Raw genomic sequence first — 72089 nt, forward strand, 5'->3', positions numbered from 1 at the left:
CCAATGACAACCGTCTTGGCTGCCCGTTAACTGCCCCACAACTCCACCTCACACCCACGAGCAGCAGGAGCGGGGCTTCGTCCAACATCGCTCGCACTCAGCGCCGCAATTCCGGAGTCCCATTCTTTCAGTACATTGAGTACACAGTGCTACCTATTGTTCTACATCTTTCTACATAACAGGTCAGGAATAATGTCTATTTAAGTGAGCATTGTACGATGTACCCCTTGATGCCCTGTATAAATTTGGTTGTGTCCATGATACAACACAACTTTGCGCAGTGCCTCCAGTACAATCATTTTCCTGTCTTTTGTCAACGGATCGATATACATTATCAGCCTCTGCCCCTCTACATACTTAAATGTCTCATCTGTCGAAATGTTTTATTTAAATTTTGTTATTTCTTCATCTTTTTTTTATACCGAACCCAATATTTCAATGTTCGTCCTTAATCACATGGAAAGGTCGTCCCTTGCTGAATAGCCATTACCGTTGATGGCGGAGGCAAACCACATCGCATTCATCCAGTGAAACAAGCACATGGAGCCAGAAGATCGTAGGTATTCTAGATAAAGCATCATCAATGGTATGTTTTACTCCTGATAAATAAATTATCGTCATTCAATTCCTATACATGCTCCACCTAACGAGCCATCTGACCAGAGTGCCGGTCTAAATGAAGAATATACTGTAATGCTGCATGGTTCGCGTATACTAAGAATGGTCTAACATTCAAATATGGTCTAAAATTTTCAGTAAAATGCACTAATACTAAAAATTCCTTTCTGGTCGCAATATCTCATCTCATGATCTGTCAATGATCTGCTTCTATAAGCCACTACTAATTATTTACCATCTACCTCTTTCCATCTTTGAAATACCTGCTGTAATCGGATCTAATCTTCATCAACATCTTACAAAAAATATATATCATCCAACGAAATCAAACAAGACTCCAATTTAAGTTCGATCAACACTGCTTCATCAACCTTTGAATGTTGCAGGAGCATTTTAAAACACCATAGGCATAATTTTGCATTCGTTTAGACCAACTGGAGTCACAAATGCTTATTTTGGTTTTGAGCCATCATCCAATTCGACCTGCCGGTAACCCGATAAAAGATCCAATGTGCTGCAATATGAGACTCTAGAGAGTGCATCTCTAGATCCGTCAATTCTGGGGAGAGGGTCGGCATCTGCCAACGTCATTTTATTTAACTTCCGATAATTCACGCAAAATCGAGTGGTGCCATCTTTCTTTTTAAGTTACAGTGCTGGTGCCCCCCCCCCCCCCCAAGTGCTGGATGATGGTGAAATAACATCGGCCTTCACCATATCATTTACACATTGTTGGATGATCATTTTGTCTAGTACACTTGTACTTAAATTGTATTTGCTGTTTAACGCTCTAAGGAATCGCAGCGAAACAAGTTGTACCACACATTTTCACAAGCGCTTTCCTTCATATTAAAGTTGAATTGGTGCGGCTAAGTGCTTTTAATTGAAAATGTTAAAACGAATATAAAGCGTCCAACCAAATTTCCTTTGGTCCACACCAGGGCCGGATTAAGATTTTTTTAGGCCCCTGCGCTACACGTACTGTGAGGCCCCCAGTAATATTTTAAAATGCAAAACAAAGTTAAAGAAAAAAATGTTTTACTTTTATAAGGCTAATAACAAATAAAATTCAGCATTCACGAATGAAATAACTTTTCACTTAACCTCTGGAGGCCCTTCAGCTGGCGGAGGCCCCTGGGATGCAGCCCCTAAAGCCCCGTGCCTTAATCCGGCCCTGGTCCACGCACTCGCTACACTACTCCGTTAAACACGGAAACGCCGCGCCAAAGTTGCTCAATTTCCCGTAATAGGCGTGGCATCTCTCTCTCTGTGTGTGTGCCTCACCTGACTGAGCACACTGCACAGTCTCGCCTTTGTACGAGCAGAGCACAACCAGACGCAGCACGGCACCAGAAGCAGCAGTAGTACCACCACAGAATCAGTGGCAGCAGCAGCAGCAGCACACCATGGCGGTGGACGAGTACGCGAAGGGCCCGCTGGTCCTGCTGGAGTCGGACGAGGAGATGAAGTTCAGGGTGAACCGGGAAACCGCCGCGGTGCTGTCTGCCATAGACAAGCCCCTGGTGGTGGTGGCCATCGCAGGCAGATACCGCACGGGCAAGTCCTACCTCCTCAACCGCCTGGCGGGAGGGGGCGACTCAGGTGGGTGGGCCCTGTACTACACACAGGTGTGTGTGTGTGAGCCCTGTACTACACACAGGTGTGTGTGTGGGCCCTGTACTACACACAGGTGTGTGTGTGAGCCCTGTACTACACACAGGTGGGTGGGCCCTGTACTGCACACAGGTGTGTGTGTGAGCCCTGTACTACACACAGGTGGGTGGGCCCTGTACTACACACAGGTGGGTGGGTGGGCCCGGGTGGGTGGGCCCTGTACTACACACAGGTGTGTGGGTGGGCCCTGTACTACACACAGGTGGGTGGGCCCTGTACTGCACACAGGTGTGCGCGCGCGTGCTGAGTCTTTGTGTGTGCACTTAGGCTGGCGCAGTGGTGAGCGCGCTGCGCTACAAACTCGGCGACAGGGGTTTGATTCCCGCCCCTCGGCCAACGCCAGCGATGGTTTTCTGAATAGGAGCTGGGTCTCCCCTAGGTAAACTCAAATAAATACCGGGTGCGGCGTGTTGAATGTCGCCAGCCCCCTCTCTCGTGTGCCGTTCCTGCCTTCATCGGTGCTGCTCGCTAACGGCACTTGCCCCAACAGCCTGTTAAAGGTTATAGAGGTGGTTATTAATATAAAAGATTATAAAAATGTGCATACGTTTAAGAACCTGTGGTTTCAGTTCCACAAGCGGATTAAATAATAAATGAACATCGCGTAAGGAAACTTTAAAGTGAAACCAGTTTTGTCACCACTTCCCCTTTGCTGGGGAAACTGTAGGGTCAAAAACACGATCCATTACTGCTCGTGTGCTATTAAAGGGGTCCATTGTCCGAAACGTCTCCCCTATTCTAAATATGGACGATACAGTTAAGTAAAACCACTGTGGTCTGCGCTCCTTAAATGGAGAAGCAGCAAAACGACTCGGGGACTGTTTCTGCTTAAGCCCTCTCTCTCTCTCGCTGTGGCAGTAACAGCAGACCTTAACAATGGCATCGAGCTCTTGAACCACAGCGCCGCTGCCATCATCTTACGCAAGGACGGAAGAGAACCGAGGTTTATTTTCCGCTGAAGGCCACGGTGTTGGCGTTACCATTGATTGTTGAGTGCCGTGTTTGGATACTTCGATCAACACGGGCAGCAGTAGCAGCAGCATCGCCATATGTGTAACGTGGAGCAGGCTGTTCGGAGCAAGTGCTGTAAGCGAATAACAGCACCTATGAGTGAGTGGTGTAGCCAGCGTTATTCCCGCCCGGCCACCTTTGTCTTCCTAATCCACAACCAAACGGATGTCACACAGATTGCAATGTTTTCAGCCAATTGAAGTTATAGCAGCACCCCGACTTAGTACTTAAATTGTTAATTGTACACGTAGGCTTTCACGAATAATATGATGCGTAATTGTTAGGTCGCGTTAATGAAATGCGTGTTGTAAACCCTTCTCCACCCTCTCCACAACTGCTCCATCGCTCATGGGGAGTTGGGGTGGGTTATTTGTTGACATAAAATACCCAAGCAGGTGCTTTGTAACCCAGAGGAGGAAGTGATTGATGCATCCGTATTGATGATGGAATGTGAAAATAACATTTAATTGGGAAAAATCATATTTAAAAAACTACGTTTGAAATCATCTTTTCGAAAATAAATCCACTTTGTGTTACCACTGCTAACCGAATGGCAAAAAAAATATTATCGGTTCAACTCTACAGATGAAAGTTGGCGCTATGGGTGTTTTCACTAGTTGCCTGGCTTGGTATGGGAACAGTGTCCAAGCAAAGTATGGGAATCATTGATACGATTTTAAGCGTTAAAATGTATTCAAATTCATCTTCTTGATTGTATGTATAGTATTGTGCATTCGGAATTCTACGTATTTTTGATTATCTATATAGTGGCATGATCAAGGCGCTGAACAAAGAATTAGCGTATTCATTTTCTTGGTTCTTTCGGTAAAGTCACGTAGAAGGGAAACAATAAAATAATAAAAATATAAAACATAAACAAATAATTAGCGATTTAAACAGAAGACTAGTGTGAGATGAGATGAGTTGATGAGAAGAATGTAAGTGCATAAATATGCGTGAAATATATTATTGTGATGATTAAAGTGGCGATGAGGGAGTGTGATCAATGATAAGTGAAGCATTATCTCAGTTTGTGTTTCTGTGGTTGACCTGGGTGAAGAGTTGCCCGTGTCCTTACCCAAACCCTGGGCCAGCCAGGCTCAACACCCCAATAAACAAACAGAAATGTGCGGAGTCACGAAGATAACACGTTCAGGGTTTTAACTGAGTTACCGTGGTGTAATGGTGTAGTCTGAGATTCAAATTGAGTGATTTTCAGGAAAGTTCTCAGTGTTGGGGATGTGGGTTTTGACCAATGTATATATGTTTAACTTCTTTCACACTTTACGTAGTCAACCGTGCTCATCGGAGGTGCGGGTCACAGTTCCACTGGGGGTGCAGGTTTAGCTGTGGGAAAATGTAAACCGTGGACCCGGAGGAGGCCCATGTCGATCGGTAGGGGGCGATGGGCGATGTTGCTGCTGCTCTATAATCCTAATTGAGTCATTAATTTGCAGGTAATTTCTCATCTTTGAGGATATGGTTTTATCAATATCAGTTTCACTGGGTGTGAGGGATTAGCTATGGGCGTATTATAGCTCTGAGTTTTTTTCCTTATTTATATGTCAATAGTTGTTCGTCACAGTTATCCTAAATATCTAGATATTGTGCGTAATGTTTCACTCGGAAATTCAGAGCTAAAGCACCCGCCTCATCCTCTTCAATCGAGTCCCCGAGTCTCCTGAACCAGAAAAAGGGGAGCGTCGTTTCTCTATTGCAGCTCCAATCGTCTGGAATTCACTCCCCTTTCACTGAGCCGCACATCAGCCTCTAAACGTCTTTTGAAGTCGAGACCCAGAGACCCATAGAGATATAAAGCGACCCATAGAGATACACAGAGATACAAAAATGCAGAGATGCACAGAGACGCAAATACACAAACATAGAGACACGTGTATATATACATGGATACATTAGGATGCATAGACCCATAGATATACAATGAGACTGAGAGATACACAGATGTAAAAGTACAGAGACATATCGAAATACATGGAGACACATACAGATAGATAGAGACATAGAGAACATAGAGACACTCTTTGGTTCTTTCGGTAAAGTCACGTAGAAAGATAAAATAATAAATTAAATAAAAGCATACGACGTTTCGATTGCAACACGAGCAACCATCATCAGGTACAGATGAAAGATAAAACAAACCTAGTAAACTTAGAAATATATTGCAATACAACACAGATCGTTGGCTAACATAACAGTCAACACCCTACCTGGTTGATTACGTTCTTCCAAAGATTGCTAAATTTAAGAGAGAGAGATAAAACACAGAACCGGAGACAGACAAACAGACACACAAGCAGAGAGATAACACAGAGACACACAGAAAGAGACACACACATAGGCACACAGAGAAACAACGCCTCTGTGTCGAGGCCTTAAATGGAGAGATAGGAGGGCAGAGACAGGTGGGGGGGGGGGGGGTAGAGAAATTAGCATGTCAATGAGAGACCTGGCGCAACTGCATGAAACAAGAGCAACAAAACGAGGGGAGACAGAGAGAAAACACACTAAATCAAACAAACTTAGTAAAATTTGGAAATGTAATGCAATGCAACACAGAGAGTCGGTCAACACACAATTGGCGCATGGCCTGGTTCATTATGTTCTTCCAAAGATTGCTGAATTAGAAGTTAAGTGTGAATTGTTTTATTTAGTGTGGTTTCTCTCTATCTCCCCTCGTTTTGTTGATCTTGTTTCCTGCTGTAGCGCCAGGTCTCTCATTGACATGCTAATTTATCTACCCCCCCCCCCTCTCTCTCTGCCCCCCTATCTCTCTATTTAAGGCCTTGACACAGAGGCGTTGTTTGGCTGTGTGCCTATGTGTGTCTCTCTCTGTGTCTCTGTGTTATCTCTCTCTGCTTGTGTGTCTGTTTGTGTGTCTCCGGTTCTGTGTTTTATCTCTCTTAAACTTAGCAATCTTTGGAAGAACGTAATCAACTAGGTAGGGTGTTGACTGTTATGTTAGCCAACGATCTGTGTTGTATTGCATTATATTTCTAAGTTTACTAGGTTTGTTTTCTCTTTCATTTGTACCTGATGAAGATTGCTTGTGTTGCAATCGAAACGTCGTATGCTATTATTTAATTTATTATTTTCTCTTTCTACGTGACTTTACCAAAAGAACCAAAGAGTAATTGCTGCAGTCACGAAAGCGCCAAAACCAAGTTTGAACATAGAGACGCATATAGATCCAAAAATAAATAGGGATACATAAGGGTACATAGAGATGCGTGTTACAAATTTACTACCAAATTATTGAAACGCGTTCTCTTGGGGATGAATCCATTGCATCTTCCACGACACCAACAGATAGAAGCATTCGCAACACAAACACCTCTCCGGGATCTGCGTATTAATCCATTACTTTGTCCGCCCCAGGCTTTGCTCTGGGACACAGCGTGCGTGCACACACGCGAGGAATCTGGGTCTGGCCGCTTCCCCACCCGCGTGATGACAGCAAGTGCCTGCTGCTGCTGGACACTGAAGGCCTGGGCGACATCAACAAGGTCGGTCAATCACAACCCACAGATGGCAGAAGTGGCTGAGTATCTCAAGGGGATGATGGTGGTGATGATGATGATGCGAGCTCATGTTTAAAGCTCATTCTAAAGCTCATCTCTGCACTTTGAGACAGGAGGAGGCTAAGAGATGACAGACGATCTCAGCATCTTTGAGAGTGAGGGGTGAATCTTAGTAATTTTATGATGAGGGATTGCAAAACATCCCCAAGGCTTAGTTAGGGAGCATTTAGCTCAAAGCTGGATTGAAGCACACATGCGATCGTGAGTTGTATAAACTCGTACTGTATTAAGCCGAGTTTGCTTATGAACATTCCTGCTCGGGAGCTATGCCTTGATGCAACAGCTCAAGTTACTTAACGAGCAATAGATGTCCTCCCAGGAGCTATGGTGAGGTTGGCCCCCTGCTATGGCTGTGAGCATCACATATTCAGAGAAGTAGCAAATCGTGCACTGAGCTGTTTCATATGGTGATGGGAACACCGCGTGAGAACGACGTGTGTCGGTGCTGCATGCGCACCGACTGAGTGATGCTGCTGTTACATTGAATGTCTCCATTTACAGGGATCGTGTGATCATGACACTTGGCTGTTTGTGATGTCCATTCTCCTGAGCTCCACGCTGGTGCTCAACGCGATGAGGACCCTCGATAAAGACAGCTTCGAACTGCTGCAGTATCCTTCGCAGATATCTTGGAGCGAAATTACATAATTAAATGAACTACCAAAGCCGGACGTTGTGTGTATATATTAAACGATGTATACCTTATGAGAGCAGGTTTAAGTTCAAGTTGATTTTATTTAACCAAGCGAGAACTCAAGAGACCAGAATTAGTTTGATTTGCAAGAGCAAGCTTCACCATTAGTAATGCCAGCAGGGGGTGATGACTGCTTTGCATCAACCCAATTTTTCTAATTCAGTAATTTTCAGTGTAATTTTCAAATTTGGCAAACTTAGGTTCATGACACCGGCGCACAAAGAGCTTCTCTTGTGAATGACGCCACAGGCTCTGTAGCATCCACTGTGAGTGATGCAGGTGGCATGGAGGCGTAGAGCTAAAAGCTCCGTAATGCAGGTGAAGCCTTAACGCCACCAACGTTCAGCTTCGTTTCGAACATGGCCGAGCACGTGAATATGAAGATCCACGGGAGTCCAAGCGCCGGCGATGACCAGGAGGAAGTCAACTACAAGACAATCTTCCCAGTGTTTGTGGTTTGTATCAGGGACAGCTTGTCGACCTCTGAAGACACCGAGAGCTCCTGCTCTGCAGATGAGTTCATGGAGGAATGCCTGCAGAATGGCAAGAAATCTTCGGAGTTCAAGGAGACCTGTGAGATGTTGTGCAAATATTTCACGGTAACTTGCGGATTACATTGCAACGTGTTTTTTTTAATTATAGACCTACAGAAGACAAACACCTCTGAAGATGATTAGGGGCTGCATACACCTCTTTGTAAGAGCTGAGAGTGAAATTCAGTGTAATTTACTTGGCTCGGCAAGTAAACATCACCCTTACAATGTCACGTGTCTCAGACAAAGAAAAAAATCTAATTTAAAAGTAATGCCTTATTTTATACCAAAAGTTATGAAGAGCCACTTCAGGACATTCCAAGGTCTGCTTTGGACTCCTTGTTGGAAGCAGAATCTTAATTTGAAGGATTTCACACAACTGGACACTGATAAATTGTATGAACATTATTTTGGGAACTGCTGATTGTACAAATAACATGGGAATCACAGAAACGAACACGCAGGCCCTTACCAGGCCCACGATGAATTGGGGGGGCGTTGCCACCCGAGGAGTTGCTTGGCGCAGGGAGTGCCAACCCGGGGTAGTCCCCGCCTCAGACAGTCCCTCGTGCGCCATCATCGCTAGACTCTGCTCGCAACTCCTCTGGGGGCATGTCACGTGGCCTGGTTGCCACGCCAGTGGGCCGGGCCGCGGGCCCAACAGGGCCGCCCCCAGGTCAGTCTCGCTCTCTCTCTTGGTGTCATTCTCCCTTGCTTTTGGAGGACAGCCTCTTCAACCAAGCTTGCAGGGGCTGCTAGCCTGGTGGCCGCGGGCCGACTGGCAGTGTCTCACCCCCATGCATGGGGTCTTTCACGAGGTGGTGTTTGTTTGTGACTTCTTGTGTACTCTGAGAGTGAGAGAATATTTTGCGGTGGCAGGGCAGTGTTCCAAGTTGACAATGATTTCATTATTATTGTGCTGGTAAGGACATTTGATGCACGCCCTCCTATCTCATGCCTTTGTTACAACCTAGGAGAGAAAGTGCTTCATGTTCCCGATGCCAGCACAAATGCTCAAATTTACCAAGCTGAAGGATTTACCCGATGATAAGTTGAACCCAGAATTCGTGGAGACGCTCAAGGATTTTGAAAACTACGTTCTCGGAGAGGGAAGAGTGAAACACATCAACAAGGCAGTGCTCCGAGGCCCCCGTGAGTTCACTGTCACGATTTCAAACCTGTCCTGCTACACAGAATGGGCCCACGCGCTACATTGCAACATTATGTTCCTCCTCACTAATACAAGTCTTCATCGAGTTGCAATTTTAATAAAGTGTATTGATCAGAAATGTGTTTAATTGATATTGCATTTATATACCCTTTGTAACTCTTGAGTTGCGCAATTTTTGTAACTAGGAATACACGCAGTGCAAACTATCTATTTTTGCAATTATATACCATACTGTGCACACGTAGCATGTACCACCAAAAACTCCCTCTTCCACGAATGCCAGTCCATCGTTTCATTTGGTCGTTGTGCATGTGTCAGCTATAAAAATAGCGTTCTGAGATGGTTAAAAAATTGTATCAACATGGTTGTGATCGAACCCTTTACCTCTTGCATACCAGGCAAGGTAGTTAAGATCTCGCCACCAAGGTGAGCCCTAAACATGCTTGTGTAGTTGCATTGTTGGGCGTGATGCGCGATCGCCACTACTCTTAGCCGGGAGTACAGGCCCCGTGTCAACAGGGGGCGGAAGAGTGGCTGAGCCGGCTAGGTAAATGAAGTCGGGCCATTGGGCCCAGGTAATCCCCAGGGAGCATCGTGACCAAGGGGTGCGGACCCCAAAACGCCAAGAAGAGGGGTTGGGGGATGACGTCACACTCCAGGTCCCTCAGGAAGGTTCCAGAAGGAAGGTGTGGCGAGGGGCAGAGTGAACTGGGACCGTGTATAAAAGCCAGGTCCCTGAACGGGCCCGGCATTTGTCGTCCACTCGAAGACCCAAGAAGCCACTTGGAAGACCTGGAGCTGGGGGCCGGACTCGAGGACCTTGACTGGGTCGGGTCCAAGCAGCCCCGTGGGTAGGACCTGAGGACCTTGGCTGGGTCGGGTCAGAATAGCCTCCCTAGGTCCCACTAGCCGGAGGACCCTTAGCGGACAGCTCTCCCAGTGTGTAGAGCACGCTAGGGAGGAGGACATCCCTCCCTAGAATATCGGGTGAAAGGGACCGTAACCCCTTTGTGTTAAGCTGTAATCATTTTTGTATAATAAACGTGTTGACTCCAGAGAAGTCTCCCTCTGTTTATACCCACTACACTTGTAATGGAGGAAAGTTTAGCGAGAAACATCCAGAGAGAGATGACATAGAGAGCTAGATAGAGAGAGGCCAGTTAAAACAAGTGGTGAGTGGGGTCTTCAGCCAGGATTCTGGAGTCTCCATCGACTGTGAGTTCCTGACCTCCAAGCAGCAGGGAATTCTAGGGCCTGTGCTCCATGCAGACAAAAGCCCAGGATCAGATGCTGGAAGGCAGTCACGCAGAGTAGGGCATGATCAGTGGACCCCCAATATTTAGTATCAGGACCAGCTGCAAAATTTAAAGCAGTGGTGGCGGTAGCAGCTGCCCTGTTCATAGAGTCTCACCTGGCATTAGATTCGCTCGATCTTCCATCAGGTGTCGTCAGGCCTAGTGGGACCGAGTGCTAACGTATGTCCGTATAGTAATCTTCTTTCGCACCATACGTAGCCAAACTGTGCGAACGGAGAGCTTGTGTGTGATCTGGTCAAACAGAGTTGCAATCTGTGTGTGTGTTACCTCTGCCATCACTTGTAACATTCACCGTCCTGCATTCGCGCTCCGGATTCGTAAATTTGACACATTCCATGCACGCTTCTTTTGCATGGGGTATTGTTAACCCCTCGATCGCGTGGGTTTTCTCTGAGTGTTATAGTTTCCTCCCACACGTTTAAACACAATTCACCAATAATTGGCCGATAACATTCATATATAGAGGACGGCAGAGCTTGGCCAATTATTGGAAGCTATGGCTCCTTACCACGTGGCTGCTGCTGCCTTCTCACTCGTCTATGGTTAATCATTTTCACCCCTCTTGTGTCGTCCTCTATCTTGGATAGTGAGCAGCTAATACCGTGCAGTGGCGGCGTGTTGTTACCTGTTGACATTATTGTTGTAATATCTCTCTTTCCATGGCATTCGTGTGCACAGAATTCGTTCAGATAGTGGAGCAATACGTGACAGCTCAGCACAGTGGCGCCGTGCCCTCTATCGAGGATGCGCTGGGGAATGCGGTCAAGTCGAGCAATGAGAAGGCCATGGGGGACGCCCTGGAGATCTACACGAAGGGCATGGAGTCGCTCGACATGGAGCTCCCAATGGATTTGTTTGAGCTGGAGCATCACCACAAAGGATGCATGGAGATGGCAGTGAAGCATTTCCATGAGAAATCAGTGCTCGACCGTGAATTCACCCATCAGAAAATCTGCATGGTCAGCGCTATTTACAAGGGTGTTATTAATGATATGTATTTTAGTTTATTTCCAATCGCAGTTGCCAAGTGAGTGTGGCACCTTCTTCCTCTGTCCACGTGGATCCTTATCAGCTCGATGTCCAGAACTTCAGGGCCGGTGGGTAGCTCTCCCAGAAGAGTTACCAGAGATTGAATAAATATTAGAATAGAAAATAAGAATAATATTAATTAAGAGCTAGCAGTGTTTTTTTTGTAGGAGCCATCCATGTATATTATATATTATTAATATGTATGGTTCCCATGTATTCATTTTAAGATCAGAAACTGCACCACCATCACATAGCATGAGCTCACTCTCATTTGAGAGAGAGAGGACCACTCGGAAGCGCCAGGAAGAGGAACCACAGATGAATGGGAAAGCAGCAGCAGCCACGTGGTGGTGAGAAGCCGGCGCTACAAACAATTATCCAAGCTCTACTGCCCTCAATTTCGGTGTTATCAACACATTAATGCGTGTTTATACGTGAGGCATTCGAAGCACCCAGAGAAAACTCACCGCATGAGAGGGGCAAACCCTCTATCCCATACAGAGGGAACAGATGCAGTCTGCACTTTGCTGTACCGCCTTCTCATGGCAGAGCCAGGGTAGGGCTCCTTGACGCCCACTCACGTGAAGAGAGATTCACAAATCTGTGATCCACAACCCCTCGCTGCTGCTACCTCCACAACAGCGCTTTTTAGCCACTCCAGGGCTGCCACAGGCAGCGAAGCCACCGCCGAGCGCAGACCAAAGCCAATCGTGACACGGACGTTAGAGACCCTCGCACTGAGCATTGGCGCAAAGGCCCAAAAACGCCAGTTGGCAGGCATCTTAAATCACTCTAAACACACGCGGTGGGTTAACACACTGCCAGAAAAGTACCAGAGTCCTTGTAGTTATAGGTGCCGCTATTATTTGATAGCTGCGTGAGTTTGTCAGCATAGTTCCTGATCCAGAATTTTTCTGCTCTGGCTGTGGGTCGTCATTTCCTCTCATGGAATGGTTAGGGTGGTTTACGTGGAAAAACTGATTCTCAGAGCTTGAATAAACTAAATGATTTAACAAAATACAAAAATACATACATTTTTTGGGAAATGATAACTTGGCCCAGTGATTGCTAACAATTTTCTCACCATGGCCGTTATGGATGTCTTGAGACGTGATGGCAGTGGGAGAAATGTGTGCCATACTTAGAGTGAGTGCCTCCTCCTGACTTCGTGTGTTTGGCTTCCAGGCAAAGCTTGTCATGGAGCGAGATTCTTGGATCAAGAAGAACGGAGATGTCTCGTTGACGAAGTGCGATGGATGCCTGCACGAGCTGTTCAAGCCGCTCAAGGAACGCGTGGACAAAGGCGAGTTCAAGCATCCTGGTGGCGCCAAGGAGCTGAAGATGGAGATGGAAGTGATCAAACGGAAGTATAAGGAGACACCGGGACTCGGAGACCAGGTAGGTGACCGAGACACCGATACCAACGCGGTATTTGATACCATTCTACTCGTGCACATAGTGGCAGCAGTAAGGGATGCCGTGGTGATGAGATGAAATATATCTCCTTGCATACAGGTCATAGATTCAATCCCTACCCCAAAACCTGCTGTATATTTCAAGTTTGCATGTTCTCCCCGTGGTCGTGTGGATTTTTACCTCCACATTTACAATCAACATGCGTTTAGATTACGTGGCTGCTGCTATAAATGTTCACATGAGCCACTTTGTTGAGCTATCATTTGTGGCCAAGCCCACTTCTGAAAAAGAGTTACATAGCTCAGTGGGACTCACGTGGTAAAATAAAAAAAAGTTTCCATAAATTTATAGGAGCCAATGTATCTATCAGGTTCTGACCAATAGCACTCATGCTTATCCTCACTGATGGTGGTGGCTTGAAACTTCTCGTAACTGACTCTAACATGAGCGTTCAATGGCATTCCACTCAAACTAATCTAAGTTTCATTCGGGAGCGAATGCAAAAATCACACGAGAGCCACAGACTCACACATAGACCCATAGGCTTTCACGGAAACCAAAAGACTTGGCAATTTATGCATACCGACATTGAGACCCATATATTACTGGACTGGATAAGTGCTGCATTCACCATGACTGATGATGAATTCAAGTCTAATATTTACCTTGAAATAGACAAAATAAAATAGAACAATTCATATAAACCAAGGCGAGGTATGAGGTGAAGCTAAGTGTGCATTAGAATTACAATAAGTCACAGTTGTTGGTGACGGAGAAATCAGCACAAATTCACAAACGATTGACACTCATATATTTGAATTGGTTCTGTGACATTGGAGCTCAGGCAACATGGATTATAACTGAGACAATGCTTCGACTTCCAGGTTGACATTGCGTTGGAAGTCTTCCTGGAGACATTCGAAGAATGGTTGAAGAACCACCGTGAAGTTGTGGAGGAAGGCGCGGAAGGAGCCCTGCAAATTTGTGAGTTTGCATCTCTAGTTCTGTCGATATGGCCATGTGGGTAGGTTCACGATTACCATCTTTCTGGGTTCACGGTTACTGAATTTGGTGGGTTCACGATGGTCGTGTCAGTCTGTTCACAATGGCCGTGTCGCTGGGTTCATGATGGCCGTGTAGGTGGGTTCACAATGATTATGTGGGTCGGTTCACGATGGACGTGTCACTGGATTCACGATGGTCACGTGAGTCGCTTCTAGTCCCATTAACATAACTTTATATAAGTGTAATGGGTTCCACAGAGGCGCACACTCGAACTTGGAGGCAACACGTTTATTCTGAACACAACGGGGTAACTATATAAACGTTCACGGGATAACGACATAGGGTGGTGACCACCATGGGTAACTACATAACCACTTGATGTAATACTATATAGTGATAACCACCACGGGGTAACTACACACTCGGACCAGGTCATAAAACACACTAGCCTGGTCCACAATGCCATGCGTGAAGAGCAAAGATCAAAGACGTACATTCCCAGAGACAGCCCCGATCGGGGCTCGGGACTCAGCCTTCATTGGCCGCGGCGTGGCCGGGCTCCGCCCTTGGCCACGCCCATTTCCAAATCCTTCCCGAAAACTTTTGGCCCACATCACGTGTCCCTCTCACCTCCTTTTGGGCCCCCCCTTGCCACCTCGTCCGGTAACGTGCCCTCTCGAGGTCACCCAGACTATCATGTCCTCACCCGACCACTCTCTCACTGTCACCAGGACTATGCGCCCTAGGGAGCCCTTCCATGCCATACTCACTCTGGCGTTAGAGACAGGCTATACACATGCAGTTCCACTCTTCTCTCGGTAACTGGTGCTACACTACAGTCACTCGATATACGTCACTACACAAGGTTCTTGATATTATATCCCACGAATGCTATCAATCACGTGTAAGAAAACGACCTCTGAGAAAGGCCATTGCAGAATCACTTCTGATAAAACGGCATTCTCATTGTCGTCAATGATCAATTTATTCATGCATAAAATGAATATACGGTTGGTAAACGACCCCACTCAATTACATATATACACATATGATTCCTAATTATTTATAATTGTTTTTTATCGTGGAGGTATGATGGCAATTTTCAGCTGTAGCCCTCTTTCACCTGCCACAGCCAATGAAGTCACATCACGCTATGGTAAATATGCCAATGGATTTAGTTTATCAGTAAAACGAGGAATTTCGAAGAGCAAACATAATTTGTACACTTTTCACCAGAGCAGAGCTCTTGTTAAACAGCTGATAATGCTGGATGTAATCTCCAGCAAAATAGAATTTGTCAAATTGACATTGTAAAATCCATTGACATTTGCCCATGACATGACAACTTGATTCTAGATTTGAAGCTTTCGTGACTGCAAGGATCCATACTCTTTGGTTCTATTCGGTAAAGTCACGTAGGTACAAATAAAATAACAAAAAATCACGACGTTTCGGCCACAACACAAGTGGCCGTCATCAGGTGAAGGGACTGGACTGTCCAGAGGACTCCAACGCTGTCCTCTGGACAGTCCAGTCCCTTCATCTGATGAAGGCCACTTGTGTTGTGGCCGAAACGTCGTGATTTTTTGTTATTTTATTTTTACCTATGTGACTTTACCGAATAGAACCAAAGAGTATGACAACTTGATTTGATTGGCTGTTGGGCCATTAAGGGTTATTGTGCAGTGCATTGTGGGTTGGGTAACGGTGCGGTCCATGCTATGAGCCACATGGCCAACACCACTCAGTCTCGCAGTCTCTCATGCTGCCCGCAGATTCGTGACATCCTCACCTGTTGTGGCGAACATATCGCTCACTCTGTATACTCGTGGGAGCATTTTTATTGTTTATTTACTATATTTTAAAACGTTTTGTACTGTGCAAGGTGTTTATTCTGGATTTGATGCTTTCGTGACGGCAGGAATTCATACTCTTTGTTTCTTTCGGTCAAGTTACGTAGGTAGAAAATAATAGATCGCGAAGTTTCGATCGCAACACATGCGACCGTCATCAGGTGAGACAATCATAGCAGGGAAACTGCTGAAGCAGGCGAGAGAGCTGCCGCGACAAGGGCCTCTATAGGTAGGGCACATTGGCGGGGCCAGAGATGGGAGAGAGAGGGGGGCGGGGCAGCAAGATCGTTGGCGGCCGGAGCACTCGCCAGGGGGAGAGAGAGGGGGGGGGGGGCAGAGTAAGCTCGGCGGCAGGGGGCGAGTGGGACAAGGGAGGAGAGAGAGCTGCCGCGACAAGAGTAAGTGATTGGCGGCTGGGGCGAGAGGGGGGGGTGGGTTGGGCAGAGATAAGGGGGGGAGAGAGGGGAGTGGGGCATAGATAATCGGTGGTAGGGGGAGAGAGAGAGGCTGTGTCAGTGAATATGGCTCAGAGAGTCGAGAATAACTGTTAACATAGGCAGGCAGGAAGGGGGACATCACCACCAGTTATGACTTAAACTGGTTAATAACGTCCTTCCAATGATTGCTCAGTTTGTATACCTCTTCTCGGTTAGCAAAATATATAACTAAACAAATACAGCCCTACATCGGTAGGACATCTTAATTCATAAGAAATTCAGAACATCTTGTGAATGTGATTAAAGATATTAAACGTAATCCAAATGATATTCTGGTAAGTTTTTATGTGATTTATCTATTCACTAAGGTTCCAGTGAACGAATCGCTTAAATTACTTGATACACTAATAAAGAATACAGGTTTACCAAAAGATATTCCGAAACTTGCTGACCATTGTTTAAATAACACTTACTTCTTATGGAGAGGGGATTTCTTTAAACAAAAGGAAGGAGCAGCAATGGGCTCTCCTTTATCTCCTGCTATAGCAATTCTGTACATGGAAAACTTTGAAATAAGAGCACTTGCCTCGAGCACATTAAAACCATCTTTTTGGTTTAGATATGTGGATGACACTTTGGTTGTCTAGCCACATGGTAAAGATACACTTGATGATTTTCTAAATCATCTCAATACACAAAACCCGGCCATCCAGTTCACCATGGAAATGGAGGTGAATAACACACTCCCGTTCCTAGATATTTTGCTTGGACATGGCCTAAACGGTAAAATAACACACAGCGTTTACAGAAAGCAAACGCACACTGATGCCTATCTGAATGCAGATTCGCATCATGATCCAGCTCAGAAATCCTCCCTTATCAAGACGCTCATACATCGGGCTAAAACAGTGTCAGATGGTGAAAGTCCAGTGAGAGAGATCAAACACGTTAAAGAAGCATTACGACAGAATGGCTACAATAATACTCAAATTATCAGAGCACTGAATGCCAAATCACGATCGCAAAGCAACTTTGCTGAAAGTGATCAGATTCTTAAGACAATTAAAATTACATATCTCAGGAGTAACTCACAAATTAGCCCGTGTTTTGCAAAAGCAAAACATTACAGTAAGATTTGGTACAGTACACAAAATTCAAAAACTAGTATCTTGCACTAAAGACGAATTACCTAAATTATCAACGGAAGGTGTATATCGGATTAATTGTTTATGTGGCAGATGCTATATTGGACAGACGGGACGTAACATCAGCATAAGACTAAAATAACACCAAAGAAATAAATTTTGATTTAAAGCTTTCGTGACTGCAGTATTTCATATTCTTAGTTCTTTCGGTAAAGTCACGTTGAAGGGAAACAACAAAATAATAAAATATATATAAAACAATTAAAAAGTGACTTTACCGAAAGAACTAAGAATACCAAAGAAATATTAAATTATCTCAAACACAACTGTCGGCAGTGGCAGAACATGCTTGTCAACAAGGACACTCAATTGATTTTGATAACGTTGAAGTGTTGTGTAAAACTAAATATTACTGGCAAAGACTAATTAGAGAATCCATTGATATTGAGAGAAACAGAAATAACTTTAATCGTTATGATAGCTATAGGCTTAGTGCGGCTTGGAAGGGTATTATTAAATAATACATATTGCAATTCCTTATAGGGGAAACACATACTAATTAACGGATTACTAATGTAGCATATAATCACAATTACACACATTAGAACGAATTACTAATCTACAACTCATTACTAATCATAGCCATTGATTGATTACCAATCGATTATATAATTACTGCATCTGAAATTAGTAAAATGATGACGTCACCCTGCTGCTCTATTTAAGACCGGGAGCAAGTGAGGGCTTTACCATTCTGGCGAATTGCCCGATGATGCTGGATGTAATTACCAGCGAAACGTCGTATTCAAACTGTAAATTTAGTGTATTCACTCTTCAACACACCGGTGGGCTAAAGTAGTGGACTATTTGTCTTTTGTCAACATGACACTTTTTTGCTGATTGGCCGTGTCGGGTGGTGGAGGGTTACGACACATTTATAAATTACGTGATCTAATCCAAAAACCTTTATTATGAATAATAATATTGGTCGCGAAAACCTCCGTGGTAAACAAACTATATTGTGTCTGCGGCAGCAGTTACATTGGGGAAACGCAACGACATGTCTCGGACCGTGTTCACGAAAACAAAGCAGATTTGAGACACAGCAGAAGCAATACCTCTGCCATGGCAGATCACTGTTTTTACACGGTGGGCTCACATGATTTTGTTTTTTCCGAGACCAAGGTACTCTGCAAACCTTCAGGCTACCTTAAAAGATTTGTCCATGAAGCCATCCAGATATATAAACACAGACACAATTTGAACCGAGAAGAGGTATACAAACTAAGCAATCATTGGAAGGACGTTATTAACCGGTTTTAGTCAACTGGTGGTGATGTCCCCCTTCCTGCCTGCCTACGTTAACAGCTATTCTCGACTCTCTGAGCCACATTCACTAACACAGCCTCTCTCTCTCCCCCTACCACCGATTATCTATGCCCCACTCCCCTCTCTCCTCCCCCTTGCCTCCCCTCCCTTATCTCTGCCCAAACCCCCCCCTCTCGCCCCAGCCGCCAATCACTTACTCCTGTCGCGGCAGCTCTCTCTCCTCCCTTGTCCCACTCGCCCCCTGCCGCCGAGCTTGCTCTGCCCCCCCTCTCACCCCCTGGCGAGCTCTCCTGTCCCCGCCGCAGATCATGCTCTGCCCCCCAACCCACCCCCCCTGCTCTCTCTCCCCCTGCGAGCTCTCCGGCTGCCACCGATCTTGCTGCCCCGCCCCCCTCTCTCGCCCATCTCTGGCCCCGCCCACGTGCCCTACCTATAGAGGCCCTTGTCACGGCAGCTCTCTCGCCTGCTTCAGCAGTTTCCCTACCATGATTGTCTCACCTGATGACGGTCGCATGTGTTGAGATCGAAACGTCATGATCTATTATTTTCTACCTACGTAACTTTACCGAAAGAACCAAAAAGTAAGGTGTTTATTGTTTGCATTTCCCTGCATACTATTGTCATAATCGAGTGGTGAAAGTGTATCTCTGTGTGTGTGTGGGGGGGGGGTGGACAAGCAGAGGTTTCAGAATGTATCTTAAACCGTGAACATGGCTTCGATTCATGCGATTTTTGTGCACCCTTTATGTTTGGAATGCGTCTACCACATAAAGCAAAGGGAAACCTGTAAATAGGATTCATGGTTTAATGTCTTGGTTCCGTTGACACAACCCTGTAACCTGGATTGTCACTCTCCTAGATGACAAACATGGCCATGAGGTTGTGCTTAAGAAGCAACTTCATGATGGTGCTAAAGCACAGGCTGTGGAGGACCTGGCAAAGGTGAGCAGGGCCATACACCCCCTCCTATTGCATACTCACAATCTCACACACGACTCTCACATGTGGAGGATTCTTACACAATTGTTAATTGATTTTTGGGACAGGTCGCCGCCGTTTTGCTGGAGAGCAATCCAAACAACTTTTAACAATTGGGTATGGACATTTTGCTGGTGGTCACAAACAGCATCATCAGGCAGCTACCAGAAGTCTGTACATTCATTTATTCTGCCACAACGAGATTGCTTCTGGAGAGAGAGATAATTTGGGGATTCCTGAAACCCAAGTGAGGCTTGTGACAAACAGAGTAAGGACATATGTGACAAGCCTTTACAAAAGGTCTAAACGCTGCTGCAGGAGTTTAGGAGTGCACCAGGACTCCACACTAAGTCCCTTCCTCTTTGTACTTTCTGCAGGACGCCCTGGTTGTGATAATGAATAATGACATTTCATGGTGCATGACTGTTTGACGATTTTCCCATGATATGTAGATGGAACAAGGGAAAGGTGGGGAAAGACCTAAAAGACCTTTCCGCAATGGACTGGTTGCCCATAAAACAGTGTGATTGTGAAGGCAGAGCTTGTGAGACCTAGGTCCAAACAAAGATGGGGCGGGGGGGGGGTACTGGCGGTAGGCAGTGCACTGGCAAATGTTACTTTGGCATCATCCGAGTTCACACCCCGGAGCTGTGTGCATTATTGTTATGGTTGCCTGTCACACAACAGCTCTGTTGGCTGTCCATATATGCGCAGAGCAAGCCGAGTCTGGTCTGCATGCAAGACGATGGCTATGGACTGGACAAGGATACCAAAGCAAGGATCCACAAGGCTCAATGGCTCTCATAGACAGAATTGGTAGAGCAATGTGTCATGGGAAAATTTTGACATGGATTGAAGGGGAAAAGTTATGGAGTTCCATATCTGCTTTGAGAGTTATTTTAGTGGCACTTGAACGTGGCACTTTGAGCACATTGTAGAATTTCCCCCAGATTAACCTTGTAGCTTGTTGGTCCCTGGGCAAGTACCCCGACTGCAGGCATCCCTCTGCTTATAAACTCTCTCGGCCCTGCCCCTATCGGACAGTGCCCTCCATCCCACTATGGCACGTGTCTCAACGTGTACATTTCACTGTCCCCTTTACAGCGCCCCTCGGCCACCTGTTCCCAATCATCTGAACGTGTATTATTAAGTGAATTATCTATAGAGTACCTGTTTTTAATTATCTCAACGTGTACACTTTTTCTCTACAGTCTCCTACATCACCCCCCCCCTCCCAACGAAAAAACAGCAGTCTTGGATATAAAACACTGGCTTTTTAACAAGAGGGGATGTAACATTGTTGGACCATGGGATAGCACAAGGAATTTTTCCCTGGGAACAGAGTCTTCTACACATTGTCATCCAGCTCAACGGTTAAACCTTGGCCCTCGAAACAAAAGGGGGAAGCAGTTACGGTCAACCCCAGCTTACTCTTACGTTTAATACACTGGTAAAAGGGAACATCTATACACATGGAAATACACAACCAAACACTTACACCCCCCTCAACCGTCCTCATGAATTTTCGTCTATGTGCGGTTGAATGGCGCGCTCAGCCTGGTGGTGCCTCTCCCTGGTGTGTGCTTGGATGACGACTGCATTGGCACCCCACATCCTCTTTATCTTCATTGGGGTCATGCCTGAGAAGGAGGGAGAGTGCAGAAGCAGTACTTATCTGGAGCGGGCGCTTCTGTCCCCGGATTTTGTGGCGACTCCCCCAGACCTGGCCTTTCTGAACCTGAATGACACCTTGTCTCGGTGGTTCCTCATAATGGTTTCAAGCCACTCGGGTGGACCACCCATCACTGGCGCCCGATCTGGATGCATACACTTTGTGGGCGAAGAACCTGGACAAGCTCTAGAGAACCCTGCCAGGGACGGTGCAGTTTGGCCGACGTGCCTACCCGGACCTGGGGAAAGTGTAACCAGGCCCAATCCCCTTGCTCGAAAGGCACTGGGGTTTCCATTATTCTCTGCACGTGTTCTTTTTATGATTGTGATCAGTACTGTGAGCAATCCCATCGGAAGGTGATTACATTTAAATAACCCATGTGGTGTTCGAAATGCAGTCTTGAGTTTAGATTCATCATCCAAGGGAGCTGCCAAAATGCTGATAACAGATCTAATATAGGGAAAAATGTATCCTGCTAACGCATTTAACAAGTAATCAGTACACACCAGGAGATACATACCTGCTAGTATACCTTTATTTAGGCACCAGAAATCCACACCTCATGGAGCCATTGGTGTCTTAACTAGCACAACCAGTGCTACCCAGGGCCTGGTTGGAGAGATTATCTCCGCTCGTAGTATCTCATTTGGAGCTCGATGGATCTGCTCTTTTTCTGCTGGGCCTACTCAATACTAGTTCTGACGCACTCCTCGTTTCGATATGATGCTGCATCAAGTCGATGCACCCTAGATCATATGGGCCTTTACCTTAAAATGTCCTAGAATACCTGTCGGACACTTTTCAGTTGATCTCAAGGGGACCCTACCCGATTCTTCACTTCTTGTATCCCTGCTACTACTTCATCTTCCTGTATTTCGCCTGTGGGAGAGATCTGGGCTATCACTGTCTCTTCTCTTAGTGTAACCGCCCGCTCAGATGTGTTTAGAACCTCTGTGCACAATCTTTGGTTCCGTCTCAAAATGGTGTCTGCCGCCACTAATGAATGCCAACTAATAACTGGCCCCATTGGTGATACTGAAATGGATGCGTCTGTGCGTGATGTTATTAGTGGCCAGTGATAGCTCAATGTAATCAACATTTGCGCCAGTGGCAGAATCACCATTTATTCCTTTACCCAGGGCATGTCCTCTTGCGGGTTTCCCTGTTTGTGCCTGGCCACAAAAAATGCATTAGTCTTCCCGACGGTGTCTCTATATAGCCCTGGTCCATTTGGATGTTCATGGGTAGCCGAGCTAGATAAATCGGTTCCTAATAAACATGGCACTGCTAGAGACGAAGAAACCAATACCGGGCCTGATATACACATTTCCCGTATGCTGATTTCCATCTTTACTTTCCCAACAATTCCCAAACTACCCCCGTTTGCTGCAACAAATTTACTGTGTACCAGTTCTAGCTGTAGGTAGCATGTCAAACACAAGCACAGACAGGATGGTGATTGATGCTCCCGTGTCCACCAACAACTGAACGGGATTTCCCCCTATTGCTCCTACTAGTACGGACGTTCCTGTGTCCACCGCTACAATGTATCTTGCTAGCCTTTTCCATATTGATTTTGATGCATCCCAATTTTATCCCGCCATGTCGCACTAGGTTGCCACACTCGAGTGGCGTGCAGGTGATAATGGTGATGATGACGAGGTGTGTTTATGGTCTGGCCGGGTGCCTGTGGTTGGTAGCTAAGGCGGCGCAGCTTCAGCTTGCGACACCGCTGGAAGCAGCCCCCGCATGAGCAGGGTGGCTGCGGTCTGCAGTGCAGCCAACAATGACGGCCGTGCAGGTTGATCTCGGCCACGCCATGCTGCAAGGAAAGGTGATGACTCTGGCTCCGAAATTTCGGCGCACCGCGTGGTGAGGGGAGGCTTGGGCTCTGGCCCAGCGATGTCAGCGCGCCGCCCTGCGGGGTTCGATCATGTTGGCTTTTTAAAAAAAACTGTGGGGAACAGCAGCTGCTCAGGTCATGCAGCGTCGGCTCTTTCCCCTTCCTCGTCAATGATCGTCATCAGTAGCCCATCGATTGACGAGGTAAGGCAGTCCACTTTCTCAGCCAGTTGCTTCCAGCCATCCTGGGAGCTCTCCTGGTATAGCGTTTCTAGTTCTCTGGTCTGTGGCGGGGCCTCCGTCTCCTTCGGAAACGTAGCTGCCAGTGGAGTCTGGCTCCCGCTTGTCTCTGGGTCTCTAGAACCTGGGGCACTTAGGGACGACACTTCTTCTTTTACTTGAGCTCCTTTTCGGGGTTTTTTACAGGATACCACAGACAAAATCCCACTGCTGCCACCAGTGTAAAAAAGCTCCATTCGAGATGTCCATTGTAAAAAGGTGAAGTATTTTTTTTCTAAAGAATAACGTATTTACATCTCTGCGATCAGTCAGCCCCAATGGTTTCCAGCTCGTCGCTCTGTGGACCATCAGCCCCAATGTCTTCCACCTTGTAGCTTGTTGGTCCCCGGGTAACGTATTTGTTTTAATTAATTATCTATAGAGTGCCTTACGGCCATCTCTTCTTAATTATCTCAAAGTGTACACTTGAACACTTTCTCTTTAAGTCCCCGAGAGTATTACATCGCAAAATAGTCTGTTTTCACAATATTTAGTGTGCAGTGTAGTGTAGTACTGTACGTGCAGTACAGTGTAATATTAGTGTAAAGTATAGTATTGGTGTAGGAGTGTATTATGCTACAGTGTAGTATCGTATTAGTGTGCAGTGTAATGAAGTATTGTATTTGGCTGCAGGATATTAAAGTAGTGTGTTAGTGTGCTGTGTAATATAGTGTCATTAGTGTGCAGTGTAGTACAGTGTAGTAGTATTGTGCAGTGTAGTATAGTATAGGGTGCTATGTCGTTTTATCGTGGAGTATATTGCTAGTGTAGTGGGTAGAATGGAGAGCGAGACTTCTTTAGAGGCAACATCTTTATTATAACAAAGTAACCTTAACATGATGGGGTAACGGCCCCTTCCACCCGATACTGTATGGAGATATCCTCCCGGCTAATGCGCACCTAGCACTGGAGAGGCTGACATCGACCCGACCCTAGCTGGGGTCCGGGTCCTGTCTTTGGGTTCTTCTTCAGGGTGACGGCTTCGGGTCTTCAAGTATACAACAGCAGCCGGACCCGTTCAATCCCAGCTCTCTCCGCCCCTGGCCACGCCCTCCTTCTTGAACCTTTGAGAAGGACCGGGTTGTGGACACGTCACCCCCCCAGCTCCCTTTGAGGTCCTGGGGTCCATACCTCCGGTCACGAGCCCCCCTGGGTTCAACCTGAGTGTCATGGCCCAGCTCGATCTGGGCACTCTTCCGCCCCCTGTCGACCTGGGGCTGGCACTACAACCGAAGAGCAGTGACATCACCCAGTAATGCCACTACACTAGTGTGCAGCTGAGCATTAGAGTGGTATTATACGTTTCCGCAGAAGGCATTGACACGTCATCCAACTCCTGATGCCATCAAGTGGATTAGTCCTGCCTCTGGTCTGCAGTTGCGTCCAAGTCTGTCACCCCTAAGCCAGAGCATATGACACCTCCATCGCAACCCTTGAGTTGTCCGAGAAGTTTACCTTATTCACAGTCTCTGTGTGCTGCCCCGTTGCATAATCCTTGGCCAAAGAACTTGGATTTTAACCACTTTGGTGGTGCTGGTCTGCTACTTCTGTGATCTGACTGCCTCATCATTGTGCCTGCCTGCTCGGTTCTTGGCCAGCTCACTGTGGCTTCCACTTGGCGTGCCTTGCCATGCAGTTCACCGGTGTGGTTCGTGTCCAGTTTGCCTTCTTGGCTGTTCCTGCCATAGCTCGTGCCTGGCGCGTTACTCGACCAGCCCACTGCAGTTCATATCCGGCTCTCCCTGGTTGTCGTCAGCTTTCCATCAACCAGGGAGTACCATCGCACTGCCACACTGATTAAGTGCCTCACCATTGTACCCAACAATTTGGCTCGGGAGCAGCTCTTCATGGCTTGCATCTGGCTCGAAGAGTTATTTAACCAGTCTGCCACAGCTCGTATCCAACGTGTCTTGGCAGGGGCCTAGGTTGTTAGTGTTGCACTGTCTTATGAAAACAGTTGCTCATCTCTGTTCACGATAAGCCCATTGTCGATGTATGATGTGCTATGATGATCCTCATCCATGCAGCCTGAGTCAACACCATACATTCTCACATCTTACCCCCGACGTGCAGGTCAAATTCCAACAACTGAAGATTTTTCGTTGGCCTCCCAGTATTCATTGGGGCAAGGGTCATAGAAGAAGACCTACCTTGGTGGCCTTGTATGCCATCTCTACGTTATGGTCACTCTTTTAGAAGCCTAAGCCCAAACTGTTGGGAGTCTAATCATTTTATCCTGCAGCCTTTTCATTTACACACGCTAAATTGCAATTCGCTAAACTTACCACATGATGCTTTAACAAATCAGTACAATCTAAATCAATCGATTACTTCAACCACGAGACCCAATATAAAAAAATGGTGAATCCATACTTGATGTGATATTAACAAAATCACCTCGTAAATTAAAAAAATAGGAGTCTTAAGTAATCATCTCAGTGATCATGATATTGTCTTTGGCATTCGTCATGCAAAAATCACTAAAACACCTCATGAAAGCATTATAAAATGGTCTTTAAAACATTTTCACCGCCAAGCATTTATACATGACACTCTACATTCTGACTGGGATATGGTGATCAAAATCCCAGTTTTTGAAAGTGATTGGACATATTTTCAAAACGAATTCCTAAAAATCATTGACAAACATGCCCGCTTAAATAAGTTCAGATTAAAGGGTAATCATGCACCTTAGTTTGATCCGAACATAGCCTGGAATAAAGCAAATCACCTCTCCGATTGGAATAACTAAATAACATTAAGCAATATATGTACTAACCAAGTAAGAAACTATACATTTTCTTACTACTACCAAACTATGCTGAATTTACAAACAAACAAAACCCAGGACTTTTCTGGCAAACGTTCAACTTAGTTGAAAACAAAGGAAAGATAAATATTCTTCCAAAAGCCCTTTTATTGGATGGCAAAGAACTGTTCTAATTCTAATTTTTGATCAGCAAGACATATCTTTGACAAGACACATCAGAGTAACATTTGTGCAAATACATCACTGTTCACATTACTAACTTCTTTCTCTTCAGACACCAGCCCTAAAAATACTTCGTGAAAATCATCGGCCCTACTTCTCGTTTAGTCCCATATCTGAACTGGATGTATTGCATGAACTAGCATCAATTAAGACGACATCATCAACGGGAGAAGACGAGTTTCCTGCATTTGCACGTGTGGCTGTGGCAGATCTCATTTATAAACCTCTCGCACGCATTTTAAACCTTACTGAAGGTACATTTCTGCTAGAGTGGAAATCTGCTCTTATTCGTTCAGCATATAAAAATGGCTCCAAAGAAGACCCTAATAATTATAGACCAATTTCTGTTATTTCACCAATCACGAATAAACTGCTACCTAATAAGTCAAAACCTCCTTCACTGTAAAAAAAAGCCTGGTTTTCGAGAATAACTGCACTGTATAAATGTTTTATTCCGTTACCTGGATAAAGGTCACTACTGCTGTGCACTATTCCTCGACTTGTCAAAAGCTTTTGATACTGTTGACCATAATATTCTACTCACAAGACTGTCAGTTTAACACGCAGGCTTTTGCGACCAATATTATCCATAAGAAGTGTTTTTTTGGGTTAGATCTCATGGATATAAATCTGTTGTTGAAAACCCGCCACTACCCGACACTGCCCGACTCTGCCAATTAGTAAGATTTGTCACATAAACAGAACATGACAATTCGTTGCTAGTACAGTACACCGGTGTCATGGAGAGTAAATCCACAACATTTACAAGTCAAGTACGATGTTTTGCCTGTAATTACAACTAGCTTCAGCACGTGACAGCCAAATTTTACTTCATCAACTAAAATTTCAAGATAGTAAAATAAAATGGTTTAAGAGCTACCTCTCAGACCGTTCTCGAAAGGTACATAGTGATAACATCTTGTTCACAAATATTAAAATAAGAAAGTTTGTTTCATAAGGTTCCTTGTTGGGTCCAATTCCATTATATTTAAACAATCCTGGTCTAAACCTATATCACTCAGAATGAAATATCTTTGCTGATGACACGGTCATGCTAGTGTCAGGTAAATCACATCTAGCTATGATTACAAATGGCTCACACGGCAGAGCCTAAACAGACTGAGAGTGGGTTTTGGAAGACGCAAATCTCATTAAATCATGGGGGTGGGGGCTTCTACACAACCGACTGCTGTGCTTGTCAGGAGAAGCAAACCATGGATCAGCTCCTGGAATGCCCTGCTGCATCACAATGCACTCCTAAAGATTTGGCAATGCCAACAACAGAAGCGGTGGCCTGTGCAGAATATTTGGAAAATACCAATATCGGTTGGACAGGAGACACGAATAAGAAGAATCTCCAAACCAAGTCAATAGCATCTCAAACACGATTTCGATTTCATTCAACATTAATTGTCATCACTACAATTGCTCATAAATCCTAAAAAAAGAATGCTCTTTTCCTCAAACAAAAATCCAGTTTCATTATCATCACCTATTATATATATCAGAAACATCATTGAACACACAGAGTGCATCAAATACCTTGGTTTACAAATGGATTCAAAACGTATATTTCAACCCCATATTGATCACATCTCGAAGAAAATCTAATAAAATGTTTTTTTAAATAAATATTGTTTTCCCATTTGATTATGCCTGCAAATTGCTGAAGCTATCATTCTACCACTGTTTGACTACGGTGATGCTGCTTGCAGATCAGCTACTAAAGAATCACTAAACAGACTAAACGCACTTTATCGTACTATTCTTCGATTTGTACTAAATGTACCATACAGGACTCACCATTGTGACCTCTACTTAAAATACAATCGCGCATCACTTGATGCAAGAAGACATTGGTCCCTGTTCATCCATGTATATATATTATAAAATACATAAAATACTTATTGGCAAATCTGCACTATGCTTAGCGAATTCATTAACCCAACTGTCAAATACAAGAAACCCAAGTCATTTGAACTATCCCAAGAACAATAATTGGAATAGGTGATAAAGCATTTGCCTGCAGCACCAACATTTTTCATCAATTGTGTTTCTTCCCTTAACATCGTAAATCTTCCTTCAAAAACTCCCGAAAGCAGAAGATACGTACTGGATACAACCACATTTGCCAATATGATTTTGAACTTTAATCCTTACCCATGTATCGGTAGTTAAATTTTACTGTGCAATTTTATTGAGGGACTGGGTGTTGTCTTGGTGTGGTCTGGGACTGTAGTTGTTCTTGTTTTTTCTACCTTGAAAAGCTTGCATTTAGTGTTGAAACATCAGCAGGAATGGATGTATTTATGCAATTTGCGTTGATATAATTTAATTGTTTAGTTACTTGCTTACCGTTCCTATACTTTGCACTCATATCATGTTTGTATTTTTTTTGTAACTTTATGACCTGCCCCTTTTGGGCATCTGTGTAAAAGAGCTTCATAGCTCATCGGATGCCTCTGATAAATATTCGTATTATGAATAAAGATGATACAACACGAAGAATGTGGCTGCCAGATTATTATGTGCAGGCCTGTTGCTGAGCACATTGTCCCTGTGCTGGCTTCAGGTCCAATTTCGAGCTGGGTTCAAGATTTTTTCTCCTCACCTACAAAGCTTCTTATGATGCTGCTTCTCCCCCATATATACGAGACCTCCTTTGCCCATATGTTCTAACAAGAGTACTTTGATCTTCCGAATCTGGCCCATTGTGTGTGCCGAGGTTACATCTCTGTACTATCGTTGACTGGGCTTTTCCTCGTGGCACCTATAATGTGGAATTAACTTCCACTGGACGTTTCCTTCATTCAAATTGTGATTATTTTAAGGGCTTGGGGTTGTGCTTGATTGGTTTGAGACTGCACGCGTGTGTGCTTTGTATAGCGCCTTGTGATTTTCGAGTGAAGGCGCTATAAAATGGTAAATTATAATTATTAATCACCTGCTCGTTACTTTCCCCTTTTAGGTGAACGAGGAGGCGTTTTCCTTGAAGATGAAGGTCATCGCAAATCAAACCGGCATGGACATGGCAGCTGAACTGAGATGCCAACAGTTGGAGTTGCAGAGTACCTTCAAGAATTTTGTAATAGGGACCTTAGCAGTCGTGGGCACGGTCGTGGTCGTTGGTTTGGCTGTGGCCGTAGCACCGTCAATACCCTTGGCTGCATCTCTGTTTTTGAAGGGGAGGTACGGATTTAAGATGTAAATAAAGTTTTTTGCTTTAATGAGTGTTTTTAGTAGCAATGATAACACTTTGTGATCACTGAATGGGGTGTTTTATCTGGTATTTAATAGGTGCTACTTTTTGCGTAATTAGACTGTTTTTATTGTTTTATATATATTTTATTATTTTATTTTTTTATTGTTTCCCTTCAACGTGACTTTACTGAAAGAACTAAGAATATGAATTACTGCAGTCACGAAAGCTTTAAATCAAAATTTATACTGTTTAGCTTTCTAACTTGTTACTTCAATGACATCACTCACTCGTCAGTCACCCCTTAAACTTCCACCAACGTCCTAGGATTACGACCACCAGGACTCACCAAGGCGGGAACTCCCTGTCGAAGATCTTTAACACAGTTGGAAAATAAAATAATCCTCTCCACATGGCAGTCACCCCCTCACCTCCCTCCCTCCAGGCCTGGGCCAATGTCATCGCCAAACACTGCTGGCTGGAGCATCTTAGCGCATTCTTCAGGAACAGGGAGGAGGAACTCCTGGATATCTGGCCAGCGTACTCCTCCCCCCGTCCCCTACCTCCCCTTTATCCCCGATATTCTCCTTGTGTGCGGCTTGTTACTTGAATCGCCTTCGCCTTTATATGCCGCTCTAGACATCACACACCCACTCTCTCCCACTGACAACACATCTCTCCTGCTTGTCCCACCTCACTGGGCACAAACCGGTTACCACCCTACGATTCACCCCACCTCCACAGCCCACACCAACAACCCCATTCCCTAATTTACCTCCCCTACAACGCTTCTCAAAGCATTACCCCTTCACTGTCTCTCTCACCTATAACGTTCACCGTGTGGGACACTAACTCGCATGTTGGTGTTATTCCATGGCAATTCACCCCTTGCGTTCCACCATCCAACCCCGTCTGAAAAAAGTCTGTACCTTCCCCTGATTTGTTTAAATAAAATACGTAAAAAAGTAGCATCAAAAAACATTTTAAAATCTCATTGTCATCAGGCTCCATCCAACCCTTATTATCTACTTCGTCTCTGGCCTCAACGTTTATGTGCTATGAAGAAGGGTAATTGTCTCATCAATAACTTGTCTACCATCGACTGCATCATTTGTTCAATAATCATCCGTCTCTTTGTCCACATGGCAAAAGTGCCGAATGACATTCATGCACACCATGCCCTACCTCTATCCATCCAAGCATAGAGTGAATCTACCGTCTCTATAATGGCACTGCACAGTCGGCGATCCAAAGAAGTTTAGAAATCATATCTGTCATGACACCAGCCTAACATTGCAGGAGACCTTCCATAAGGCGATGGAATGGGGACGCCATTGTTGCCTAAGAGTTTATAATGATTGTTTGGTGGACAAGACGTATCAGGTTGGGCCAAGCGAGCCTCCAGGATTGAGTCCAAGCTTGAAAAGAGAACAACAGTTGACGCTGTGGGGTGTAAACAATGAGACCAAGTTGAGGCAGTCAAGCGAAGCAAAGTCTAACTTTGGATACTTTATTATTATGAGTTGTTGGTCTCTGTTAAATGTACAATTGTGTAAAACTCGAAAGGTGGTGTGGAGGGACACAAGACCCTGCTACAATAAGAGAACATGCTCTATAGGAATAAGAAAAAAAACTCGTATTGTGTAACCCATGGGGGAATCCCTACTGTCTGACTGAAAACGTGTAAAATGTGTGAAACATCATTCCTCTTGTACAAAATGTGTTGTTGTGACAAGTGGCTATTGTTATATACAAATATTGTTGGGTGTTATTTTTTTTTGGGTTCCTGGATATTGTTGAGTTGGGCGATTAAAGTCTCGACATCTTAAAACCTGCAGTGCATATAAAATTTGTCTAGAGCTACCCACAGTTGTAAAATTCAATCACTTTTCAGATATTCATTCTGGTTGTGACAATGATGATAGAAGTAATTGTAAAGTTAATAAGTCTGCTCGGGGTAAGTGACATCCAAACTGTTGGGAGCCACTTATCTAGACCAAAATATTCCCATATCAACTCACAGATGCTGCAAAAGATGGCAGGACTAGTCACTGAAATGCCTATAATGGTGCCTGGGAATTGAGTCTTGGGATTGTCTTGAGTGCTGGGCAAGGCATACGGAGGGCAAACGCCCTTAAACATTTTAAACTAAAACATATTCGTTAGTAATATTTTGAAAACACTTGAATTGGACAACTCAATTTTATTGAAAAAGGTTTAGGTTTCGGGGTAATTTGCACGTTCCACCTGTTTGAGGAGGTGATATTCTGTCAAGAGTGTGCAACACCGAGCTTTCACGGATTTACGGCATTTAGCGAACCACATTGAAGTTTGGTCACTCTCCGGCACAATCGGCAATGTAATGACGCTTTGACGGAGGAGACTTCACAGCCGCTCCGCCACCAGCGCGTCCTGCGCCGCCTTGTCCATCTGCAGCAACACCACAATTGTGGGCACTAACAAGGAACGTGTATTAGCCATCGGCGTCTCATTCTCTTCTTTCGGGTGAAAATCGCTGCCTTACGCTAGACGGAGGGCAGACATTTTTTGGCCATCCACCTCACAAGCGCGTTGACTTTCTGGAATCGTAAACAAAATGCCATGAGCGTTCCGTCGTCTAACACCATGGGCAGCACTCGAAGGGCATCTTCATTGCTAAATTGGCTGGCCCTGACGGCGGCTTCAAATTGTTTAATGAACACCACCCAATTGCCTCCAGTGGTTGGAAATTATTTTATAGGCAACCGGTCTCTGCATATCCTTCTTCATGGCCTTGGTGGTTGACGTCTGCCACCCAGTTTCCATTCTAGATTTGAAGCTTTCGTAACTGCAAGGATCCATACTCTTTGGTTCTATTCGGTAAAGTCACGTAGGTAAAAAATAAAACAACAGACGTTTCGGCCACAACACAAGCGGCCTTCATCAGGTGAAGGGACCAGACTGTCTCGAAGACTGCGCTGGAGTGACAGTCTGGTGCCTTCACCTGATGAAGGCCGCTTGTGTTGTGGCCGAAACGTCTGTTGTTTTATTTTTTACCTACGTGACTTTACCGAATAGAACCAAAGGGTACGCAGCTTCCGGTTGCGGCTGAGCTGATTGATGGGTTCCCACCTGCTGCTCGACGAGGGGGAAGCTGTCAGCAGCTGCTGCCTCCTCCTCCCCGTGATTTCTTCTCACGACGTGGCCAACGGCGGCGGCTCCGGCTCAAGCCACGCAGCATCTGCTCCCTCCACTTCTCTTCTCTCCACAATTGCCGTCACCAGTCAATCCATCGCTAAGGTACGGTGGTCCAATCTGTGGGACAGTTGCCGCCACAAACTTTCTTGGTCCAGCGATGCTGATTCTCGTGGCGTGTGGTGAGGCCTCCACCTCTTGTCGGGAACGCGGCCAACCAACGGGGGTCCGGCTCCTGCTCCCGTAGAATTCTGGGTCTCGGTGACACGGGAGCAAACACATCATCCTCTGTAGGAGCTCCTCGGCGGGTCTTCTTTCTGGGACTTGTAGACGGTATTCCATCGCTGCCGCCAGTGTAATGTAGCTGCTTTTACAGGTCATATTTTCAAGGGGAAATGTCCTTATTTCCCGAGAACGTACTTACAAAGGACGAGAATACAACTGGTCATAATTCACCATGGCTATATGACTACCTGCAGCCCCGGTGGTTTTCCACTACATGCAACTCGAAACAGTCCCTCTCAGTGTTTTCCCACCATGTAGATCTTGAAGAGTTGGTTCCGATCGTTTCCACGATGTTGATCTCGAACAGTCGGCACCGATGTTGTCCACATCCTCTTGTCGATCAATCCCTGAGCAAGCGCCCCGACCGCGGGCCTCGGCTCCCCTGAATATATTCACTCGGCCTGCATCTCTCACGAGCCTTGGTCCCCCGCAGTTTGAGGCTTTGAGGCATCGTCTTTACCCATTTCCACTCGCCCTTCCAGAACCTTCCCGCTTGCGCAGTACCCTGTGTTGCAAACTCGAAATGAAGGACGTGGCCAGGTGCTCCAAATCGAGGGCAAGCAAACACATTTATTGTTATAATATGTGAAAGGCAACAACACGTGTGTTAAGGCAATTTTCAACTAAAGTTGCCATTAACCACGTGACTGGTGTAACGGTCAGGTTACTCACGAACAGTTTACCTTCAACCTAATTCCACAACTGATAAACCATCTTTGTCTTCAATCATAACCTTTACACTTCACTATTCGAATATTACTTTAATCCAAAGCTGAATGTCTATACCATCCACTTATTGATAGCTTCCACCCATTATCTGCACTGTATATGTACTGTACTTGTAACCATTGTACAACTTACTACTGTATCAGTTTAACACGTAGGCTTTCGCGACCAATATTATTCATTATATCGGTTTTTGGGTTAGATCGCGTTATTTATAAATGTGTCGTAACCCTTCACCACCCGACACGGCCAAATAGTAACAAAAATGTGTCACGTTTACAAAGGACAAAATATTTCACTTCTTTAGCCCACCGGTGTGTTGAAGAGAGAATCAACATCATTTACAATTTGAGTACGACGTTTCGCTGGTAATTACATCCAGCTTCATCGGGCAATTTGGCAGAATGGTGATGGTCTCCTCTTGCTCCCGGTCTTGAATAGTGCACAGCGGGGTGACGGAATCATTTAATTCATTCAGGTGCAGTGATTCGAGGCAGAGAGGGGGAAGGTATTGTACTCTTTGGTTCTTTCGGTGAAGTCACATAGGTGAAAATAATTATAAAATAAGATAAAAAAGTGAAAACAACTAAATTAAATCACGACGTTTCGGGCGCAACACAAGCGTGCGTCATCAGGCGGGGACAACCACAGCGAAAACAGGGAACCCTGATGTCCCTGCGCTGGTTAGCCACTGCCTTACCAACACGTACTTCACCTGGAATGGTTCTTTCTACAAACAAAATTAGGGTACCCCCATGGGTTACCCCTTGTCACCAGTGATAGCCAATGTTTTCATGGAGAAATTTGAAACAGACGCCATCCAGACATCCACCCTACGTCCTTCCCTGTTGAAGAGATATGTGGATCACGCTTTCGTTATTTGGCCACATGCCTTGTCAGCATTGAACCAGTTTCTCGAAGACATTAACTCCATACACCCATCCATCATTTTCACCATGGAAGTGGAGAAGGATGGCAAGCTACCATTCCTGGATGTTTTGTTTGAGACAAGGCCTAATGGCTCTTTGGGACATTGTCTACAGGAAAGCCACCCACACAGATTCCTATCTGAAACCTGATTCCCACCACCATCCGGCACAGAAGAATTCCGTCATCAAAACACTACACCATAGGGCCCACTGCATTTGTGACCAACACCACCTGGCCAGTGAGTTAGAACATGTACACCGGACCCTTAAGATTAATGGATATTCGGACCGTATTATCCGCAAAGCTGCGTCTCCGACCATGGAGAAACAACCCTCTAGACTTCGATCAAAACCATCACGTTACCATACATAGCAGGCGTTACCAAAAAGATTTCCAAAATCTTAAAGAAACACAAGATCCAGGTCCGATTCAGTACAGTACACAAAATCCGTGATCTGATCTGAACCGTAAAGGATGTTAATTCTTATTTGCAGTACCCTGGAGTCTACAAAGTGAGTTGCATTTGTATCAGACCGCATTCGCGAGCACAAGGCAGATTTGAAACACGGCAGGACGAACTCGTCTGCCGTGGCTGATCACTGCTACAATGCTGTGGGCTCTCATGATATTATTTTCTCCGATACCAAAGTGCTCTGCAAGGCGTCTGGATACCAACAAAGATTTGTCTATGAAGCCATCCAGATATAAAAACAGACATAACTTCAACCGAGAAGATGGATTCAAATTGAGCAATCATTGGAAGGATGTTATTAACCAAGTTAAACCTTTGCTGCCTTGTAGTTTATATTCATATCCGCATCTCCAGTATTTTACTCCCAGCCCTGCTCACTCCCATCACTTGGAAATTTGCCGTGCAGTGCTTCGAGCCTGCAGAGTTCTCCCCCCCCCCAAACGTGTCACAGCTTTAGGTCGAGCATTAGGAGCATGCTTGCCGCTCTCCTCCAGCCCACGCCCCGCCCCTACACTCACCTTGGCTCCTCCGCCCCCCCCCCTCAGCTATATAATCCCTTGTCACAGTCATCTCTTTGGCCTACTTCAGCAATTGTTTTCGCTGTGATTGTCCCCGCCTGATGACGGACGCTTGTGTTGCACCCGAAACGACGTGATTTAATTTAGTTGTTATCACTATTTTATTTTATTATTTTCACCTACGTGATGTTACCGAAATAACCAAAGAGTATGGATCCTTGCAGTCACGAAAACTTAAAATCAAGATCATTCAGGGGCCTAATGTCAATGTCGATGTCTGCTGGCCACGACGAGAGGCTTCAGGAGAGAGCTGATGCAATTACGCCATTCAGCCGCCTCCACTGAAGAAGCGCACACGACAGTGGTTTACTATATGGGCAATAGTTTGGGTTGCATGGCCACAATCGCACTACTAGGGCTTATCTTACATTTTCCAATGTGGAAAGATGTGTGCGCATTAGCCTGCTGTTGATGTTCGAATGCGGTTTATAATTGTGACACCAGAGTCTAGGAGGAATGTTAAAGACTGGAGGTGTGATGTTTGGGTCTCGAATGAGGTGTTTATTCTGGACATACACATTGTTACACGGTGTGTATTAGCTTTGCTGTGGATCTCCCAGTGCCTGATTTAATGGCGCACAGCAGGACAAGCACATCATAGGCTTACAGCGATGACGTCACCTTGCTCTATTTAAGACCGGGACTGGGAAGACTTCTAAATTATGGCAAATCGCCTGATGAAGCTGGCTGCAACCACCACCATCGAATTGTCATACTCATTTGTAAATGTTGCGGGTTTACTGTCCATCACACTGATGTGCTGAAGTAGTAGCTAATTTGCATGTTTTGTTCATATTACAACCCTTACTGATTGGCTATTTCGAGTGGTGGTAGGTCACAATACATTTGTATTTACGCAATTTAACCCAAAATTCATTATTATAAATGCCAAAATACTAAGGTTGTTACTGGGCAGAGACCACAAATTGATTGTATGACCTTTGATATCGATTTAAACTGTTGCTTCCTCTAAAGTGGGGATTTTAAAGTTGTCAAGGAACAGTATTTATTACTGCATTCCATGCAAATGTAAATTTCTTCTAATTTATGAGTTTAATAATGCTTCCCTTTCGTTGAATCGTAACATATTTATAACACTAACTGTATGCACATGTAAATACAGTACTACATTCTTGTGTCCCGACGTATGAACTGCTCGACTTACGCAAGGATCCTCATGAATGGAACTCGTTCGTAAGTCAAGGACTACCCGTAAAAAAGTGATATAATATATTACAGATTTTATCATTATTACTGATTAATGAGTCTCAAACAAAGATAAACATCCCCCAAATCGCCTTACAGACTTTTGGGGCAAGTGCTGTTAACGAGCACCTAATGAAAGCCAGCACGGTACACAAGGGGGTGGGTGGCCAGCACCGAGGTGGCGTTGTTTATACACTGCACCAGATACTCGTTTTGAGGGTGAGTCGACCTAGGGGAGGCCGAGGACCGGTTCAGATTAATCGTCACAGGTGTTGGCCGTGATCGGGAATCAAACCCGGGTGGCCATGTTCATAGCGCAGCATGCAAACCACTACACTACCGCTCCCTACATACACACACACAGTCCAGAGGCTATCGCTTATGACATTCGAACACCAGTGGTGGACACCTCCCAGTCTTCTACCAAACCCCGTGGTGAACAGCTTTGAAGTGTGGTGCATAACAGGCTGCATGGGGGAGGAGAGCCTCTCCCTGGCCAGTCGATTGACAGACGGTAGGCAGCAGATTGCCGTTCTTCTTGTTGCCGCGGTGGTTAGGAGATTGTAACAAACTCATCTGGTATACGGGAGGTCGTGAGTTCGATCCCGACACTAACGCCTGCTGTATATTTGGAGTGTGCATGTTCTCAGCGTGGTTGCGTCAATTTTTCTCCGGGTCCTCTGGTTTTTCCCTCCACATTTAGAAACATGCGTTGAGAGTTTGGCTGCAATACATTTCCACTTAATAAGCCACGTCGTTGAGTTGTCATTTGTGAAAAAGAACTATCTATATAGTTCAGTGGGGCCTTACCTGGTGAAATAAAAGTTCAGTTTGGTGGTTAAGGCAATGTCCAAGTTTGCTGCTGATGTTGTTTATTCTCGCGACTCCCTTCAGTCTGGAAGTTCGTTCTCCCCACTAAATGCCGCGATGGTCGTGTACACCGTGAAGTCTTCACCGGGAGGTCGGCGAGGCTGCGTGCAAGGCGGTAGACGCTCCGTTTGAAGGCTTGCATACACAATCTGTCCAAAGACAAAAATCCCCGGTATAGCCTATAAACAGATTGTTAGGGCAAGTACTGTTAGCAAGCAGCACTTGCGAAGGTCGGGAAGGCACACAGAGGATGGGTGGCCAACAGCACGCCCGACCGCCTTTGTCTTTTCAGTGGCCATGTTATGACATAACCACACCAGGTACTCATTTGAGGCTGAGTCGACCTAGGGTTCAAATAATCGTGTTGGCCGTGAGCTGTAATAGACCTCGGGTCGCTGAGTTCGTAGTGTTATGGGTACTGCAAGATCCAACCTGTGTCTTTCCAGTGCTCGCTGAGCTGCATTGTCGTACAGTTGCCGAATGAGTACATTATAAGGTCGCACTTATTACACAAACAAAGTGCTTCCCACAAAATAATGAACCAATGTAGCTCGGTGATTTCGTTAAGGAGCAGAAACTAACATCACGTGGACTCCAGTCAACCTTGCAGTGGATTTTGGCTTACCATCGGGCAAACACGCTAACCACATCGGATGCTTTCAGATATGCTCCTGTGGCCGTCTGGAATGCTCTTCCTTCCAATATTAGGCAGCCACACAAAACGGAGTAATTCGGCCGAAGATGGAATCCTGCTGCTGCTGTCACCGTATCTCAAGTGGTAGAGCAGCAGCAGCAGGACCTGCCAGTTGCTACGGCATTGCTACACCCGGTAAAATTCAGATGGGAGCAGCAGTCAGGGTGACCAATTAATTATCCAGCACTGAGTGATTTACGCAAATCACTCGCTGACTCACCTCAGCCAGTCATTCGTGCAGCCAGCCACTTACTCAGCCAGACACTTAACAATTTCCCCATGAACGAATTCACTCAGCACTTAATCACGCTGCATTTATTCATTCACCCAGTCACTTATTAGCTCATTCACCCACCCACCCACTTATTCACCCATACAATTCAGAGTATAGCAGCTGTCAGGTTGATTCATGATCCAGCATTCGCTGATTTACTCCAATCACTCGCTCACTCAACCAGCCAGCAGTCATTCGCACTGCCAGTCACTGACTCACCCATTCACTCATTCGCTCAGCCACTCACACACTGACTCACCCACTCACCCATTAATTCACCCAGTCACTCACTCACCCACACTTATTCACCCAGTCACCCGTTCATTCACCTGCTTCACTCATTAACCCATACAATTTAGAGTAAAGCAGCTTCTAGGTTTATTGATCATCCAGCGCTCACTGATGTATTCCAATCACTCGCTCACTCATCTCCTTATCACTTTTCTCTAGCTACGAACATGGTCATAGTAGCCTCTAAGACTCACTTTGTTGATCCCCCCCACCTATAGTCTACCAGATACTGACTGTCTCACCCACTGTTCACCACACTGTAGGTCACTACAACTCACTCACTTACCCTCCCACTTCACTCACCCAACCACTCACATACTCACTCATCCATTCACCCACCCACTCACCCACTCACAGATCCACTCATTCACATAGGGCAGCAGAGGGCAGCACAGCAAACTATACGGTTCCAATGTGATGCAGGATGCTGCCGCGGTGCAGAGTTGACTTCATGGGCAGTGTTGAGTGTATGGGTATCGTTGTGTCTATGGCCAATGTTAAGTCTATGTGCAGTGTTGAGTCTATGCGTGTATGGGTGTTGAACGTCTTTCACACTGTACATAGTCAACCGTGCTTATAGGAGGTGCTGGGTAAGGACAACAAACTAAATACAAAAAGCAGTTCTCAAGAAATGAGTTTTCGCGACCAACATTATCCATAATAACACATTTGTGGGTGAGATCGCATACATATTAGTGGTTAAAACCGCCACGACCTGATAGCCAAATATCAAGAATATTAAGGATTGTCAACAAAACGTGCCAATTAGTTACTACCTCAGCACACCGGTGTGTTGGAATGTCAACCCACAACATTTAGAATTCGAGTACCTTGATGTTTCGCTGGTGATAACATCAACAACCACCTTCTTGTAGAAGAAGAATAATAGAGTTTTCAAAAAAAGAGATCGATACATTTCACGCACCTCACTCGTTTCCATATCATCCAAGGGACGAGTCTCTCCACCAGGGTGCTGCATCTCTCCCGAGTCTCCCTTCCTTCTACCACCACCACCACCAACAACACTCCCACCGCTATCATCACCACCACCAAGGCCGAAATTACTTCTCATTCTCCTCCAGCAACACCAATTCCTGCTGTGGTAGTGGTGGTGGCACCGGTAGAGAAGCACCATCAGCACCAGAAGGAAGATCAGAGCCCACGCCGTTATGGCGATTGCCGCTTTGCCGCACAAAGGCGAAACCGTCGATGGCACTGTCGATGGCACCGTCGATGGCACCGTCGATGGCACCGTCGATGGCACCGGCGATGTCGCTGCACGTGTCGTAGCAGCAGTACCTGTTGCAGAGAAAGGGATGCCGCAATTTGTGGTGGCTAGGAGATGTTATCTACCTCGCCTGGTATACAGCTGGTCATGTGTTCAATCCCGTCTCTGATGCCTGCTGTATATTTGGAGTTTGCATGTGTCTCTCCCTGTGGTCGCATGGATTTTTCTCCGGGTCCTTTGTTAGAATCAACATGAACGCGTTTAGAGTATTTGGCTGCTTTAAATTTCCATGTGATGAGCCACTTTGTTGAGCTATAATTTGTGGCCAAGTGGCTTCTGAAAAAAGAACTATATAGCTCAGTGGGCCTTCACCTCATCACCTTGTGCTGTCATGTTGAGTTCGACCTCTGGTGACATCCACGACCAGACTATGCCATCAAAACATGGCTCTCACTGCCTCTCGTAGCTGGTTTAGTGTAAAACCAGTGGTGTTCTTGATGTCGTCCATCCACCTCCTCCGAGGTCTACCTCTGCCACTGGTACCTTCTCCATTCCCAAGCAAGACTAATTCATCTAGAACAGAGGTCCTCATAACATGTCAAAAGTATGTAAATTTCTGCTTCATGAATAAGGCCTCGAGTGGAGGAGTGCGACAAATCTCTCTCTGAACGGACATGTTTGATGTTTTGGCTTTCCATGGTATATCTAGCATTCTTTTCCAGCACTACATCTCAAATCCACTGATCCTGTTTCACTCATTCAATATCGGCGTCCATGACTCACATCCATATAGGGCAACAAGGAATACCAGAACTTTGACAAGTCTCTGTTTTGTGTTTATGGTAATGCCCTTGTCTCTCCATATCTTATTGAGCTGTGACATGGCTGTTCTACTGAGAACTGGCTGCCTTCTCATCTCCTGGCTAGACTCCCCGTCTTCAGCAATCAAAGAGCTCAGGAAAACAAAGTTCTTCACAACTTCGATTGATTAATCTTCCAGACTAAATGAGTTTAGTTGTTCTGTCATCATTCCCTTCATTTTTTTGAAAGTGAGGCAGAGTGCAGCTTTCCCACTAGCTTCTTTAACATTTACCAACAGGGTCATCATTTCAGCTTTGCTGTTTGCTAGTAGGGTGGTATCATCAGCATATTCGTAAGTTCTTTATTCGTCTGCCTTCAATCTTCACGACTGTTTCAATGGAATCCAAGCCTGCATCTCGCATAATTCGCTCATTGTACAAATTGGATGGGTAAGGAGGCAGTATACAGCCCTGTCTTACTTCTTTCTGAATGTCAAATTCTCGTGTCTCCCCATACTCTGTTCGAACTGATGTTCTTTGGTTGGCATATATATTACGTAACACAGTGGTCCTTACCTGGTTAAAAAATGCTTTCAGTTTAGTTTAGATTAAATTTTCTCCAACTGACGTTTAAGGTGATAATGCATAAGCCCTTTCTCTCTACCTGTCTCCAACACGACGACCCTTGTAAACATGAATGAAGCGTCAGCAAAATTATATGTTGCTATTAGGGGCTTACCGGATTGGAAAAAAAATATGAAAGTGGTTTAAGGCACACGCCAGAGCAAAAAAGTATTAACTGCAATATCGCAAATTGTGTTTTGTCCTGGAAGATACCAGTACAAGACCCGTAATGCTGATTAAACACTTTCAAGGACAAACGTGCATTGGCAAGCTTTAAACAATCTACCCATTTGCGTGTGCACGATTTGACTTTGATTCAACACGTCGTATGCTTCCGCGACCAATATTATATTATTAAGCTGTTGTGGGCTAGATCGTGCTGAGGTTTCATGAACAAAGGAGGGAGGGAGGAGAGGGAGGGCATTCCGGAGGTGCCCCGCAGAAGGAGCAGCGTCAGCATCTGAAAGCGCCGCGCAATGTGGTTTGACCTCCCCCCGCACCTCCGATTAGCACGGTTGGCAACGTACGGTGTGAAAGAAGTTCCACATACGTGCATACATACGACTGTCCTTGTTCGATGGTGAGATCATCATCCCAGCCTCTCTACAAGGGCAAACGGGGAGCAGACACGAGAGCAAAGAACCGCCATGTGCATCGTCCATTTGACCCCTTCTTTCCCCGCCCCCCCAGCAAGCTATTCACCTCACTGACCCAGGTGGCCACTTAGCATCCGTAAGTGTGGCAGGAACGCATTTCGGTAGGCTCCGGCCACAGATGCCCGAAGTGGGTAAAAGGGAATGGCTCGCTTTGTTACCCATCTGAGAGAGTCACCGCTCCCGTGTCGCTGCAGCTTTCTCATCTTGACCACCGATGGCGGCCGTCCCAGATCTGAGTCTTGTTTTGCCCTCGGGTCCTCGTGAAGTCTTTGTGGAGACTTGTCATTTTTTTTATTTATCCCCAATTAAACACAGTCCGTCATCACTTAACTCCTTCCTAAAAATTGCGACGAGTTTCAAAGTGACGGGTCTTTGCACCGTTATTTTAGAGTCGAGAAGAAACTGGGTCCCAGTCTGTCAATTGCTCATTTTGAAAGAGTCGTGAATTGGTTGTCAATGTTGAGGACTTGTTTTTTTATATTATAGCATGGACGCTGTTGGAGACCTCTTGTTGGACAATCGTTTAAGCTGGTTGTGATAACTTAGCGGTGGTCTGTATCAAACTCCAGGCTACAGTACGCTCTGAGATTTTCCATCAATAGTTAATAAGTACGCAGTCAACCGTATTTATGTATTTGGTCATCATTTGAGGTCAAAGTATGTGAATGTTGTGGCTCTGGAAGCACATGCCACCCATTCTGTGCCCGTATCATGCACAAAAATGAATTAACCTCCCTGAGTTGTCGGGAATGCTAAAACTAAACAATTATTTTTATTTACCAGTTCACGCCCCACTAAGCTATGTAGTTATTGTTTTTTCAGAAGTGACTTGGCCACAAATGATAGCTCAACAAAGGGGCTCATCACGTGGAAATGTATAGCAGCCAAATTCTTTAAATGCGTGATGTCGATTTAAAATGTGGAGGACACGGAGAAAAATGTGAGCGACTACGGAGAGTGAGAGAGTCGCAAATTTCAAATATACAGCAGCAGGTGTCAGGGCCGGGATTCAACCTCCGACCTCCTGTATACCAGACAAGGAAGATAACATCTCGCCACCATGGCCCCCCTTTAAAAATACATGAAAAAGCATAGCATATAAGTTCGAATTGATTTCCCCACAAAGTGGTACTCATTTAGTCAACCCTTTGAAGGATCATGGCTGAGTAAACTTGGAACCTTCTGATTGTGAGCTGCTCACTCTGGGTGCCAAGTTGCCCGAGCGAATTTGAGGTAATACAGTGCAATTGTGTTAATATTGGGAGAGAGAAAAAAACATTTGTTACGATTAAGATTAATAAAATCATGCATTGTTGCGATTCAAGGATCGCGATTTTATTCTTGAATCAATTTTCTTTACATTGTCGTGAATGAAGCGGCCTCAATTACCTCAGGAGAAAAGTGAGCGGAATTCATAGAACACACGCATGCAGGTAAACAATCGATTCTTGCTCACACAAATAACAATGTTTTGTGATGTTAAGATATGTCAATCGATGCACCACTATAAGTGTTACCAATTTAACCACAACATGTGTAGTTTATTTGCATCGAGTGAATGGTTAATATGAATGTTTATATGCAGACGTTTCATTATATCTCAAGTTTTGTGGCATTACCTTGAGAAGTTACCGTCAAATTGTAAACGATCTGATGAAGAGCAGCTGTGCTTGATTCCAGAATACAGCAGTACATCCCACTCACATTCGCTGGGACTGAAGCCAGAGTGATGGAGCCATTTCCACTGCTCAGGTTCCCAGAGAAAATCACGTAGTCGAGAGATGGCTTGCAGGGTGTGATCAAACTAATGCTACAGAATAATATCTGTGGAACAAGATATATTGCTTGTTTAGTAATTTGTTTTAATTGATACACATTAATCTAGATTTGAAGCTCGTGACTGCAGGAATCCATACTCTTTGGTTCTTTCGGTAAAGTCAAAGTTCTCTCGGCCTCCCACTTCCAGCCCCGCCCACTCCCCCCCCCCCCAGCCTCACGTTCCTCTCCTAGCATCCACCCCTACCCCACACCCCTCCCCCTCTCTCTCCCCCCTTGCCCCTCCCCCCTTTCTTACCTATATAACCTCTTACCACGGCAACTCTCTCTCCAACTTCAGCAAAAAAAATATTGCCGTGGTTTTCCCACCTGATGATGATTGCTTGTGTTGCAATCGAAACGTCGTGATTTGTTTTATTTTATACCTACGTGACTTTACCGAAAGAACCCAAGAGTATTATACACATTGGTGTTTGTTAATTCATACCAGTCGGTTGGCATCACACGCTCTATTACAAATCTGCTGTCATATTTAGAATGAACCATTCAAAATGTAAGATGGAAAGTTCTGACGAATTATGTAAAAAAAAACATATTTCATCCCTATATTTTTTAAGGATTGGGGTTAAAATCGACAACTGAATATTTTAAGAATTCACACAACTATATTAGTTTCTGCAATTATTATTTTTAATGCTTCTAAAACATCAGTAGAATTTGAATGTATCTTATTTTACATAGCGTACCTCACAGCAAAAAAATCCCCTTGCGTTAACAAAAGGATTTTGACTGAAACCCAAAAGGGGTACCCGGTAGCCAATTGCAGAGCTCTGAGCACTGGGGGATGTTTGATCTCAATTGACGTTGTCCACTAAGAACCCCTAGCAGCCCGCATTTTGCACAAGATGGAGACAATGAAGAAGCTATTCGGGCAGTACAATAAAAAGCGGTTTGCAATAGTAAAGACAGTATGGAGCGATAGAGGGACAGTATGGTTCCCTGGGACCATGGTTACGAATGGACGTGCTAATGATGATTGATGGGACAAGCAGTTACAGGGTCACGTGAGGGGGAGCACGAGATCCAATGGCGGATAAGAGCAATAAGAGCAGAGTTTGACAGAGTCAGGTGCGGTGAGGAGAATTTGAGAGTAATGGCGTGGCCTGATCGGGTGAGGCATCAGAGCCGGCGCGAACCGGACCTGGGGGCTGTTGGTGTGGGGAATCTCCTTCGTCATCATCACCTTGGAATGGGTCGTCTCCATCGTCTTTTAGTTGTCTTGAGACTAGAAGCGATGTTGTCTCAGAATAGAGTCGTCTAACTGCCCCAGTGTATATAGTCACTCGTTGAGTTGTCAGTGGACTTTATTCATAATAAATATACAGAAAGACAAGACGGAGTCTCTGAGAGCTACATTACAGTGGTGTCAGAAGTGGCTATTGCAAGATGCCGAAGAGAGGAAAGCGTGGGAACCCACCTGTAGCTCTTCATAGGAAGAGGACCTCCGAGGGGTCCCCCAAGTAGCCCTGGGAGACGGAGTCCCAGTGAAAAACCCCCCGGGCGCTGGGAACACAGCACCAGTGACGGAGGTGTTGGTCACCTCGCCGCCCGGCCACATGCTCCGGTGGAGTTACGATCGCTGCCGCCGAGGGGGGAGGTGAGGGCTGCTTGCCCCCAGCAAGGCCCGATGAAGGGATGGCGGGAGCTGGTGGCGGAAGTGGATCGGCTCCGCTCGACGGTCGCTCAACTGGTGGCGTCAATGGGTGCGGCGACGTCGAGGGCGGAGGTGGCTGTGGACGAGTTGCTAACTCGCACAGGGAGGATGGAGCGGCCGTCTGCTGCCGGGGTTCCCGTGCTGGAGACCATGCGGTCGGTGGCCTCCATTTCGCGGGACGCGACGCGACCAATGGCCGCAATTTTGGAGCTGGCGCGGGAGGCTGTATAGGCCAAGTCAACTCCAGCGGCGAGGCGGGGTACGCTGACGCTATTACGAGGCAGTCAGGAACCGTTTTTGCAGGTTCTCAATGTGGGGGTGGAACCAGTAGTGGTTCAAGCGGGAACATCCTCAATGTGGGGGTGGAACCAGTAGTGGTTCAAGCGGGAACGGTGCTAGCCCTCGCAATGCTGATGGGGTCACACTCGAGGCCACCGGGGAGACAGTGGTAGGCAGAGTGGTGCAGGCGGCAGAGGCTGATAAAGCATGGATAGAAAAGCTGTGTGGGGAGAACCCAAAGTTATTCATGGGGCAACGGGCCGCGTTGCGATCCTTCTTACGGGAATATACGGAGGTGTTCAGTAAGGGAAAGTTTGATATCAGGCACACTTCCCTTCTGCAACACCATATTAACACGGGCACGACAGCCCCTATTCGGCAGAATCCTTATAGGTTAGCCCATGGGAAAAATAAAGTGTGAAACTGCCGGTGGAGGAAATGTTGCCGGCAGCCCTTGGGGTGCTCCCGTGGTGTTAGTGAAAAAGGCCGATGGCACGCTGCGGTTCTGTGTAGACTTCCGCAAGTTGAATAAAGTCTCAGTCGCGGATGTGTACCTGCTCCCCCGAATCGACAACTCCCTGGACGCACTGTTGGGTGCTCGATTTTTCTCCACCTTGGACCTTTTGTCGGATTTTGGCAACTTCCCTGTATGAGTCGCCCAAAATGAAAACAGCATTCAGAACGCCCCAAGGGTTGTACCATTCTAAATGTCTTACATTCGGCCCCAGCCACCTTTCAGAAACTGTGAGAATTAGTCCTTGCGGGGTTGCAATGGGACTCCTGTCTAATTTACCTCGACGATATTATTGTGTTTGGCCGCACCTTTGAGGAGCACTTGCAAAGGTTGCGTTCCGCGCTGTCGTGGGTATGGTCGGCCAATCTTAAGTTGAAACCGGCGAAGTGCCACCTGTTGCAAACCTCTGTGCAATATTTGGGCCACATTGTGAGCGATTCCAGGATAGCGATGGACCCTGACAACACAGAGTGTGTGCGCGACTGGCCAACTCTTTAGTCAGTGGGGGAGGTGCGCAGTTTTGTCGGTTTCACGTCCTATTACTGAAGATTGGTTCCACAGTTCGCGACAATTGCTAAGCCTCTCCATGCTTTGACGGCTAAAGGCCAGAAGTTTAGGTGGGGAGAGGGGGAGGAGGCCGCCTTTGTTGCACTGCACGAGAGCCATGCCAACGTGCCTCCCCTGGAGTATCCGGATTTTTCCCTACCGTTCATCTTGGACACGAACGCCAGTGACACGGGCATAGGGGCTGTCCTGTCGCAGGTCAAGAATGGCATTTAAAGGCTGGTAGCGTATGGGAGTCACATCCTGTCAACCGCAGAACAATGTTACTGCGTAACCAGAAGGGAACTCTTGGCCATGGTGCAGTTTGAGCAACAATACAGACCCTATCTGTATGGGAAGGACTTTGTGGTCCAGACGGACCACGCAGCCCTCCAATACTCCTTGCGTGTGGATCAACCCTCGGGCTAACTTTCACGTTGGTTTGAAATATTGCAGGAATACTCATTCCGGGTGGTTTACCGGAAAGGGTTACGGTACAGTAATGAGGATGCACTATCCCGACTGCCGAGGAGGGAACGTTGTGCTTGTTCAACGGGCGCGGGGCGATGTAGGCCACAGGACGTGAAGCCACCCGAGGTGGTGGCATCGGTGGAAAGTTCAGCACCGGTGGGTGACATTGAGCCAGAATATAGAACGTTGGGCCTCACGCTTGCCAAGTGGGGTCGGTTGCAAATGGAGGACACGTCCTTGTTACGATTTCGGTGGCGTGCCGAGCAGGAATGGACGAACCCTAGCCCAGCGAAGGTCTCGAAAATCGTTCTTAGGGAAGGGCTGCTCATGAGATGGGATGAGGGGTTGCGACGTTATGGCATGGTGGTTCCCACAGTTCTGCGGGGTGCATTGACTCGGGTGGTGCATTAAACTAAATTGTTACACCTTGGGGTTCATAAAACGTTGCTAACACTGCAAAGGGATTTTTCTGGCCGGGTATGTCAGAAGATGTGTACCACCTCATGAAGGTCTGCACCGATTGTGTGCACTGGAAACCAGCAGCCAGGAAGTGTCAACCCCCCTTGCAGTCCATCACCATGTCGCGAGTTAATGAGTTGTTCACGCTTGCCATTTGGGACCCTTCCCCTGTACCCAGAAAGTTAATAAGTTCCTTCTGATCGGGGTAGAGTATGTCTCCCAGTGGCCGGTGGCTTGGCCCCTACCCGACCAGACAGCGGCATCTATAACGGACGCCTTTTTGCACGGGTATGTGTTGGATAAGGGGGCTCCTGAGCAGCTCCTGACAGACCAGGGCAGGAACTTCTCATGGAAGTTGTTACGTGAGGTATGTGACGTTCTAGGCACAAAGAATATTCGGACGTCGCCTTAACATCCTCAGATGGATGGCATGGTGGAACACCTTCACAAATCCCTAACGTCGATGCTTTGCCAAGTAGTCGACAAGGCGCAGACGAATTGGGACCTACACATCCCTGGCTTCCTGGCAGCATATAGGATGGCCCCGCATGTATCCATGGGATTTTCCGTTTTTTTATAGATGGTGACGAAAGTGTACCCACTATTAACGTCCAATTGGGTATGTCCCCCGAAAGGAAGAGGCAGTCTCTGCCAGGGACCTTGTAGGTCATGCTGGACCGAATTTCCGATGCACGCGAGGCGGCTAAAGAGAACACTGCCAGGGCCCAGGCCGCTAATTAAAATAACGTGAGTTGTTGCAAGAACGTGTTGCCAAGGGGGGTAGGGGGTAGAGCATGGCTGCACTGCCTGCAGGTGCCATTGCACACGTGCCCCAAGTTGCACTGGCCATGGCAAGGGCCTGAGGAAATCGTTGAAGTTAAATGGCCGCAGTGTGTGCGATTGCAGGTAGGGCGCCGCCGCTGGTTTGTCCACTCGTCGCGCTTAAAGCTGTACATGCGTCCCCGATTAGAAATTAATCCCCAGTATCTGTGCAGTCGGGGTCTGGTGTGTCGGACGGGCCGGGGCGGTTTGCCAAAGTAATCAGACGCCAAAGAGATGATGCTGTGTCGCCCGCAGTTCTCGAGCCCTTGACATCAGGGGGACCTCGAAGGCCCTCCACACGCAAGGGGCCACCAGCAGAGGACCTGCCAGCCTCTCCCGTGCAAACATCCGAGGACCTCAACCCCCCTGTTCCGATGGCCAAGCCGTCGTTGGCTGAAGGAAGCCAAAATCCCGCCCGGGGAGACGGGCCGGCATCCAGGACTCGGTCAAGGGGGTCAACATTTCATTGACGGATCGCCGTGAAATTGTGTTTTGCATTGTGTGCTGCTGGGCGTCCGTATGTTCAAAATGTCCGAGGCTTGAAGTATTGATCTCGGAGGTTGTGTTGCATGCCTTGTTCGGATTTGGCATTGTTTTTGTTGTTCGTTTGGTTGTGGTTGTCCGCATTGTTCTTCTAAGGAGGAAGTTGTTCCCTTTCGGTCCTAGAAGATTTGTTACACGTCGCGTTGTGTTAAAGGGTTAATTCGCGCTAGTAAAAATTGTTTCAAATTGTGTTAGCCGAGGACGGCTATATTTTTTAAGAGGGGGGGGGGGTGTGATGTAAAGACAGTATGGAGCGATAGAGGGACAGTATGGTTCCCCGGGACCTTGGTTACTAATGGACGTGCTAATGATGATTGATGTGACAAGCGTTGACAGGGTCAAGTGAGGGGGAGCACGGGATCCAATGGCGGGAAAGTGCATTAAGGGTGGAGATTGACAGTCAGGTGCGGTGAGGAGAATTCGAGAATAGGGGCATGGCCGGATCAGGTGAGGCATAAAGAGCTGGCGCGAACCGGACCTGGGGGCTGTTGGTGTGGGGAATCTCCTTCGTCATCGTCACCTTGGAATGGGTCGTCTCCATCGTCTTCGAGTTGTCTTGAGACTAGAAGCGATGTTGTCTCAGAACAGAGTCGTCTAACTACCCAAGTGTATATCGTCACTCGTAGTTACTCGTTGAGTTGTCAGTGGATTTTATTCATAAAAAATATACAGAAAGACAAGGCGGAGTCTCTGAGAGCTATATTATGCAATAATGAATCCTAGAGGTGATAGAAGGGCGTGACACAATCTCTACACCACTGCTTTTTCAAAGGGGCATATCGGGTTATATTTCTGAACTGGTATGAAGCTGAGCTAATTACAATAGAGAATCACTCCTGTAATCTAGCATTGATATTAAGGGCGATGACAAAGCTACATTAAGAACAGAACATGTATTTAGACTGTAGGAACCCGATGCACTATTGGAGCTCTTTTTCACAGATGTCCAGTCGTTACAACAACCAAACACAGCTGCAGCTGATTGACAACTAATTTCTTGTCGTGTTTTAGTTTGTTCCCCCCTGTACTTCCAGTTACTGTGGTTGGCTATGTACGGTGCCAAAGAAGTTCAACACACAGACATAGTATACTATACACTACCTTACACTACACTACTATACACTACACTACTATATACTACACTATTATACAATACACTACTATACACTACACACATACAGATAACTGCACCCATCACTGCCCTTCCCCCACCAGCCCTGGCAAGCAGGAGCAGCTGATCTTTAGTCCCAGGAGAAGTAACTCTGTCTCGCTATCATTGAGGCCAAATTAAGTTGGAGGTCAACCCATTTTCATGTCCGTACCACCAGCTGCTGCCAAAGAGCCACAGAGTTCGTGTTAAGATTGCTAACGAACCCCATCTCTGAATGGGATCTCTGGACAGCTTAGACAAGTGGTTCTTAACCTGGGGTGCATGCACCCCATGGGGGTGCGAGATGCCCTTTCTAGGGGTGCGAGACGGTAGATCATCGAAACACAAATTAGGCATGGGCATGTAAGTACAGCTACTTTTTTTCTTCTTTGGTTCTTTCGGTAAAGTCACGTAGAATGAGAATAAAATAATAAATTGATAAAATAAAATAACACAATAATAATTTATCAATTTATTATGTTATTCTCATTCTACGTGACTTTACCGAAAGAACCAAATAAGATGAATCATTGCAGTCACGAAAGCTTTAAATCGAAATTTACAGCTACTTTGTTTCATCAAACCTATGTACTTACCAACATTATACATTATTTTAAGGATTCAGAACCAAGGGGTGCAGGGCTGCATTAAAGGTTAAGAAGCACTGGCTTCGACTGACGAGAGAGATCTCTGGAAGGAACCTTGGCCTAAGCAATAGTAGACTTGGAGACCGTTTGCTTGTAATGTATTTCGTAACATTATTTTGTATTGGGCACATTCTGCATGAGTGTTATTCACACGGTGTGTAGCAATACAGACGGATGTTGCACTGGGCTGATAATCCCTAAAGTGTGCTAAATCGGTAACACCACGTGTAATGAGAGATAATGCAATACTCACCGTTGTGTTAGACTGTCCACATCTCCATCGCATGCGGTATATTGTGAACGATGTTGAACAGTTAAGGAGCACATCTTCACCTTCAACAGCTGCCATGTGCTGAATGGGGCTATGTGCTACATAAAGAAAAATGTGCAAAACGAATGCAGAGACCACCAGCAGTGAACGTTAATAGTGGGATATGACCAGCCTGGAAGCATCAACAAACCATGGCGTTTCCACACACACAGAGATCTGTGGGAAATGAATACAATATAACCCTCCATATGCGCAGGCGTCTGGAAATGTCTAGTTTCGTATATTCGCGAGTTACTAAATGCAAACGAATTCACTTTTCGCGAACCTGCCAGACTTCAGTATTCGTAAGTTGTACAAAAGTGCTGACAGACCGCAGAGTTTTACTACTTTTGAAACGGTCTGCTGTGAAGATGAGGCGTGCTCGCTCTGGGCCGCCCGCTTTGTCCTGAACTCGCTATTGTGATTTTTTTACTTTATACATACTTAAAGTTGACTCGGTTATACATTTTATGAATCGTCATCAAATCATAATATTCATCATCAAAGGTAATAAAAAAGAAATCTGCAGTTTATTATTTATTTTAGCCATTGTTATTAAACTTTTGCCATTTCTCACCCCATGTTCACTTGTAACAGTAACAAAAGGGCCATTTCCCCCCAGTGGAACCAAGGTTTCTGGATTCGCAAAATTCTGAATTGCGAGCAGTTTTCAAGAACATAACGCTCGCAGATCGAGAGAGGGTTTACTGACGAACATTACTTTGGGTGGCAGAGTGGGTGGGGAAGTACCGCCCCCTATTGTGAGGGTGAGATGTTCTTTCAAGGGGGATTTTAGCGGTAGCTGTGAGGTTGCGTATCTCGTGATATTATGTTGATAACACAATTGGGGGAAACGTTTGAAGACATAAAAGGGTCACGCGCGGTTGAGGAGGACGTCACTGCCAATGCCGTTGATGCCACTGTCAGTCCCGGTGTTTGCCGAGCACTCATTACACACACAGTGCGCTTGCCACAAATGAACCACAATACCTTGCTGATCTCGTCAAGGAGCATAAACCATCATCACTCAAACTCTGGTCCTCCTCGCAGTGGCAGCTTTTGACTCTCCATTGAACAAAGATGGTCACCGTATCACGCACTTTCAGATGTGCTTCTGCGGCCATGTGTAATGCTCTTCCTTCTGATATTGGGAAGCGACTGGAGTTGTGCACTTTTACATGCTACAGATTGACAATAACATTCTTTAGTACTGATATATGCATTTAGTTTCTTGTCCTTCCACCACACCTCCGGTTTTGCACCGTTGACTACGTACGGTGCGATCGAAAAGTCGCGATATTTTTTTCACTTTATTTTCATTTGTATTTGTATTATTTAATTGTTATTCTTTTTATATCTACGTAACTTTACCGAAATAACCATAGAATGTACATACATACACACGTGCACACAACTGTAATGACAGTAGATTCAAGTACAGTATGAGTGGACTCGTGGCTACGGGAGGTAATGACAGGGTAGTCAGCCTGCATCTCGAATAGATTGGTGGCTTCGGGAATGATCATGAATAGGAGCATGGCCAGGTGACGTAAGAGGACAGTGGGGTCAGCTGTTAGGGTGAGTGGTGTAGAACCAGCGAGACCTCGAATCATATATACAGTAGGGAGATGCATGGGAGACTCTCGGCTGTTGCAGTGGGGTCTCCGCCTATTCAAGTGTGGGCACATGGCTCCTTAATAAAGAAAACCTTCCCAGGACAAGTGCGTCAAAGTCGTCTTTACAACTGGTGTCAGAAGCGGGGTAACATCATGCGACGGTATAGCCACAAGGACAACCCACCGGCGATGACTTTTGACGAGGAGACCACACTGCAGCAAGCCCCAGGCGATAGGGACCCGGTGAACAACCCCCCAGGTGAGGAGGAAGCTGCAGCGGAAACAATGAGGGAGGAGGCTGGCCGACAGCAACAAGAACCAGAAAAAGGGAACGAAATAGGGGGATGGCTGGACCGGTTGATGGTGGTGGTCTCGCAGGTCACCGTGCAGCTTGTCACGGCTGTGGCAAGAGGGGGAGCGGCGGAGAGCGCGGTGGAGGTCCCCGCAGTGAGAGCCGCTCAGCCAATGGATGACAATTTTTGGGTAGACCAAATAGCGCCTGAGTCAACTACAGCTCCAGTGGCCCAGGAGAGTGCACCTGACCGTCCACGGTGGATGACTCCTGTGAAAGAGTTTGTAGCAGCAGGAGGTGACTGGGGCACCTTCACCAGAAGGTTCGAGGAGGCGTATTAGGCCATTGGGTTGACAGATGAGGAAGCGCTGAGAGTCCTGCCTACCACCCTTGATGATGACGCCCTCGCGGTGTTCCAAGCTGTGCCGGAGGAGCAAAGGGCACACTACAAATGGCGTAAGGTGAGATGGCAGCCTTGTTTGATCCCCCATTGAACACGCAGAGAAAATCTCTACAACGCAAGCGAGTGGAAGCTGAGACACTCCTGGCCTATCCTAGCCCATTGATGGCACTTGGCCAAGTAGCACTCCCGTAGCTGAAATAGGTCGCGCTGGACTCCCTCGTCATGGAGAAGATGCTGGGGTTGGCGCAGGAGATGGGGGTCGTACTGCCGATTGTGGAGGAAGAGGCGCAGACCTCTTGGTGGGAAGCCCGATTCCCACCAAGAGGTCTGCAAGCGCACAAAGGGATGAACCGGTGGCCTCGAGTGGTGGCATGGATGGGTGACCCCATGTCAAGCGATGTCTCTACAGCCCAGTCAGCAGGGAATGCAGGGACGCCGTTAGAGGACGATCAATCGCTGGGGGAGGAGGTGATGGGAGCAGTCCACAGGTGGGCTCGATGCCGAGGGAAGACCTCGCAATGGCCTCGAGGATGGGGGCCAGGGGGTGGGTGATCACTCCGCAATGAGGGACCGCCATTGTCTGCTACAGATGCAGTTAACCGGGGCATATCGCATGGGGATGCTGGAGCAACGCCTGCCCATCGACGCCGTCAGCATCCACCTCCTCGCCAACAACTGCGCGTCCGGAACAGATACAGACCCCGACAAAGTGCGAGATTGGCCAACCCCAAAATCTGTAGGGGATGTGCGAAGTTTCGTCGGATTCATATCCTATTACTGCCGGTTTGTTCCACGTTTCGCGACCATTGCAAACCCCTTGCATGCGTTAACTGCAAAGAATCAGAAGTTCAAATGGAATGTGGAGGAGTTCGCTTTTGTCACACTACGTGACTGACTAAAACGCGCCCCTTTTGGCCTACCCTGACTTCTCCTTGCCCTTCATTTTAGAGATGGACGCCAGCCACCTGGGAATAGGGGCTGTCCTGTCTCAGGTGAAGAACGAGGTCGAAGTTTTTTATTGCCAATGGTAGTCGCGTCTTGTCACTGGCGGAGCAGCAATATTGTGTTACCCGGTGGGAGCTGCTGGCAATGGTCTATTTAATGCAGCATTACAGCCCCTACCTTTATGGCAGGATTTCGTGGTCCACACTTATCATGCTGCCCTGCAGTGCTCCCTGTGTATAGACCAACTGGAAATGTTTCGATTTAAAGCTTTCGTGACTGCAATGATTCATCTTCTTTGGTTCTTTCGGTAAAGTCACGTAGAATGAGAATAAAATAATAAATTGATAAAATAAAATAACAATAATATTCTCACGACGTTTCGGCCACAACACAAGCGGCCTTCATCAGGTGAAGGGACGAGACTGTCTGGTAGGACAGCGCTGGAGTGAAAGAGCCACGTTCAGATCACGGCCTTTAAGCTGTGTGAGAGGAACAAAGCACCTTGACAAAGGAATTAGCATATAATTTAGCATTGAAATGGCTGAATGATTAGCTTGTGACTGGTCACAGAAATAGTTATGTTAAAAGTTAAAGCATACACATCCGCAGAGGCATGCCACCCTCTGAGTCGCAGAGGCCCACAAGACTCCGCTACATGCGATGGACCGGCGTTAAGGACCCGGTCGAGAAGTTTACGGCTATGTTAATGGCTCTCCAAACATTGTTGTGTCCTTGGTCTGGTTACACATTGGTTTTTTTTCTTTCGGTAAAGTCACGTATGTAGAAATACAATAAAATTATATTAAAACAAAAACAAAAATAATCACAACGCAAGCGATCTTCATCAGGTGTCAAGAACAAATCACGGAGGTAAATACAACAAAAAGATGAGAGACGAGAATTCAACAAACCTGAAAAAAACATTATGTGAAGCACTGCCAGTCAGGCCAACAACACAGACACTTCCTGGTGGACCACTAATTTCAGAAGAGTCTTAAATTTCGTGTTCAACCTTTGGATCAAACCCACAACCCCCTGTATACAAGGCGAGGTAGTTAACATCACCTAGCCACTCTGATGATGATGAGAGAGAGAGCAGGGGCGGCCCATCCATATAGGTGGACTAGGCCCTCGCCTCGGGCGGCAAGTTAAGTGGGGCGCCAAATTAAATGGGAAAAAAATACAAATTTAAACATTACAAATAAAATAATTCAACATGTCATTTTTCTTCTTCTTCTGGGTTCTTTCGGAAGCACGTGCGGTGTCATTATTTCAATTATCGCGTGCGTAGAGGGAATATTAATCATAATTCATTTCTCAAAATATCTTAGAATGTATTGGTTGGACAGATGCACGCATGGGAAAAAAAACGATTAATTATGCCTCTGCTTTAAAACATATGCTTAATAAACATTAAACGGAAAATAAGGGTAAAATGTTTCCCAATTTAACAAATAAACCTCAGCCTAGATCTGCCCTTGGAGTTTGGGGGTGGAGGCGCCGATTGCTGGCAGCTAGTCTATGGCCGCCTCTGAGAGAGATTTATGCAAACTCCAATTATATAGCAGCCATCAGGGTCGGGATCAAACCCACGACAACTCTGCATACCCAGACGAGGTAGTTAACATGTCCTAGCCACCGTGATGATGATCAGAGATAGAGAGACGCAAATTCCAAATATACCAGGCGAGGCAGTTAACATCTCTTAGCCACCGTTGCATAGGCCCTACTGTTTCCATCACGAATTTAAACCGAAGGAACGCGCATTGGAGAGCACACACGCACGCTGGATTATGTTGTTCACGAAGGTTCCACTCCATCTTTCTTACCTGAGTTAGTCACGTGCACCGTCACCGCCATTACGAGGAAGGCAGACACGCGGTGGTTCATGGTTGGGAGCTCTTAAGGTGGGTTACAAGAGACAGGGATGAGGACAGGGCAACGTAGGAGCCAGCACAACACACAGTCGCGTTGTGATTGGTTATATGCACTTTACACTACACTAATATACCCTACACTAATGTACACTACAATACACTACACTTTACACTACATACTGCACAACTATACACGACACAGTACATTATTATACGCTACACAATTATATACACCACTATACTACATTGAAAACCAATTTGTTTAGAACTGCTTGTTGTATTTTTGTTTGTTGTCCTTCCCCCCACACACCTCTGATTAATGACCATTGCGATTATTTTTTTCTTGTTATGTGCATGTTTTTCTCGTTATTTACGTATTAACTATCTTTTACGAACTAGTGGGGTTTTATATTATTGGTTCTTTCGGTAAAGTCACGTAGAAGGGAAACAAAAAAAATATAAAACAATAAAATTATCACGACGTTTCGACTGCAACACAAGCAATCCTTCATCAGGTGTGAAAACCACAGCAAGAACATTTTAAAAAAAGTGGGGTTTTATTTTCGTCTTTTTTGTACGGAACTGGATAATAGATGTGCAGCGTTGTGGTATGCAATTGCTTGAATGAAGCTATATGAAATGAAATACTAATTATTACGGTACGAAATAAGTTCTACATACATACACATAAGCATAGCGTGAAACCGTCGGTGCTGGCGTATTTTCTCCAGGGACTGGTGCAGGAGAACGACATTGCTCTGCACGACCGCTGCCCGCTCTGTTCCTCTAGCGCAGTGTTTCTCAGAGGTGCGGTCCCCTCTCCCAGGAGTGGCTGTGATGTGTAGCCCGGTGTGAGCTCACCTGGCCATCACAAATGATAGCTGCTCAATCAAAGTGGCTTATCATGTGGACATGTATAGCAGCCAAACAATTTACATGGCATGTTGATTCTAAATTTGGAAGGAAACCCGGAGGACCCGGAGACAGGAAGAGAGAGATGCAAACTCTAAATGTACAACGGGCATCGTCAGAGTCGGGATCGAACCCACGACCTCCTGCATACCTCTAACAGAGTGTTGGGGCAAGAGCAGTGAGTAGTGAGCACCTATGGAGGCCAGCACAAAACACGAAGGGGGAGGTGTATGGCCAACACCTTGCCCGGCCGCCTTTGTCTCCCCAATGCTGATATTTTTGCTTCACAGCAGGAGCTCATTAAAGGCTGAATCAAGCTGGCGGAGGCCCAGAACTGGTCCAGGTAATATTCACTGATGTTGGCCGTGAGCGGGACTTGAACTCGGGTCGCCGGGTTCGTAGGGCCGCACACTAATCGCTAAACTACCACTCCCGTACATAGGAGCACACAGACATTGCTATGCACACACGCAGCATGTGTTAGTACATCCACATTACACAAAAAGACATCCCCCTTAAAGCTTTGAACAAACTGTTGGGGCAAGTGCTCGTAGCGAGTAACGCCTACGAAGGGGATGGGTGGCTAACACCGCACTCATTATACACACAAAGTGCTTGCCACAAATGAACCACAATACCTCGCTGATCTCGTCAAAGAGCATAAAACATCAAGCGAACTCAAGTCATCATCGCAGTAGCGGATTTTGGATAGCAATCGAACAAAGATGGTCACCGCATCGCACGCTTTCAAATTATATTTTAAATACACGACACTATACTACACCAATATACACGACGCTATACACTACACTATATACTACACTTTTGGCTAGCCATCGAATAGAGAGAGGTCACCGCATCGCGCTTCTGCAGCCGTCTGGAGCGCTCTTCCTTGCGATATTAGGAAGCCACTGGAGCTATGCATTTTAAATCATAGAGATTGACAACTCATTGCTTTAGAACTGCTTTTTGTGTTTAGTTTGTTGTCCTTCCCCTGCACAACCGATGAGCAGTTGGCTACATACGGTGCCAAAGAAGTTCAACACACGTACACAAAACATACAACATACATACAACATGCATATAACATACACACAACATACATACGGATGCGTAGCTCTCGCTTTGTCTGCGCTCGCGTCTTGCTCCAAGCTGCAGCTCCCTCGCGATAGCCGCTGTGAGCAATGGGCGTGCGGTCGAGCCAGATGCGTCACTCGGTCGGTGAGAAATTCCATTTCCTCTCTGGGAAATATCGCCGTGTTGTTATTTACCACAGCCACGAGCAGGGCTGTGTGTGAGCGAGTGTGTGTGTGCGTGTGTTTCTGGGTCAGCAGTAGTGTAGTGGTTAGCGTGCTCTGCTCCGACCCCGACGACCACAGTTCGATTTCCGTTCACGACCACCACCCAGTGATGATTTTTTTAACGGGTCCTGTGCCTCCCCTAAATCGACTCAGCCTAAAACTAATATCTGGAGTGGTGTGTAAACATCGCCACGAGGGAAACAAAGGCGGCCTTCATAAGGTAGCCACGTCGGTTCTAAAAAAAATAGTTATATAGCTCAGTGAGCTTTACCTGGTAAATAGTTTAGTTGAGCAATGGTTGTGAGCGCAGTGGCTGTCAGGGCTGCACTCTTACCTGGTGAGCTAAACCCAGAAGCCTCAAGCCACGTGCGCGAGATCGAACCCAGGCAATGGCCGTGGCCGGTCATGCGTGCACAGAGATGGGTTTGGAGCCACATTTCTCTCTTGATAACATAATAAAAGACAAATCTTCCCATTCAAAACACGAGACTATGCTCATAAGTAATAGCCAATGCACTAGCTCGTTGTCTCTTAACTGATACACGGGCAGTCTTCCATTTACGAATGGGTCCCGTTCCTGAGAGCGATTCGTAAGTCGAATGGTTCGTCAGTCGGAACACAACAATGCACTGCATTTAAATGCACATATTGTCAGTGTTCTACAATTAGTTACGATTCAACAAGAAAAAAGGGAAGTATTGTAAAACTCATAAATAAGAATAAATATTGTACATTTACACGTAATAAGTAACATAGAATATAATAAGTAAGAAACATTTCACCTCCGATTAACACGGTTCGCTACATATGGTGGGAAATAAGTTGGCTTGCTTGTCGGAAGGGGCGTACCGAGTCCACACAATTGTACGCACGCACACACAACAACAACAACCGCCATTCGCCACGAAGTGGCGGTGACGTCACCACGACGCTTGTGCCAGACCATGTGCACCTTGAGGCCACGTGAAATATCGAAGGCCCGCTGGTAGGAGGTCACGGGGCAGACCCAGGTGCCACGGGTCTTTTCTAGCCCGTGCCACGCCCGTTTAGCCCCCTCGATCCGGCCGAACAAAAGCTGTTTGGGCATGCGGTGGCTGGGCATTCGGGCTACATGACCCAGCCAACACAGCCTTGACTGCCGGAGGAGCTCACCGATGAGACATTGCCCAGATCTTTCAAGGATTTGTGAGCTCCTCACACAATCCAGCCTGGTTAAACCCAGGATAGATCGTAAGCAGGCCAGCCTAAATGTTTCCAACTGGCGAAGATGCTCCATTAAGGGGGTCCACGTTTCACAAGCGTAGAGAAGGGAGGGAATGACCGTGGCCGAGAAGACCTGAAGCTTAGTGCGGAGCGACAGACCAGGTAGCTTCCACACAGCGTTACGCAACCGATGAAAATATATTGCCGCTCGACTGATTCGGAGTGAGACCTCTGCTGTTAAACTAGAGCCGGTCATAAGCACACTGCCCAGGTATGGGAAACTCTCCACTCTCTCCACAACTGCCCCATCACCGATTGGGAGTTGTGGGGGTGGAGTGCCCGATGGTTCAAAATACCCAGGCAGGTGCTTAGTTTTGGTGGGGCTGATGGTAAGGCCCCATCTCTTAGTGGCACGCTCCAGTCTCAGCAGCAGAGTCTCCAGCTGCTCCTCTGAATGAGCAGCTATTACCAAATCATCAGCATACATAGCGTGGTTGAGCAATAGGGAGCCATCCCTTGACCGCACCCGGGCATCGATCAGCCTCCTATTATATCTGTACCAAATGGAGATTCCCCCGGTACAGCTATTGAAGGCTTCACGAACTACGTGGTCAAAATAGATGTTAAATAATGTGGCAGTCAGAGGACATCCCTGTCGCACCCCACAATGTACACGGAATGGCTCTGACTCCTGGCCTGTAGTTTTACCTGGGCCAGCTCACCATCATGAAGGTCCTTAATTATCGTGAGCAGAGGGTCAGGGACTCCAAAATCACGAAGAACAACCCAGAGCCCAGGCCTACTGATAGTATCATAGGCCTTGACCAGGTCAAAAAGCAGAGATGTAGGTCTTGTTGGAATTCCCTACACCTCTGCTGTAGCAGACGGACAGAAAACATGGCATCTGTGCAGGACCGCCCTTTCCTGAAACCGCATTGTGGCTCCGCAAGCCTGGCAAGGCGATGTTTAATAATCTTTGCCAGGACCTTTCCCGGCACACTGAGGAGTGGGATGCCTCTGTAGTTGTTACAGTCTGTGCAGTCCCCCTTCTTAAAGAGGGGGACCACCAGGGCATCCTTTCAATCCTGCGGAACCTGTCCGGTGGTCCAGACTGTTGTTATGATGTCATATAGGGCAGTCTGTGCACAAACGCCACCCTCCCTCAGCATTTCGCCTGGGAGATCACCTCTGCCCGCTGCCTTTCTTGGTCTCAAACTCCGGATCGCATTCAGTACTTCCTCAACAGATGGTACTTCAGCCAGCCACTCACAGGGGGTGACTTCTTCCAATTTTTGAGGTACCGCAGCCTCAGCAGGGTCATCCTCACTTTGTGCCACGATGTTTTCCTGACTGAGGGATTTTCCCTCCCCCAGGACCTCACAGAAATGCTCAGCAAATCTGCAAACCTGTTCCTGGGGGTCGGAGATTGGATCACCGTGTTTTCTCCTAATTATGGTAATAGGTGTGGTGCTGCAGATTACTTTTTTGACGGAGTTAAATAGAGTTTTGTGATCGCGGGCCACTGAGGCAGACTCCATCTCCTCAGCAACCCGCGACCACCACCCATCCTTCCAGCGCCTCACGGCTCTCCAAACCTCCGAGCGAAGGCTGCGGTAAGCCTCCCCATTCTCCGACGTGGGATTCTGTAGCCGATGACAGTGGGCCTGTCGCTTTTTCTCAACCATCCTGAACACCTCCTATGTCAGCCAGGGTCTCTGGGGAGGTCTGGATCGCGTACCCAAAGCAGCCATTGCAGCTGCATGAGTCACAGTCCTAAACCTCGCCCATTTACCCTCGACATCAGGAGGAGTGAGGGACGATGCCAACCCCAGCCGCAAGCGATGATGAAATTATCGCTTGCAACTTTCATAAGATAACTGAGACCAGGCCACTTTAGGTTGGAATGGGGTCCTGGGTGTACACCCACCACCGGAGTGGAAGAATGGCAGGCACATCTTACAGATGACTAGTCGACGGTCAGAGGGCAGGTCAGCTCCACGGTAGGTTCTGGTGTCAAGGACATGGGCTCGCATCCGCTGGTCCGTCACTATGTAGCCCAGCAGATGTTCTTGCTTGGACCCGGCATGCATCCATGATGTTGTGTGGATGCGCAGATGCCGGAACAGCGTGTTGGTAATTACAAGCCCATGGGCTGCACAAAAATCTAGCAGCCTCCTACAATTGTTATTGAGCTGATCTGGCCCATGCCCTCCAATCACCCCAGACCAGGTGCCAACATCATGACCAACTCAGGCATTGAAGTCACCCAACAAGATGAGTCTATCCCGAGGGGGCACTTTAGCCAGCAACTGTGACAGGAGGTCATAGAAGGCATCTGACTCATCGGCTTTGCCTGCATCCCTCCACAGATGTTCGTCTTCGGTGGGGGCATAAGTAACCACGACCACCACTCCTCGCCTCCGGTTGATGGGAAGGCGAGCCCAAAGTAGCCTGGGGCTTACAGCTTCCCACACCTCACCGCCACGCTCCCATGCCCCCTTCATTCTTTTGTTCAAAAGAAGAGTCACAGACACACACACACACAGACATACACACACGCACAGAACGACAATGATCCCCTGTGTAGCCTTACAGACTGTTGGGGCAAGTACTGTTAGCGAGCAGCACTGTATACAGACACACACACAGATACAAAGACACACGCATACAGAGATAAAGATCACCTGTGTAGCCTGTAAGAGACTATTGGGGCAAGTGCTGTTAGCAAGCAGCACCTATGAAGGCCGGCACTGCACACGAGGGGGTGGGTGGCCATCACCACGCCCGGGCGCCTTTGATTCCACAGTGGCGGTGTTTACACACCGCAGCAGGTGTACATTTGAGGCTGAGTCGACCTAGAGGATGCCCAGAGACCCATTCAGATGAATGTCAGTGGTGTTGGTCGTGACCGGGAATTTTGTGAGATTACTTTCCAACACAACGGTGTATTGAAGCAGAAATGCACTTACATTGTTTGTTCACATGCCAATTATATTAATTTGCTATGCCGGGTGGAGGGGTGTTTACGACACACATTTTACATACGCGGTCTGATCCAAAAAATCTACTTTGAATCAAGATTTTGGTCATGGCAGCCCACACCTTGATTCATATCAACATTTATCATTGGACTTCAACTCCTCGCTCACAGTCTGAGTCAGCTGGGCCCCACAGTGGCAAGATGTTCACTATCTCGCCTGCTATGCAGGAGGTCGTGGGTTCGATTCACACCCTGACTTCACAGTGGCTAAGATATGTTATATACCTCGCCTGGTATACAGGGTTGTGGGTTCGATCCCTATCCCGACCCTGACGCCTGTATATTTGGAGTTTGCGTGTCTCTCTCATCGTGGTCATGTGGATTTTTTTCTGGGTCGTCCTGTTTTTCCCTCCACATTTATAAAAATGCTTTTGAGTGTTTGGCTGCGATAAACTTCTACATGATGAGCTACTTTGTTGAGCAATCATTTGTGGCCAGATCGCTTCTGAAAAAGAGCTACATAGTTCAGTGGGGCTAACCTGGTAAAGTTAAAACAGCCACCTACCTTCTCTCTCTGTGTGTGTCGGTGGGACACTGGAGCCAACAAGCGGCCCAGGTTATCAAAGCAGACAAATTGTGGTCAACAACTCGCAAGAGTTTGCTAGCCAAAAGGACACGATGATGATTATCATCAATGGGCAACCTTGGTTAATCCACTATTGGGATGATGAAGGCCCTCCACAACCCATTGTCAGCTTCTCAAACGACCTGGTACAGAGCATCACATTCAATCAGTAGTGCGCGCGTTGAAATGCTACCTTTGTAGAGAGGTGGATTTTCTACCAGAGTGGTCCAATCTGTAGGCAAGGGAGTGGGTGACCGCACTGGGGAGCCTACTAAAGGCTGTATGGAAGCGATAAGGTGGCTTTAAAAATAAAAATCTTAATCCAGGCTTCCACTGAAAACCGCGAGCTCACGAATAAAGCGGAGTGGTCTGTGGCACACTGTACACCTTCAGATCGCTCGGAGACGTCATGGCTACCTGCTGCTTTACTCCCAGAGATGTAATTTATTTATTTTAAAGCGTTTGTAAAAAAATAAAGATAACATATATACAGCAATCCCTCGCAAATCCGTTGGGGGTTTAGTTCCTGGAAAAGGACGTGGCAGGCAAAACCGCGGTTGGTAAAGTACAGGGGGCCTCTGCGGTAATGCGTGTGTAGTGTTGTAAGGACGAGCAGACTTCTTTAGGAGGCACACTCTGTTTATTGCATTATTTCCTTATACATCACTTAACACACACAGAGGGATATTCGGTCCCCTCACCCGATACCCTAGGGAGGTACAGCCTCCGTACTTGGCGGGACTCACACGTCTACCGCTAACCTCCTTGATACCTAAGGAGGTACAACCTCCGGACTTGGCGGGACTCACACGTCTACCGCTATCCTAGTCCTCCGGCTAGGACCTAAGGGAGGCTATCTGACCCACCGCTGGCCCGGTGGGTCCTGACCACTGGGTATGCCGAGCCTTAGCCCTTAGAAGGGCTGAAAGGCTGGTCCAGGGTCCTAGCTAGGCTTCAGCCCAGTCTTCTGTATTCGTGCAGGGAGCGAACTCCCCGAGGTCCGTTGGGTCACCCGTCTTATACCCCTTCGTGGCCAGGTAGAACCAATCATACATTCCCACGTGGAACCGTCTGATTGGTTCGCACCAAACCCTGGCCACGATCCGTTTCACCTCGACTGACCCCAACCGTTGTACCCAGGGGTAATGCTGCACCGCCCTGGTGGCAACGCAGGTTACGCAACAGCGCGTAGTTAACACCTCTACATCACCCCCTCCTTCGGAAGCTCCAGCCGTCCCGGCTGCAACAATGGGAAACTCCGAAATTACCAATGGTAGAAGAATTGTGAGTGTGCCTCACGAACAACAAGAACAATTAAACCCCTATAAATACCCCCCTTAACAACATAACGTATGTACAAGGCACTAGACATGCCAAAAAAACATTATAACAACCGGCGAGATTTCGCGCGCATGCGTTTCGCGGGACCATCATAGGGGATGGCAGTCTTTGTCGGCGGCACAAGGGAAGGAGGAGGATGAGCCAGAACATCCGGTGGGCCTTTATGCATCTCCACGGGGACACCTGCTGCTCCACGGTCCATTGAGGCCGAACGTGGCCTGCATGGAGCCGTCACTCCCGCGTCATCTGCAGGAGGAATGACATGCCTGCTCTGCGGGTTAGGCACCAACGGGGCAACATCCGGCTCGTCGGACGCGTCGCACACTCGGCCCCCATGTCGTGTGTGTTGTGGAGGGACGCGTGGCGTGACGAAGGGTTTTAACCGAGAGGGGTGAACGCACCAGCGACGCCGTCCCCAGCTAATTTTAACACATTGGGGACGCAGGACTTCCACTACCTCAACCGGGCCTCGCCATGGTCTGAGGAGTTTGGCCGACGTGGACACCGGCACCTGGGGGCAGTGGAGCCATGCCCTGTCTCCCGGTGCCCACCGATGCGTGTACGACCGAGGGTCCCGCAGTCGCAAATTCGCCCTTTGGCGGGAAGCCGAATTTTCAATGGCGGCCTCCCGTGCCTCGGCCAACTTACGGAGGTTGAATCGCAAGTGGTCAACGAGCTTTGACTTTTGCGGTGGCTGTTCGATTTCCAGCCGAACGTCGGCGGGAGGAAAGGCATCCCTGCCGTACATTAGAAAGAACGGGGAAAATCCCGTCGCCGCGTGAGGTGCCATACGGTATGCGGCGAGGACCCCCGGAACCTGCAAGTCCCAATCGAGGTGGGATTCATCGACCTGATGGCATAACATAGCGGTGAGAGTTCTATGAAGGCGCTCCACCATGCCGTCGGTCTGGGGATGGTAGGGCGAAGTGCGCACTTTCTTAGTGCCCAACAGGCGGCACACATCAGTCAGCAAGGCTCCTGAAAAATTTCTTCCCTGATCGGTCAGCAACCGTTCTGGTGCGCCCTTGTCCAGGACGTAGCCTTGAACAAAGGCGTCCACAACGGCCGCCGCCGACTGGTTGGGGAGGGCCCAGGCCATAGGCCACCGTGTAAAATACTCTACCCCAACCAGAAGGTACTTATTACCCCGTGGCGTAGTAGGAAAAGGGCCCAAAATATCGAGAGCCACCAACTCATTTATACGAGAGACCGAAATGGGTTGCAGGGGTGGACATGCCGGTTTAGCCAGCGGTTTACGTTGCGCACAATGGATGCATCCCAGCAAAATGTGAGTGACGTCGCGCAGCATGCCTGGCCAGAAAAATTGCAACCGCAACAACCCAATGGTCTTATGAACACCCAGGTGCAATAAACGCTCATGCGCCGCCCATACGGCCTTGCATCGCAAGGCAGATGGCACGACGATTTTATGTTGACACGAGTCAGCATCCCAATGCATCAACAAGCCGCGCTTCATGACAAATGAATTAAATTTGCCCTGTCTTGGAGCTGCATTATTCGCATGGCGACGCAACCTCAATAACGACATGTCCTCGCCCTGGTGCCGACCCCATTCGGCCAAAGTTAGCCCCAGCAAATCGTCACTGGCCATTGGATCTGCGTGATCCAACATCGGCGCTGAGGCGGCGGGAAGTGCGGCTGACACCGTTGTGAGAGGCGCGACCTGCGCAGGCAGTGGCGGCTTACAATGGCCCGAGCCCAAAAAACACGCACATTTTTGAGCCGGCGGAAGGCGAGACAACGCATCGGCATTCGTGTGTTGTGCACCCCTACGGTAAGTGACATTGAAATCGTAGTCCTGAAGGACTTCGAGCCACCGAGAAAGCTGCCCAGACGGTTGGTCAACCCGCAGAGCGTACTGTAAAGCCGAATGATCAGATCGCACGGTAAAATGCTGACCATACAGGTACGGCCTGTATTGCTGAATAAAAAAAACAATGGCCAGCAGCTCACGTCTGGTCACACAGTATCTTTGTTCAGCAAGAGACAAGACTCTGCTACCATAGGCAACAACCCTTTCAATGCCGTCAACTTTTTGGGACAGAACACCCCCAATCCCCGTATTGCTAGCGTCGGTGTCCAACACGAATGGCACGGAAAAATCGGGGTACGCAAGGGACGGTGCCGTCACGAGCGCGTTCCGCAAGGAGTCGAACGCAGCCTGTTCTGCGTCCCCCCAATGAAACGCCACCCCTTTTGACGTAAGGGCGTGGAGCGGCTTGGCAATCGTCGCGAAGCCAGCAACAAACCGGCGGTAGTACGATGCAAAACCAATAAAACTACGAACATCGCCCGCAGATGTAGGGGTCGGCCAATGTTGAACACATTTGGTTTTTTCAGGGTCGGTAGAGATGCCCGAGCGGCTAACTATGTGGCCCAGATAGCGCACAGACTCACGCAGAAGGTGACACTTCTGCGGCTTGAATTTCAAGTTAGCGGCCCGCATTTTCAAGAAGACAGCACGCAACCGTTCGATGTGTTCGCCGAACGTGCGGCTAAAGACGATGACGTCGTCAAGATAAATGAGACACGAGTCCCACTGGAACCCAGCGAGGACCAGCTCCATGAGCCTCTGGAACATCGCTGGGGCCGAGTGGAGACCCATGGGCAATCTATTAAACTCGAAAAGGCCCTGTGGTGTCCGAAAAGCAGTCTTAGGTTTTGACGATTCGTCGAGGAGGAGTTGCCAAAACCCCGACAGAAGGTCCAAGGTGGAGAAATAGTGCGCCCCTGCCAGGGCATCCAATGACTCGTCCATACGAGGGAGAGGGTAGGCGTCCGCTACCGAGATTTTATTTAGGCGCCGAAAATCAACGCAAAAACGGAGACTGCCATCGTGCTTTTTGACCAGCACTATTGGAGCACCCCAGGGACTAGTGAGGGAGAAATTATATCGGCCTTCAGCATGTCATCCACAGCCGATTTAACATGCTGTTTCTCCGCCGGGCTAAGCCTAAACGGGTTTTGTCGAATCGGGGCAGCGTCACCAGTATCAATGTGGTGACGCAGCAGCTTGGTGCAGCCAATATCAAATTTAGATTTACTAAAGACATCGGAAAATTCTCGCAGAAGAGCGCGCAATTTAATTCGCTGCGAATGAGACAGATCACCCGTGTCTGTGCAGAGCGCGTCCAACCATCTCTCATCCGATTCGGAAGGAGGTGGGACCTGCGGCGTGTCATGCACGTGTCCCGCGACTCCGGTCCCCAATGGCACCGGGGTCGCGTGAGCGAGCACAGTTCCTTGCGGAATGACGGTTGTGGACAATCCGACATTCAAAACCTGCAAGAACGGCTCCCTGTCGGCTGCTACGAGGGTCTGTGCAGCCACCAAATCTAACCCCTTAGCAGCTGCGTTTGAAGGCCCCAGCAAAATGCCATGTGCCGAGGCCTCCGGGGCTAGCGGTTTTTTAAGTTGCAAGGGCACGAGCATTTGTGTCCCTGGTGGAATGCGGACTGTGCTCGCAACAAACGCCTGCACCGAGGCACTAGCCATGCGCGGATGCGAGGGTGTGGGCAAAAACGCCATCCGTCGACCCGACGGGAGTTCGATGCAGCCTTGATCTACAAGGATCTTAATAGGCATTTTCGCGAGAAAATCAGTGCCTAACGAACACGGCACGGCGAGGGAAGAAGAGACCAAAATAGGCCCTGCCAATTTAATGTCTCCAATCGAAATTTGCGCCCGAATTTGCCCAATAATGCCAAGTGAACTGCCATTAGCGGCGAAACACGGGATAGAAACCCGTTCCAAGGGGCGGCATCGTACGGGCAGTATATTGTAAATCAGATCCGAAATGATCGTAGCCGACGCACCAGTATCGACCAACACGCGAAATTCCACACCCTCGATTGATCCGACAACCACGGACGAACCTGCCGTCGCTGCGACTACCCTATGGGCCAACTCAGACCACTGCCCAGGTCCGAGTGGCCGCGAACAAACGCCAGAATACCCCCCATCACACGCCGAATCGCGAGCCCTTCTTATGGTGCGTTGCAGTGTGTATGGTGTGAATGAGGGCCGAGCGTGAGAGGCGTCGCGACTTGCCTGGTTTTGCCGCGATGCCGTGGACGTCCTGTAGTCCTGGCCCCGGGATGCGGAGGGGCGTCGTCGAGGCGCACGGCAGTCAGAGGAGATGTGGCCTCGTCGGCCACAGTTGAAGCACGTCAAGTCGCCGCGTGGAGCAGGCCGTCCCCGCTGCTGGTCGTTGCGGCGACCAGCGTGGTCGGACGATCGCCGGCCCGTTGACCTGGTCGCCATGAAGGCCCGGTCGGGGGAGAACTCGGCGTCCCTGCTGGCAGGCTCCGACGTCGAAGCCGAGGCGGCGATGGTCGATTCCGTGTGGAGCAGCAGATGTGCGTGGATGCACCGAGCGGCTCGTAGCGAGCACATACCGTCGTCGTCCACCGCTTGGATGACGATGCGCAGCTCGCGCGCCAGCTCCAGCATCTTCTGGAGAACGATGGCATCGATGGCCTCGTCGTCCATGCGAGGGTAACCCGCTCTTGCCATCGCCAGTAGAGCGGTCCGGAATGCCAACGGAGACTCTTTAGGGCGGCGTCGCCTGTCGTAAAATCGGCTGCGGACGTCGGATGGAGGCCCGTACACGTCGGACATCCATCGGAGGGCCGATTGAAGAGTCGCCCTTTGTTGCCTGGGGATGGTGAGGAGCGAGGCGAGAGCGTCGTCATCCAAAGTGGCCGGTAGTGCTCGGAGCGCCTGTGCGTCCGACCAGCCCACCATCTCTTGGTGGCTCAGGAAGCGACGCTGGAACGCCGCCCAGTCGCCCCCTTCAGATGTGAATTCTCGGAAGATGGGCAGGCGTTGTTGGAGGGCGGACGTCGTCTCCCCCTCAGCTTGTACCGTCTCGAGCCGGAGATCGGCGATTTCCCGGCCGATAGAGTCTACTGTACCGTGTCGGTACAGTGATGACGCGGCGTCCGCTGAGGAACTTGAATCCGCAGCGTCGCGTGCTGATGACGTTGCGGGTTGTGATCGGCCCCCCGCGTTCCCAAGATGCCCTTGGCTTCCGCTTCCGGCGGAATCACGTGGTTCCCCGGCGGGAAAATCAAAATGTCTGCCCCGGCCGATGGCGGGAACGTCTGCCGGCGGTTGACTCGGCCTGCCCGCAACCTCCAAGTTGATCTCTTCGAGAATGGAGGCCGCGGCGTGTAGGAGTTGAGCGAGACGGCCGTGTGCTGCCCTGAGTCCGTCCCCCATTGCAGGGGGAGCAACCGGCTGCTCAACCGGTGCGTGGGCGGCCGTCAACGCGGCAGCGTTTTCAGCGGAGCTGGTGGTGCTTGCAGGTGAGACAGCGTTATCTTCGTTCTGGCTCCGCGCGTGGGTTGAACTTCTGGTTTCCATTTCCACCCCACTTCTGACACCAGTTTTAGTGTTGTAAGGACGAGCAGACTTCTTTAGGAGGCACACTCTGTTTATTGTATTATTTCCTTATACATCACTTAACACACACAGAGGGATATTCGGTCCCCTCACCCGATACCCTAGGGAGGTACAGCCTCCGGACTTGGCGGGACTCACACGTCTACCGCTAACCTCCTTGATACCTAAGGAGGTACAACCTCTGGACTTGGCGGGACTCACACGTCTACCGCTATCCTAGTCCTCCGGCTAGGACCTAAGGGAGGCTATCTGACCCACCGCTGGCCCGGTGGGTCCTGACCACTGGGTATGCCGAGCCTTAGCCCTTAGAAGGGCTGAAAGGCTGGTCCAGGGCCCTAGCTAGGCTTCAGCCCAGTCTTCTGTCTTCGTGCAGGGAGCGATCTCCCTGATGTCCGTTGGGTCACCCGTCTTATACCCCTTCGTGGCCAGGTAGAACCAATCATACATTCCCACGTGGAACCGTCTGATTGGTTCGCACCAAACCCTGGCCACGATCCGTTTCACCTCGACTGACCCCAACCGTTGTACCCAGGGGTAATGCTGCACCGCCCTGGTGGCAACGCAGGTTACGCAACAGCGCGTAGTTAACACCTCTACACGTGTATGATGTTTAACGTCTTTCGCACCATACATGGCCCACTGTGCTAATCGGAGGTGCAGTATTAAGTCTATGGCAAGTTTTTATTTAAAGCTTTCGTGACTGCAAGGATTCATATTCTTGGTTCTTTCGGTGAAGTCACGTAGAAGGGAAACAATAAAATAATAAAAATATAAAACAATAAAATTCTCACGACGTTTTGACTGCAACACAAGCAATCATCATGATGATGTTTGTTTTATATTTTTATTATTTTATTGTTTTATATTTTTATTATTTTATTGTTTTATATTTTCATTATTTATTGTTTTTCTATGGGCAGTGATGATTCTATGGGAAGTGTTCAGTCTATGTGTAGTGTTAGCCTATGGCTAGTGAGTCACTTTTGAGACACTAATAGTAGGAGGCAACACGCGTTTATTCAACACATTTAACACTTGTTCACACATGGGATAACTACAAATAGGTCAGAGCAGCCGGAACTCTGTCTGACCTATGACGCCAGAGACGAAGACAAAGACGTAGTGTGTAGGTTTCCATTCCACCGACAGACAGCCCTTATCCAGCCTCGGGACTTCCCTTTTATGCCCCCCGGCATGGCCTGGCTCCGCCCTACCAGAAGATTCTGGGCCACCTTCCACGTGTCCCTTGCCTAGCTCCGCCCTTGGCTACGCCCCCTGTTAGAACCCACCAGAATGTTCTGGGCTATACCCCACGTGTCCCCTCTGTCACCTTTGCCCC

General features: G+C 47.4%; 1 protein-coding gene and 1 long non-coding RNA gene across 3 annotated transcripts; both read left to right on the forward strand.

Moving 5' to 3' along the window:
* Positions 1-2024: 2024 nt before the first annotated feature.
* Positions 2025-29820, forward strand: LOC142907801 (guanylate-binding protein 1-like). Of its 2 annotated transcripts, none has more exons than XM_076057606.1 (10): positions 2025-2220; positions 6700-6827; positions 7404-7513; positions 7943-8195; positions 9104-9281; positions 11295-11575; positions 12831-13043; positions 13946-14045; positions 19690-19772; positions 29562-29820. In XM_076057606.1, the coding sequence occupies exons 1-10, from the start codon at positions 2025-2027 to the stop codon at positions 29799-29801; spliced, it is 1782 nt and encodes a 593-aa protein (XP_075913721.1). In that variant the 3' UTR covers positions 29802-29820. The 2 variants fall into 2 exon arrangements, with proteins under 2 accessions (XP_075913721.1, XP_075913722.1); XM_076057607.1 differs by lacking the exon at positions 29562-29820 and adding an exon at positions 20523-21552.
* Positions 29821-32770: 2950 nt separating this feature from the next.
* On the forward strand, positions 32771-52361 carry LOC142907802 (uncharacterized). Its single transcript, XR_012931270.1, has 2 exons — positions 32771-33071; positions 49434-52361. It is a non-coding gene; the product is annotated as an uncharacterized LOC142907802 (long non-coding RNA).
* Positions 52362-72089: the final 19728 nt, after the last annotated feature.

The sequence above is a fragment of the Petromyzon marinus genome, chromosome 83 (genome assembly GCF_048934315.1).
Source record: "Petromyzon marinus isolate PM22_M1 ecotype Great Lakes invasive population chromosome 83, UKy_Petmar_22M1.pri1.0, whole genome shotgun sequence".
Classification (NCBI taxonomy): domain Eukaryota; kingdom Metazoa; phylum Chordata; class Hyperoartia; order Petromyzontiformes; family Petromyzontidae; genus Petromyzon; species Petromyzon marinus.

Coding starts and splice junctions, on each gene's coding strand:
- LOC142907801 (XM_076057606.1), top strand. CDS start 2,025: ATGGCGGTGGACGAGTACGCGAAGGGCCCGCTGGTCCTGCTGGAGTCG. Junction 9,282..11,294: donor GGCAGTGCTCCGAGGCCCCC/GTGAGTTCACTG, acceptor TCGTGTGCACAG/AATTCGTTCAGATAGTGGAG. Junction 13,044..13,945: donor CACCGGGACTCGGAGACCAG/GTAGGTGACCGA, acceptor TTCGACTTCCAG/GTTGACATTGCGTTGGAAGT.